This window comes from Camelus dromedarius, chromosome 9 (assembly GCF_036321535.1).
Source record: "Camelus dromedarius isolate mCamDro1 chromosome 9, mCamDro1.pat, whole genome shotgun sequence".
NCBI lineage: Eukaryota > Metazoa > Chordata > Mammalia > Artiodactyla > Camelidae > Camelus > Camelus dromedarius.
Window position 1 is genome coordinate 22,963,557 of NC_087444.1, and position 55,184 is coordinate 23,018,740.

The 55,184-nt window shown below is 46.6% G+C and overlaps 2 protein-coding genes and 1 pseudogene across 9 annotated transcripts; 2 read left to right on the top strand and 1 right to left on the bottom strand.

Annotated features, from left to right (window-relative positions):
- Window positions 1-1,868: 1,868 nt before the first annotated feature.
- Window positions 1,869-31,895, top strand: HAO2 (hydroxyacid oxidase 2). 5 transcript variants are annotated; one of them, XM_064488886.1, is made up of 8 exons: window positions 1,869-1,989; window positions 19,223-19,360; window positions 21,173-21,324; window positions 23,198-23,472; window positions 24,799-25,008; window positions 26,593-26,751; window positions 27,108-27,180; window positions 31,090-31,895. In XM_064488886.1, exons 2-8 carry the CDS (start codon window positions 19,230-19,232, stop codon window positions 31,143-31,145), a joined length of 1,056 nt encoding a protein of 351 aa, XP_064344956.1. In that variant the 5' UTR covers window positions 1,869-1,989; window positions 19,223-19,229; the 3' UTR covers window positions 31,146-31,895. The 5 variants fall into 5 exon arrangements, with proteins under 5 accessions (XP_064344956.1, XP_064344957.1, XP_064344955.1 ...); XM_064488887.1 differs by lacking the exon at window positions 1,869-1,989 and adding an exon at window positions 8,634-8,750 and having other exon boundaries at window positions 24,874-25,008; XM_064488885.1 differs by lacking the exon at window positions 1,869-1,989 and adding an exon at window positions 8,636-8,750.
- Window positions 31,896-38,492: 6,597 nt separating this feature from the next.
- Window positions 38,493-46,867, top strand: LOC105089475 (3 beta-hydroxysteroid dehydrogenase/Delta 5-->4-isomerase). 4 transcript variants are annotated; one of them, XM_010980528.3, is made up of 4 exons: window positions 38,493-38,588; window positions 38,721-38,941; window positions 43,071-43,235; window positions 45,650-46,867. In XM_010980528.3, the coding sequence occupies exons 2-4, from the start codon at window positions 38,797-38,799 to the stop codon at window positions 46,459-46,461; spliced, it is 1,122 nt and encodes a 373-aa protein (XP_010978830.1). In that variant the 5' UTR covers window positions 38,493-38,588; window positions 38,721-38,796; the 3' UTR covers window positions 46,462-46,867. The 4 variants fall into 4 exon arrangements, with proteins under 4 accessions (XP_010978830.1, XP_031313772.1, XP_010978832.1 ...); XM_031457912.2 differs by having other exon boundaries at window positions 38,739-38,941; XM_010980530.3 differs by having other exon boundaries at window positions 38,751-38,941.
- Window positions 39,629-42,817, bottom strand: LOC116154805 (WW domain-binding protein 2-like; annotated as a pseudogene).
- Window positions 46,868-55,184: the final 8,317 nt, after the last annotated feature.

Genomic DNA, 55,184 nt, shown 5'->3' on the forward strand with positions numbered 1-55,184 from the left:
AAAGTGCTCACTCTTTTTCAGTTCTGTTCAGCAAAACCCAAGACCAAGATCTTTCTCAGCACAGTCAGAGCCTTATCCTGGGCTCTGGACCGGGGCAGAAAGGGGAGTACTGTTTTCCATGGGTTGGAAGAAATCGCAGGTTCACTGTTTGCCGCCAACGAGCTCCAGCCCCCCCGGGCTTCTGGGTTGGTGCTCTTGAGGCTGTGAGTGAGTGGCAGTGATGGCGTGTTGAATGAAAGGTAAATATTTATGGTCGGTCTCCAGCAGATGTAGTCTATGGGTGGGTGGGTGAGTGGGTGGGTCAGGGAGGTGGTCAGCACAGCATCTGGGGTCCCATCCCTGGTTAGGCTCCGGATCTCACCTGATACATTGCTGGGGGCCTAAACTTGACACTGTTGCTGTTCTGAAACCAGAGCAGGTAGGGGACCAAGCGGTCAAGATGCACTCCGCAGCCCTCCTACTCCAGAAGGACCACAGTTTCTGGAGCTAGAGCAACTTTCCTTGTGCTGTTTTTGAAAACTCCCAGGAAGGCAGAGCCCAGCCATCCAGTCTCCTGAGACGCTGCTGGCATCTAGTGGAAAGACAGGGAGGCGGCTGGCCGGCAAATACGGCGCTCACAGACAAAGGGAGGGTCCCAGCCAGATCCCAGGCTTTGCTCAAGCAAGAGTGGTGCCAGCGAAAAAGAGAAGCCACAGAAATGGAAAGATGTCCCTTCAATTCACCCATGTCCTTCAGTTCACCCACAACGAGGGTTCTCCACACCATCAGACCTAATGCCTTCTTTTTATTAGATATATTTAGTTTTTGCCCCCTTTACCACCCCAAAATTAAATTCATAGATGATATAATCAGCCGTGTGCATTATTATAAAAATCAAATAATGTCCTAACTGTAATATAAAGGTGAAAAAAAGCATATGACTTTTCGAAATGTGTTTCAATATGTGTATATTCGCACAGGAACAGATTAGAGCACTTAATCGGGCCATGTGTCTACACTTGCACAAAAAATGATAAAGTGTGAATTTAAGGGAGGGAAGACCATCAGGAGCCACTCTCAACAAGGAGTGCAGGAAAATGAAAGAGCAGAAAGCTGGGTGATGGCTGGAATAAAACCTTGTGTTCCGAAAAATGATATATTCATTTTTAATTATAAAGTCGATTATATATTATAATATGTAATAACATATTTAAATATAAACTATGTTCTATATGATATCGTAAATTTATCAGACCACTCTGATGATTTATATGTGATATGATATAAAAGGAAATGACCTTAAGGGAAGAGAAAAGGAGATGTGTCTTACATTTGGGTCAACGAAGGATGAAAACAGCAGAACGGCTACAGGAGGCTAGATACACGTGGAGATCAAGAACGCAGCAGAAGCGGGAACTCAGGCGGTATCTGAAGGAAATGTGGGTCCTCTGAGAATCCAGGGGAATACGGGGTAGGGGGATGAGAAGCTCCCACTCCGTGTCAGATGGCAGCCACAGCCAGTTTATTTGTGATCTGATACTGAAGAGACGGGTGTGCCCCCTCCCCCAATGACCAGAGGACAAGGGACACCTGGGAGGCTGAACTTGGTCTACAAGTCACAGCCCAGGTACTGTGGCTGTCACTGTGTGAGTTTTGTCAGCAGGACTCGGTGCCTAGTTCAGCAAAGGTTGCTTGTCAACTGAGTAAATCCGCCGACTGGTTGAGAACACTGCCATCTGGTTGGTGTATGACCCAGACAAGTAGCCTGCTTGACAGTGAAGCTCTCGTTACCGAGCGCTCAGTGATCGGTGCTTTATGTAGCTCACCCAAATCTTATACCGCCCCTGTAAGGGATTCATTTATATTCATTTATCATCTTCACTTTGCAGGGAGGAGACCCCAGATTTGGAGAGTTAAATAAGCAACACAGTCAAGCTTTTGGTGGGATGTGGCAGAGACTGGACTCAAATGCTACTGTATCTTCTTTGAATCTCACAGTCACCCTAGCAGGTAGGTGGGCAGAAACAGGGATTCTCATTCTCACTTTGGTTTTGAGGGACCTGCAGCCAAGAGAAGTGATGTGACTTGCTAGATGCTGTGCAGCTGGAGTGCATTGCCCCAGTCCTGGCTGCAGATCCGTCTCTTCTGTAGCATTTACATCACATTTTGTGATATTTCCTTCCTATCTTGTTTTAGGGATCTCAGAAATCAGCTGCAATCTTAGGCAAATTAAATTAAACCCTACTGGCAGGATATAAGCATGGTAATTTATCAGCTGTTTCATAATGGAGACCAGAAATTTAAATGTCACTTCGGCATTTAGTTAAGATCTGTGTTCAGTATGGGAACAATTAGCTAACAGACTGCAAATAAATTCTCTGATTACTCAGGGATGGAATAGTGACTTGTTACCAAGCCACTCTTAGACATGAGGGTGAGCTGGCTTGAACATCTGTCATCAAATTGACTGTTGGGTTTGATCCCGCATGGTGGGCTGAGCTGTATCACCTCCCCCTCCCCCATTGCTCCTGGAGCACCGTCCCTAAGTTTGCCTGCTGGCTGTAAGGTCCCAATGCATAGAAAACCTTTTTCCTATCGAGGACATTCAAGAAGGAAGCTTCCAAAAAAAAAAAAAAAGAATGAAGCATCTCTTGGGGACAGAACACTTTAAAATCTGTTTTTAAGAACCAACGTCATGGCTTGCAAATGTTAGCCATTATATATATATAAATAGGTTTAAAAAAAAGTTATTCTGTATAGCACAGGGAACTATATTCAATATCTTGTAATAACCTTTAATGAAAAAGAATATGAAAACAAATATATGTATATATATGCATGATTGGGACATTATGCTGTACACCAGAAACTGGCACATCGTAACTGACTATACCTCAACTAAAAAAAAAAAAAAAAAAAAAAGAACCACTGTCATGGTTTGAACTGTTCTGAGTAGTGACTCTGAGCTCACAGAATGAAGCCTAAGGGATCGCCCAAACTCTGGAACGCTGGTGGTGGGCGGGCAAAACGTCTCAACCACTCTGGAGAACTTTTTCTGACTACATTACAAATGCACCCTCTCCGTTATTCAGCGATTTTTCTCCTGGGCATCTATCCAGGAGAAATGAAAACATGCTCACGCCAAGAATTGTGTAAGAACTTTCATAGCAATTCTATTCATAATAGCTGCCCCCCCCAAACTGGTAGCAACCCGAATGCCCACCCACAGATGAATGGGTAAACAAATTTGTGTTATATTATCACAACCGAATACCACTCAGCAATAAAAAAGAATAAACTACTCACATAAACAACAACTTAAGTGTATCTTAGCAGCATTGTGTTGCATTAAAAGAAGCTGTACATACATAAACAATTGTTTAGTTGATTCCACTAATTTAAAGTTCCAGAACAGGTGCAACTAAGCTGTGGCGATAGAAATTGGAAGTGATCTCTGCCGTGGGTGGGAAGGCATTGACTGGAAACACACAAGGACGTTTCCTGTGCTGATGGACATGTTCACCAGTTTCACACTGGCAGGAGTGTCTTCTGATTCTTTTTTTTTTTTTTTTTTTTTTGAGGTTTGGGTCTTAAATGATCGAGAATCATACAGTTCATCCTCAGTGGAAATAATCAGAGTGGGTTGCTGGAGCAGTGGGGTAACTGTAGTCTAATGCTTAAAAATGATAGTCAACCCCTGGTTCTAGGACGTGGATTCAGCAGCTTGCAGATCAAATAGGTTTGAAGCACAGCAAATGATGGCTGCCACCACCGAGCACAGAGTAAGAACAGCCGGGTGGCCCGTTCACAGAACCTGAAGCTGCCTTGTTCAAGGAGTAAGCCCTGAGCGCACACAAAGTACCTCTGGAGAAGGAGGGTTTGCAAACTCAGTATTCAGGAGGAAGGAGAAGGGAAGACTAGGGCAGCTGCTTTCAGGGGCACCAAGGACTCCTCTTACCCATAGTGACACGGCAGGCTGGTTAGTCCATTTGGACCTGACAAAGCTCATTCAGCATCCTCAACGGTGGGCTTCAATGGGAGTCAGCGGTGCTGTATACCCATAAGGGGCCAGGGGCGCTAAAGCTACCACCCGTGAAGCTGACTGCCCCAACATAACCCAGCGTGTTCACTGCAGGCTCAGAAATGTGAACATCAGGCCACGGTCCAGGAACCAGAGACGTCCGGACCTTTGCATTAAATCGGCTACACTCTTGCAGCGAGAGAGATGATCGAAAGGAGAGAGAAGGGAGATGCTGGGTTGAGACAGGAAGGCCTGATGCTGACTGACCACATTCTAATGCCTGCTTCCCTGTCTGAGGATGCAGGTTTTAACATCTGTTCTCTAATCCTACAGCAGAGACTCGTCATGTGCCTACTATGCGCCAGGCTCTGCTGGGCAGTGGGTTTCAAGAGTGAATGCAACATGGTTCCTGGCCTCAAGGCACTCAAAGTCCTGCCAGAGCCACCGCCATAATGGACCAACTGGAACACAGTGTGACATGTTTCTCTCTCTCTCTCTCTGTCACACACACACACACACACACACACACACACACACACACACACAGCCTGACAGCACAGGGGAAGGCTTCATGGCTGGGAAGACACATCAACTGAGCCATAAGGACAAGTAGGAGTGACACGAACGCTCCAGGAAGAAGGGCAGCAGGTAGAGGCAGAAGCATGAAAACCCGGTGTTTTGGTGCAGGTGCAGGTGCAGGCAGAGGCAAAGGCAGCCAGTGAGCGGAGGCTTCTCCCGAATCCACGGACTGTCTCTAAGAGCCCCTCCTTAGCTGCGCCCCTGGCTCTGGGTTCAGCAGATCTGAGGCCTTAGCTGAACACCCTACCCCCGTTCATGTAGGGGCAGGACCTGCGGGCTCTATTTCAGACCCAAGGACTGGGGTTGGGAGCAGAAAATAGAGTTGAATTTATGTTGAAGGGCCAGTTGATACAGCTACTTATTTGGGTTACCCACTTCCTTGGTCACCCCAGCCAGAAGCCTTCTCTTCCTCCTCTGGTCTCCTGTAAGCCATTCTCTGTAATATGAATAATAGTGTAAGAGATAACAGACTCTGGGGCTGGATTGCCTGCTTTGAATCCCGGCTCTGCTGCTTGCTAGCTGCGTGATCTTGGACACCTTACTTTTCCTCTGTGTGTCTCAATTTCCTTATCTGTAAAATGGGGAGAAAGCTGGCCCCTACCTCACAAGTTACTACATGTAAAACCCTTAGAACATTGTCTGGCACATAGTAAATGTCTTATGAATGTTATCAATTGGCACTGAGGATAAGACTTACTAACACTTACTAGTAATACAGTGTGAGACCCTTTACCCACTGTATCACAGGGCAGCTGTGAGGCACCCTGGTGTCTGAGCAAGGCCATGAGTTGTTTAGGGAGGACATTACTGCTCTCTCAATAGAAGAAACTTTCTCTCCTATGCCAACCATCCCTCCCCTGCCACCTAACAAGTCATCTCCCAGATGTCACTGGTTTGGAAGAATACAAGTCATCTGCACGATGTCGATGGTTCTCATACCAATGGGCTACTGATAGTGGATCCCACATCATCTCCCATGCGGTCAGCCGTGCCCATGACCCCCGACACCCAGCAGATTCTGGGATTCTGAACTCTTGTTCTGTACCCAGTGCCCAACTCTCTCCGTGATCTCAGAAAGGTTCATAACTCCAGCTCTCGCTCCCTAGTTCACCTTCACACCCCAAGGCTCCATCTACTTCTGGTCAGATCTGATCTATGTAGCGAACTCAGCAGCTGGAGAGAGACTTCTTCCTGCTTTCGACCCTGGAAAACAAGGACAAACAATACAGCCCCATGACAAGGGTCACTGGCCTATGACCACACTCTCCAGGAAGTCCTTCTTCGGGCTGTGCCCCCATCCCTCCCTGTGACTCATGCTGCACAGTTGCCCCCACCCACGGGGCAGCCAAACCACTGGGCCCATAGCTTGTAAGGGAGCTGCAGAAAGATGCAAACTCCCCCTTGGTTTGACTTAGCCTCGTGCATGACTGGTTGGCTTCAGGCTCCAACAATCCAAGGTTAATATTAACCTGAGGCTCTCAAAGCCACCAGGGGGCTTGAGCACAGACCTCAAAGTCCAGGACTCGTCTGACTTCTGGAATCAGCTCAAGCAAGATGGATGGCCAGGTGGCACATCAGGGACCAGGAGGGCCTAGACGCCCTCCCTCGTGGGGGACTGGGGCATTCCTTTCTGATCACAAAACTCCATTTGCTCCCTAAGAAGCTGGGCCATGGCTGCTCGGGAATGGCCTGCCATTTGTCTCCACCCAAATTAAGCAGGCACATTGTTCAACAGGTACCCAATGGCTGCTTGAAACAAACAAACAAACAAACAAACAAAACCAACATCCCTTTTCAACCTCATCCTGAAATGTGCTCCAAGCCTGCTGGTGATACCCTGTCCAACCCAGCGTCAGATCCAAGGTTGGACAGGAACACATTCTCTGGAATTCAAGAGATGCTGCAAAAGCATCTCAAATAGCTCTGCCTGTGGCCCTCCGTGCCTCTATGCAAATTAATTCACTTAAACTACAGCAGTGAAGGCTGATAGTTAAGTGCATCATCTTAGAAGAGAGAATGTTCCTTAGCTCAGTGATCAGATTCAAAAGGTCCCCCAGGACCTCATATTAGACTCAAACTTGAGAACTTAGTTCAAACCTGGTTCAATCTAGGAATCCAGTTATGAGAGCTCTATGAGAACCTCCACTGTTCTACCAAGTGCCAGAACCTGATAGGAGTGAACTCATTTACTTCTCATTAAAGTGTGGAGATGTTATGAGGAAACTGAGGCACAACGAAGCCAGGTCACATGCGGATGTTAGTAAGAGGCTGCAGATTTGAGCTCAGGCGTGATGCTCCAGTGTCTGTGTTTCTGTTCATTCCTGACTGTAATAAATCCTGGAAGGGAGGGACGCTGTCTGGGATTGGAAAATGGCAATGGAAAGTCTGGATCAGAGGACTGAGAGCAGGCCAGGTGATGTGACAGCTGACTGTGAGCATGGCCTGGAGGCTGATTGAGGAGGGGTGAAATGAAAAAGGAATTTCCAGATCCCAGAGTACAGCCGCTTTGAAAAGCATTCTGAGGTAATACTGCCATCTAGTGGTGGTACAACAGATAGCAATTAATTTCCAAGAAAATATGGAAGGAGCCTTTGAGGAAGGTGTATCTAGCAGGTATAATTAGCAGGGAAGTTGTTATTTTTCTCTCCAACAGATTCTAAAAGACAGGCAAATACCATGGCCACGGTCCTCGAAGTAGCCTAGAATGTCACATGGCACTGAGTGGTGGCTACAGGCTAGATTCAAATCCAGACTGCTCTTTACTGACGAAAATCTTGGGCAAGTTAATTAACTTCATTTTCTCTTCTGAAAAATGGGGAAACTAATATCGACTCATATGGCTGCAGTGAAGATCAAATGAAATAATGCATGCAATGTGTCAGGCATATCAAAAGCACTGAATAAATGCTTGTTGTTCTTGCAGTGTGAGGGAACTCTAATCCCAAAAGATACATGCACCCCAATGTTCAAAGCAGCACTATTTACAATAGCCAAGACACGGAAGCAGCCTAAATGTCCATCGACAGATGACTGGATAAAGAAGTTGTGGTATGTTTACACAGTGGAATACTATTCAGCCATAAAAAAGAATAAAATAATGCCATTTGCAGCAACATGGATGGAGTTGGAGATCATCGTTCTGAGTGAAGTAAGCCAGAAAGAGGAAGAAAAATACTATATTATATCACTCATATGTGGAATCTAAAAAAAAGAAAAAAAGAAAAAGAAAAGAGAAAGAAAGAAAAAGGGGACATTAATGAACTCATCTACAAAACAAAAACAGACTCACAGACTAGTAAATAATCTTATGGTTACTAGGTGGAAGAGGGTGGGGAGGGATAAATTTGTGAGTTTGAGATTTGCAAAGGTTAACCACTATATATAAAAATAGATAAAAAACAAGTTTCTTCTGTATAGCACAGGGAACTATATTCAATATCTTGTAATAACCTTTAATGAAAAAGAATATGAAAACAAATATATGTATACACACACACACACACACACACACACACACACACACACACGACTAGGACATTGTGCTGTACACCAGAAATTGATACATTGTAACTGACTATACTTCCATTAAAATATATATGTATTAGTGGTTCTCCCTGCTTCGCATATTAGTCTCTGGTCAGGCCTGGAGGGCTCTGCACAGTGTGCCCCTCGCTCCATCCTGGCTGGGTCCCCGTGGCTCTCTGGCCCCGGCTCCCCAGCTGTGGCTGCTCTTTACCAGTCCCCTCACCACCTCCCCAGACTGGCCTTTCCTTTCCAACATGGGGCTTTTGTAATTCTCCACCTGAAGTCACCCGCTACTTTCCTCTAACTATCTGGAGTGAACTGGGGAAATATAAGGTATGGGAGCAAAGCAGCAGCTCTTTTATTTTGAAGTTTAATTTTGCAATGAACTTCACTTAAATGGGAGGCAACTTGGCAAAGCACACAAAGTTCGTGTCATGGTTAACTCGGCTCTGGACCCCTTGCTCACTGACTTCCAAGAAGGGTGTTGTCCCCAGTTAAAGATTAACCTGTAGCCTTGAACGTCCTCTGTCCTCGGGGAGCTGTGGGTGGGAACGTGCTATTCCCACCACAGCCAGCCGTGAGCCGGGATTTGGGTGGCTGCCTCTGGACACCACTTTTCCCAAGTCCTGGAAGAGACTAACATCAGGTTGGTTGCTGGGTGTCTGTGTGCTTGGAACAGGGGCAGGGGAGGAGGTGGCAGGTGGGGAGGGGAGAGAGGCGGAGAGAAGAGAGACTTCGCGGGGCATCACAGGTGCTGACTGTGAGCCGACAAGGTGACAGTCTTGGCAGAAAGGGGTCGTGCGGAGACAGGCAGTGGGATGCTGAGGGAACTGGCAGAGGAAGGCTTCGCTTCACAGACACTACAGATAGAGGAGGTTATGTCTAGATAACTTAATCTTTAGAACCACCTGGGGAATGTTTATGGGTGTCCTTAGGAGGGAAGATGCGTCAGAAGATGTCCACTTGAAAGGGTCCTGGAAAATCTAAAAGACACAGTTCCTACCCTCAAGGATATGCTTGTGTAACTAGACCATTGCCGCCTGGCCGCAGGCAGAGGAAAACAGCCACAAGGCTACTGCTTCTAAAAGGCAAAGAAGTTAATATTTCTCAAACAACTGGTCTGGTGTAGTTTCTCTGGGAATAAGCTTGCTCTGAACTAGGAACCAATTTCCTCCAATGCAAAGCCTCCCGAGATTGTGATTGGATCAAGTTGAATCTGTGGATCAACAGATCAATCTGGGGAGAACTGCCAAAACAGTGATGAAGTCAGGGTGGTACTGGTATAAAGACAGACAAATAGATTGTGATAGAGAGTCTGGAAACAGTATCAGGGGAGAAATGCTTTTGTAACAGGAGACAAAACTCCCAGCGTCTTTACTGTTAATCACTAGGCTAGTCTGCATTTTACAGAATCCTTCCATTCCCACAAGATCTCCATGAGATAGACAGCCTTGTCTTAATTATATAGATAGGTGAGAACTGGAGCTTGTCTAGACTAAATGCAGTAAAGCATCATTTATGAGATACCATTTGAGAAACAATGGCAATATTCCCAAATTCCCAGATAACTCTCCCTAGAAAAGGATTTCTGGTATACTCTGTATCATCCCAAGTAACAGAAAATCAGATACTGAAATCTGTCTTCTCTTTTTAATATAAGATTCTTGAAAGCAGAGATTGACATCATCTAAGTTTAAAAAAAAATCTCTAGTGTTTAGTTCAATGCCTAGATCTATTAGTCAGGTTGGGGTTGGCTATGCCATTGTAAAGAATAAACCCTGAATTTTTAGTGGCTTAACACACAAATCTTTACTTCTTGCTCACGCCAAATCAGCTGATCTCCAGGACTATTTCTTTCCGAATGGTGATTCAGGGATCCAAGCTCCCTTTGCCTTACAGCTATGCCTCCTGGAGAACATGGCTCCCAGAATACTGTAACAGGAGAGAAGGAGAGAGGGTCACATATCAGCTTTTAAATTCCTGACCTACAGTTAACACGTGTCACTTCCACTCCTAGCCCGCTGGCCCAATCCGGTCATATGAGCCCCACCCACATTTAACTAACTGGGAAATGTCGGGGAGCAGTGGCTGCCTCTGCCTTCCTGGCGGATGGCATGCATTCAGTAAACCTTGTTGGATGAACCAACGAGTAAACCCAACACAGGTTTAAATTATACTATCACAGAATTACTCAAATCTTGAATCCACTTTCAACCTCCAGAGCCTCGGAGGAGAACCCGCTTGTCATCAACAAGAGAAATCATGCAAATGGGTCTACCATTCATTAATAATCCACACTCCAAGGCAGTGTTCTAGAAAGTTTATATGGGCTATTGTATTGGTCCTTATGAAGGCTCTATGGGATAGGCATTAATATTCTTCTTTCACAAATAGTTTTTTCATGGAACCATGGTGAGCAAACAGCAGAGCTGAGTTTGAGCCCACGTTGGCCAAGTTACAAAGCTTATGAGAGTCTGTCTTCCTGGATGCTCTCAGCGACTGATGTCTTAGGGAGTACTGGGAGCAGCTGAAAGCAACGGCCTTCAGAAATGCAGTTTGGAGTGGATGCCAGAGTGGGAGGTGCAAGGAGGAAGGCGGAGAGAGACCGAGCTCCATCCTATAGCTGCTCTGTCCATCCAGACCGCACTGCCCTTCCTATCTCTCTCCTGCCACCTCCTGGCATCTGCCACTCTCACAAGCAGCAACACCTTCCAGTTCTCAAGTCAGTAGTGTTCAGAGTTCAGAGCTTGCTCTGAACACTTGTGTCATTTCTGACATCTGTTTTGGCACTCTCCATCCTTTCTGAACAAATGAAGAGGCAGGGCAGTGATCTCCATGCAGGACACCTTTCCCAGGGGTCTCGGTTTTCTGGAAATCGACCAAGCTCACTTTATGCAACTCTTCTGACCCAACAGAGCAGAGACTTGAACGTTTTCTAGCTCACCACGGATACTCCAGACTGGCCGTGTCTGTAGAGACACCCAGAGCTAGTCAGAGGGATTCCTGGTCAGGCTGTGCCAGTCTCATTCTGTGAACATGGGGAATTCACTTGGAGTCTCTGGGTTTTCATTTCTTTCATCTCTGATTTCTTACACTCTCTGATTATCCTTTATCTCATTGGATTAAGATGAGTGACAATTGAAATTAAATATGGAAGGGTTCTCTGTAGACTGTTGAGACTGATTTAAACTTGCAAGGTGATCGTTTATGACCAGTTAAGTGATGGTGTTTTCTTACTTTCTGATCGAGTTAGGATTTTTGCTAACGGAAAGGAGCAAAGATGCATTTGCCCGTGGCATTTCCAATGCCAGCTCTCACCCTGCAAAGCATGCTTGGCTGCACACGTTTGCTTCTTTTCATGATGCTTAAGAGCCAGGCCCTGGGAGTCAGAACATACTACTAGGCGTGTTGGGCATCACATATTTTAATCTCTCTGAACATCTGTGAAACAGGGATAATAATGGGATAATAATATTTGTGCTTGGGAATTATTATATAGGTTGAAATATTAATGCATATAAAACAACTTACACGGTGCGTGACGCATCATGAAGCACTGGGTAAATGGCAGCAATTTTATTTTCATTATTAAGGAGCCATTATGCTGTCTCAAGGGTCTTTGTAATCAGATTACTCCACTGCTCAGTAGAATTAGAACGTCCCTAACCTTTCCAAATACCATAAGAGTCCTTGGATCAGTGTCTCCCAGTCTGCCCTAAACCGTCTCCAACACCCCATAGGCAGCCCACAACTCACAACATGGCTGTGCTCCAAAACTCTACTTGGAAGTCATTTGTTTGAAACTCAGCACTTATTTTCCCATAGAAAGAATGCTATTAAAGTAGTGGTTGGATTCCTGAGTGACTGCAAATACCTACTTGATATGCCAAGTAGCAGAAAACTGGCATAATTGCCATGCAAATGAGCACAAAGTAATGTATTGCTAGTCATAGGTCCAAACTAAAAGCTAAGAAAATTGTGTAATAAATGCTTTCTTTAATTTTCATAAATGCTCCTGATGAGGAAAAGCAGGCTTAATTAGAGGAAGACAGAGTCCAGCAGTAACTTCAGTAAGGAAGCTTAAAGTGCCTCTGAGGGTATTTTCAAAGGCTTTGGAGGTTCTTTACCGGCTCTAATGTGACTTCAAAACTGTTTTACTTTTTTGTTCTTAATCCACGGGACTAATCTCATCCATCACATTGGGATGGGGTTACTTTTGGTTTGCAAAGGGAAGGAGACATGAGAGACTAGGGAAAAGGAAGAAAGGATGAGAAAGATTTCCTGAAAAAACAAACCAAAACAAAAAAACAGCCAACAGCTTGGCGAAATCAGGGAAGGGGGAAAAGGCAGACGTCAGTAGATTACCAGATGGCGGTCCAGATGGATTACCTGGACCGCCAGCGGGGAACAGATGGGGTGAGAATATATACCACTGGTGAAAGGGAAATGGTGTCCTGACAGGTCAAAGAGTTCCCCTCTGAAGCCATTAGGTGGCGCCACTGGGCCAGAACAGCTTGTGAAGAAAGCCACCTCAAGGCTGGTGAGGAAGAGGCAACGAAGGCTGTGAGCTCCCATCTATTTGCTGCTAGGAACCAGCCCAACTAACCGGCTAGTTCCCTGTTCTGTACTTAATAGCCGCGGAGGAGGTGCTGAATTAGAATGTTAACAAGACCCATCCAGACGGAGGCCTTTGCATTGGTGACCAAGTGAAGCAGAGCAGGCGAGGACCTGGACATCAGCCCAGCCTTTAGTTTCTGGTGGCTTCAAATCTGGCAGAGGTTCTACCAACATGAATAAAAACCTGCAGTCTTTCAAAGGAGGGGCTGAGGCCCAGACAGACGAAAGAACTTGCCTCTGCTCATCGGGGTGATCGTGTCAGTCACCACTGCGAGCACCGGTCCCCCGACTGCGTAGACGAGGCTTTGCTGTGCCCCTCCAGCGGCGGCCCTTTTCCCTGACACTGGTGAACCAAGCGGGGACAGGAGTGGAGCTGGAGCTGGAGGGATGACACCCGGTGCAGATAAGTCTCCAGAAACCTCAGGGCTATGCTGAGAAGCATATTTCAAAATATGCTTATTTCAAAATAAGGAGCAGCAAATTCCAGGTACTTTTGCCAGGCTCTCCAGTGGAAATTCTTAGCGTGACATGCTGTGTCAGGCAGAGCCCTGCACGTGGAGGCAGGAGACCTAGGTCCATGCTGAAATTCTGCTCCGATGTGAACATGTGCACAGCTCTCCTCTCTCTAACATCCCTCTCAGCTCCATCGAGCACAGCACTTCCAACCGTCTCCTAATCCTGGCCGGGTGGGATTTGCGGTCATTATGGCTTATGGAGCTGGGACTGGTGGCTAATGACCTAATTAGGTCAGGATCACTCCAGAGTGAGCAAATCCTTCAGATAGATGTGCCTCCCCTCAGAACCTCAAAAAAACTCCTTCAACCCACGATAAACAAAGCTCCGGTTGTAAAACAAAGATGTGATCGTCCCCCAACTTCCCTGCAGACTGGGTTCTGAAGAACTGTGTGTGCTTCTTCTCAAGGCAGAACGTGTCTGCAGGTCAGGAGGGGACATTTTAATTCCTGGGAAAGAAAACTGGCTAATGAGAGCGGTTGATGGGGTGGTGGCTGGAGAGGGCAGAATATTATTAGACAAAACAGAATAAAATGAAAACGTGGCCATTATGGCCTGGAAGGGGTCCTGAGTCCTCGATTCAAAATGTGTGAGGGTTCAGGGAAAAGGCCAGACCTGATCCTGGACTGACAGAAACCCCAGTCAGTTCCTGTGGTGTGTGACTACTGGCACCTGTCCCTCTGTCCCCTCCCTCCCAGACAAATGTCATTCTCGGTTCCTGAGACCACTCCAATGAGAGGGACACTCCAGTCTCATTTTTACTCTGGTATCTTACCTTATGTCTCTGGGAACCCAAGTCCTCTACCCTGACCTTTCCTCCCTGTTTCAGGGACTTCTCGGGAGGCCTGTCGGCCTCAGTGACCCTGGGACCCTGCCTGGGACCCCAGCAGCCCTGGGCCCTCCCTTCCCTGCCCCCACGCAGCCCCTACCAAGGCCTTCTCCCGCCTCCACGTCTTCCCTTTCAGTGCCACTGTTGCTATGGCGATGGCTCTAGGCTTTGCGGCCTCTCTCCTTGAGACTTTCATCCCACAGAGATGAAAGCACTTCCAGCCAACCTTGAACCGTGTAATCTCTCAAACAAGGCCCCCAGATGGTAGCCTTGGTATTATCTCTACCACTCCATTGGGAAACTTGGCATGAGTTCTCAGGGCACGGGCCAAAGGGTCTTTAAGGACACCAAGCACCTGCACCTGGAGGTGATCTTCAGAGACAGCCTTTGCTTCCACCCGCCTTGTATCTCAGCGATCTGCCCTGTGCATTCCGCCCTGAGATTTCTTACAGAATTCCTAGGAGTTTTTATCCACGTAGAATCTCTGATATCCCAGGGTTCCTGAAATGTCGACACAAATCACGAGTCATTTGAAACTTCAAATGAGCACAGGTTGCTTTCTAGCTTAACTGCATTCCATCAAACAGCAATAGTGAAGAAAAGAGTCTGCCCTGAAATGCCAACCAGCCCCAGTCTGTGTCCATCCCCCTTCTCGCAGTCGGGGAAAATGATTTGAACTTCAGATCATTAGCAACGGGTACCACCAAGTGTCCTTGCTCTTAGATTTTAGCTTCTTCATCACTGGTATGTAAGTTACACCTCATCATTTTTTTTTAACCATAGACAAAAAGCCTAAACAGATTAAATGAGCCAAAATGAGCTGAAGTTCTTGGTCAGTGAGCAAGAGACTTTTAGCCTTTTCTCCCCTTTCTCTTCTGCTTGTGCAGCTGGGATATAGGAGGAAAGAAGGAAAAATACTGGAATGGAGATCAAATAAAATGGGAATTAAAAAAACATTAAATAACTTGGATCCTCCCATTAGCTTCTGGTGGCTTTAAAGCCAGTTTGGATCAAACTGAAATACATAAGAACATGTAGGGTGGCCAGGGCTGTGTCTCCATGTAGGCAGTGGTGCTGCGTCTTGTCCCAGCCACGTAGTTGGTCAGACCCCTCCCATTGGTGCCAGAGAAAACCATGCCTCTTTAAAAAGAAAAGAAAAAAAAATTTTTTTAAATCTCATGGCTTAGGTAGGATAGTCTGACTTTCTAGCATGGTCTTGTTGGTAAAGAAATTGTGTTTGAGTGCAGGGGCGATGTCCTGGGGGCCCAGTGACAACCAGCTGGCTGTCTCTGGGGTCCTGTGTGCTTTCCCAACTGTACCTTGTTGGCTTCGTGGAGCTCCAGGAAGGGTGATGGCGCAGATGCGCAGTGCTGGGCAGGCCCCTGCCTGGGGCGCAGCGCTCCGTGCACAGCAGGCACGGGTCTGTGTCGCCCACCTCCACCCACCGCAGCCTGTCCTCCGTGCAGCCATGACTGTCCTGCTCTGGCGCCGCTCTGGTCTCTCAGGAATTTGCTTGTTACTTTCGCTGCGTAAATAAAGCTTCCTGGTTCAGTAGCGCCCCTGCCAAAAAAAAAAAATATATATATATATATATATATATAGTGCTTAGTCTCCCTTCCAAACCCAGAGAAAACTGAACAACAAAGGTGTCCCCTTCAACTATGAACCTTATATTGGACCTCTAGTGAGAATAATGGGCTCAGGACTCCACTAAGCTTTACCTATGCCATGAAAAGAAAAAAAGGGGGCATCGTAATTGTATTTATATCTTACAAAATTCTTTTCAATTCAATATAACAAGTCATTTATAAGAACCAACTGTTTTGCTCTGCACCATGAAACTGAAAAGGGAAAATGTCTATTTTTAGAGACTACCAGAAGACAGGATTCTGAGCTTTCCCCTGCCTGATCTTTCACGAGTTATTTTGTTTCCTAAGCCCCATTCTCTTCAAATTCAACACAAAGAGACTAATACCTTCCCTGTCTACTTCACAGGGAAACGGAAAGAAAATAGTAGATAGAAATGCAATAAAATGGTGTCTGGCCTATCTAAACATGCTGGGTTGTTGATTTATTTCCAAGCAGCTTTCAGATGAGAGAATTCATACTATTCCAGGCAAGTAACTCTGAGTGAGTCTGTACTATTTCTCTTGGATTAAATACCAACATTGTTGAGTTTTTAATGCTAGAAATCTGCTGAAGATCCTTTCTGTGAGTGTGTAATGTACAGGTATGTGGGTTTGTTGAGACATCAGGAGGAGAAACTCAGTGGAGAACTTTCATCCAACGAGGCAGAGCGATGACACCCAGGGGAATGTTAAATTCAAGTAATGAACATTGATGATCAGCAACTCAGTGTCACATGCTATCCTACTGCCTGGGGACACGCCGTGTGTTGAGGGGTCCCAGGTTCTGTGATTCGTGAGGAAGACTCACAGGACACAGCGTGTAGTTGAGGCTGTGATTTATTGTAGCGAAAGAATGCAAAGTGAAATTAGCAAAGGGAAAACACTCAAGGGAAAAATCTAGAGGAAACCAAGTGTACGCTTTCAGAAGTCCTCTCCCAGCAGAACTGCACAGCATGCCCTTAATCCTTCCAGCCAGCAGTTGACCACACGTGTGAAATGTCACCCTACCAGGGAAGCTCGTTTCAGAGACTTGGTGCCCAAGGTTTTTTTTTTTCACTGGAATCTGGTCAAATGGACACTCTCTGCCTAACCCATACCAAAATTCTAGACTCTCAGAGGGAAAGCAGATGTCCAACATAGTGCACATTGTTTACATAGCCAGTTTAGACACAGTGAGCCGTTCTTATCAGGAAATGGTGGGAACCCTCCCGAAACCCAAGATCCCAGACTCCAGCCAAGGTCTAACATTGTAAGCAGGCCTTTGGAGGACTAGCATTCTCCGGCATGCTGTTAACCCTTTTATGCACACAGAGGTTTAAATAACTTATGACAGTACAGATGGTTAAATACAATGATTAATTCATCTGATTATAGTTACCCAGCCTTCAAAGGGTCAGATAGGAATGAGATAAATTCGACATGGTTATGGTACTTTGTCAAACTCAACTCAGCACCTCAGTTGCTCCCTGCCCACCCACTGACAAGGTGTGGTGCTTATAAAGAGCTCTGTGGCTGGTTTCCAAACTCACCTCGTAGCCTCTTTCTAGAACTCACGGTGCATCCCATGGGCTCTGTCTTCTGCCTGTCATGTCACTTCTTTCTGCTTAGCCCTTAAGGTGGGTGTTTGGGGCCACTTTTCTCTTTGACTTGACTGGATTTTGACACAGCCTTACCCTTACCAAGATTCCTAACCCCCTACATTTCATCTGGCCTCCTGGGCCCCCTTGTTTGCTGCCCCAATCATGTTTGAAGCCTTAGTTCCTGGGGCTTATCCCCTCAAACAGACTTGAAAGTCATTTACTTTCTACTCCTAGTCTTTGGCTAATTTTTACCCCCCTGCCAACTGCTGGAGAGATGCTTGGAGCTATAAAATACAGATTTGTCCCCCTGTCCTCGTGGAATCGTCTTATACAGAAGCTTTACTGGCTGGGGCTGACAGTAACCAGCACTCTCAGTCGGCTCTGCACCTGCTGTTCCCACTGCCCTTGCCCCCACTAGAGGGATTTACCCAGCCCTGCCCTCTTTCCTCTTTGAGGAGTGGTGGTAGCAGCAGTACCAAGCTCCAGGTTTACAGGGTTCAGGTTGGAGGTGGGAACAAATGGGGGAGCATATGTTGTCTTCTTGGTCTCCAAAGTCTTCTGGGTCCTATGTTTAATGACCTAGCCAAGGAATCACAAAAAGTCAGCTTCCTCCCTGGTAATCCACTCCAGCCCCTCGCAACTCAGACATCCAGAGATTCTTGGGAACTTGCAGATATTTGTGTCAGCTCAGACCCAGTTTTCTCACCTTATTGGATCTCCTCCCAAAAGGGGCACAGAGATATGAAATCACCCTCCAGGGCGTTTAGGATATGCTCACAGTGACTCAAATGACAAGAAAAAGTCATCAAGAAATGCTGGGTCAGGAGCCAGGTCCTGGAAAGCTGTGGATGCGGTGATACGGGCCCTTGAAAGACAAGAGCTGTGATCAGACTGGCATTTTAGAATGATCCCTGGGTAGCTGGAGGGAGACGAGATGGAGAGTGAATCTGGAGGCCAAGGGACAAAGATAAGAAATTTTTCCTAGGAATCCCACTCCTGGGCATATATCCAGAAGGAACCCTACTTCAGGATGACATATGCACCCCAATGTTCATAGCAGCATTGTTTACAATAGCCAAGACATGGAAACAGCCTAAATGTCCATCAACAGATGACTGATAAAGAAGATGTGGTATATTTATACAATGGAATACTACTCAGCCATAAAAACTGACAATATAACGCCATTTGCAGCAACATGGATGCTCCTGGAGAATGTCATTCTAAGTGAAGTAAGCCAGAAAGAGAAAGAAAAATACCATATGAGATCGCTCATATGTGAAACCTAAAAAACAAACAAACAAACAAAAAAACAAACAAAGCATAAATACAAAACAGAAATAGACTCATAGACATAGAATACAAACTTGTGGTTGCCAAGGGGGTGGGGGGTGGGAAGAGATAGACTGGGATTTCAAAATTGTAGAATAGATAAACAAGATTATACTGTATAGCACAGGGGAATATATACAAGATCTTATGGTAGCTCACAGAGAAAAAAATGTGATAATGAATATATATATGTTCATGTATAATTGAAAAATTGTGCTCTACACTGGAATTTGACACAGCATTGTAAAATGATTATAAATCAATAAAAAATGTTAAAAAAATTTTTTTTGTAAGACTCATCAGAGATGGTGGGGCCCCGACTAGGTCTGAGGCAAGTCAACTAGATCTAGAGAGGAGGGGACAGACGTGAGAGATATTTGGAAAACCAAGTGAGCAGGAGTTGGAGATGGGGCTGGGGAATGGAGGCATGAAGCATGACTCCCTGCTTTCTGGCTACAACCAGCATCTTTGGCAGAACCTCCTTTGAGATAAAGATTACAGGGGGGTTCGTGTGGAATCCAAACAGCTTCGTTCTGTAGCCCCTCCTTCACCCTCTCCTCTATATCTGAAGCCTTTCTTACTGGGTTTTGTTTGGGTGGTTTTGGTTTTTCTTTTAAAGGTCCAGAATGCCCTTGCTGTGTTTGGCAGACTTCCAGGCCCATGCACGGGAGCAGCTGTCTAAGTCAACTTGGGATTATATTGAAGGAGGAGCTGATGATGGCTTCACGAGGGATGACAACATTGCAGCATTTAAAAAGTCTGGTCATCTGTATCCTTTCTATGCTAAGCTAATGTGCACTGGTTGAGAGCTCTTTGGAAGGTAGCAGTCCTGATTTCTGCTTCCAAAGAATGTAACAGTACTCAAGGCAGAATAATGGTTTTTTGTTGTTGTTTGTGGGGAGGGGTTTCTTGGCAGGGGATGCAGGTGACTGGGGAGAGGATGGAGAGAGAGAATTTATCTTAGTGCTGCTGCAGAACTAGCACCAGTGAACTAGCCCTCTCCTGCTGCATCGTGGTGACTTTGCCACCTGAGAAGATAGGACATGAGTCCCAGTGTCTCCAGCCACCTGGGCAGGGAAGAGAAGCTGGCTGGGTAGACCTAAATCCCCTGAGCTCCTAAACTTCCCACTTGGAGGTATAACAGGAGAGAGGGCTCAAGGCTGGAGGAAATGTGGAGACCCAAGGAGTCTTGGGGATGAAAGAAGACTGATTCATGGAGAAGAGTTGGACTGGGGCAGTAGCAGGTAAAATATGGGTCAGTAAACAGCAGTGCACAGGCCAGGTGGGGCCCACTACCGATTTTTGGATGGTCCACAAGCTAAGGATGAGGTGGGGTTTTTTTCCATTTTTTAAAACATTTAAAAAATTATTTTCTTATTTATATTTTAATTTTTTTCTTTTTTTGTTTTTTTCTTTTTGTTTTTAATTTTTTTCTTTTTTCATTTTTAAATGGTTGAAAAAAATCAAAAGAAGAAGAATTGTAACATGTCCAAATCATATGAAATTCAAATGTCAGTGCCCATAAATGAAGTTTTACTAGAACAGAGCCAAGCTCAGTCATCTACATATTGTCATGGATGCTTTGGCATTACAACAGCCGAGCTGAGTAATTGTGACAGACTGCATGTCCACAAAGCCTAAAGTATTTACTATCTGGCCCTTTACAGAAAACGTATACTGACCCCGTGATACGGAAGTCAGGAGAAAACCGAAAAAAGAAGTGCGAGGTGGTCACTGTCTTCTGTATTCTCATACATCTGTAATGCTATAACAGGCATTTTAATTGCTTTATCTCGTTTTGTCTTCAGGACTCTTAGGAAAGTTGGATTATTATGCCCATTTCACAGATGAAGTAACTAATGCTGTCTTCCCCAAGTTTGCACAATCAGTATTTCCAGAAAAACCTTTCTCAGTTTCTGTACAGAAACAATAATATCTTGTGAGAAACAAGCATTTTGGGACCCTGAGGCTAAGTATCTATTGCACTTAAATGTATGTTTCACATATTTACTATTTCTCAATTGCCATACCTTCCTCTAAAGTCATATTTAAGTTACATTTTCAAGTGAATTAGCTTCTAGCAAAAAAAAAAAAAATCATGATCATTCTCTGGAATTTGTCCTCGTTCAGTGACCTTTTCTTACATTACAGAATCTTGTTTCCAACCTAAGAAGGAAGAGCCTGGAATCCTCCCTGCTTATTCTTTTACTTTCTAGTCCTTGTTATGATGAATCCATCAAAGCATACAAGTGCAGAGAGTCTGGTCAGGGAAGCATGGCTTCAAGACACAGACCACTGACGGGGCAAATCAGGGAACGTCGTGGACCACATGCGCACTGAGGGCTTAGAGAAGGCGGGGTTAATGGGGTAAATGTGGGACAGGGTGTTGGGAGAGGCTTCCTGGAGGAAGGGAGCCTCCAGCTTGTCTATGCTGCCTGATCAGCTACCCCCACCCTCAAACAGCAGTTTCTTGGGACTCAGTCTGATCTAAATCTGTGCCAGGAATCTGGAGGTCTCCATGCTGGAGAGTCATTCCTCCAATAGAAAATCTCTTTATTGTTCAGCACAGAATCCGCCTCCGTCCCCGGTACCTCAAAGATGTGTCAAAGGTGGACCTGCAGACCACAATCCAAGGGGAGCAGATCAGTGTCCCCATCTGCATCGCACCCACGGGTTTCCACTGCCTGGCCTGGCCTGATGGCGAGATGAGCACAGCCAGAGGTACAGACCCCACCTCGAGGCTCCCTTCCCTGGGGCCCTAACGTGTGCGGAGGTGTCCTTCAGAGCAGCGGCAAGCAGCTCCAGAACTTCTCCATTAAAGGGTTTACAGCCAGCAATCTGGCTGGAATGAAGGGTAGAAAAAGGAATGCTTAAAACTGTGTTTGTGTAACATTTCACCTAAGAGTGAGAAAATGGCAGTTTTCCATAATAAAGAATGATCAGAGTGGGAGGGAGCTACAGAGGAATAGGAGGGTGTGAAGACCCCACCAAGCCAGCCCACAGAAGAGGGGCACAGGCCCCTCGGACACACCATCTGTGGGGAAGGGATGCTCAGTGTGGCCCCAAGGGCAAGGCTCTCTGCACTCTCGTGGACCAGGGCTGGGGCTGAATGGTGAGTCTCTGGATTTAGGATGAGGAGAGTCATGACATTGGGCCCTGATGCAAAGCCCTGGCAGGTGTTCTTGTCCAAATGTTCCATTTCCCTTCTCCTCAGTTGATTTGACCATCTTATTTGACAAAAAGTTTCTCACTGGGCTCTGTTGCCTTCCTAGTACCCCCTCATTCTTTTCCCTCATCCACTACCATCAAAAAATAATAATGAGAAGCAAAGAGAAGGGGGAGGAGAGGGAGAGGAAAGGAGGGGAAAGGGAGGGGGAAGAGGGTCAAAATATTCCTGTGACTCATTGTAAGCTTCACCCTCAGCCAAATCTGGGGAGTTTTTTTTGGGGGGGGGGAGTTAATTAGGTTTATTCATTTATTATTATTTTTTAATGCAGATGCTGGGGATTGAACCCAGGACTCCATGCATGCCAAGCATGTGCTCTACCACTTGAGCTATACGCCCCCCAGTCTGGTTTTTTTCAAGATGCCCAGGGCTTCCCTGAGGTCTTTTCCTTTGATTCTGTGATATAGGAAGCAGTGAATCTAGAATCTAGAATCCAAGGATTCTAGAGCTGAGAGTGACATCCATCTGGTTAGGACCCAGGTCTGGCCAAGCTGAAATATGAATACCCTGTATGAATATGACTACTTTACTAAATCTTCCTGGTTGAGTGTGTTGTGTTGTCTTAGGGGTGGGGTGAGAGGATGGGGGTATCTCCTGCTGACATTAGGAATTGAAAATATTAATTTCTGATTAGGTTGAATTCTCTGCCCCTGGGTTGTAGGATGGTTGTGACATGAACACTCTGGAGAATCCCACTGAGAATGATTAAAAGAAGAAATGAGAAATAAGCAGTGCTTGTCATTGTCAGCCTCATAAGCACTAGCATTTGTACAATACTTCACTTCGTAAATTAAAACAAAACAAAAAAAACGCTCCCCTAGCTGGTATCCCATCTTGCAACCCTATAAGAGAGATATTATTATTTCCTTTTACAGATAAAGAAAATGATGCTCAAGGCCATGCAGCCAAGAACTGGTGGAACCAGCATTCTTCTAATTCCAAATGTCATGCTTTTTCTACAATGTAGCTCAGCCTTCTCCATTGGAATTACATTTTCTCATCCTTGGCCCATTTTAGTTCCCTTCTGCTTCATTGATGAGTTCACAAGAAGCCCCGTTCCTATCTGAAAGCCACAACAGGCCCAAAATGGTTCTGGGGACTTAATGTCATCTCTAGCTGGAAATTTTTTGGATACCAAGGGCAGAGTTTGTAAGGCGGGTATTGGGAAGAGGACCCAGACAGCTTTAGGTCTGCTAGTCTTGATGAAATATACCTGCTATTCCGGCCCTACAGGAAAGCAAAATGCAGGCCGGTGGTACCCTCACTCAAAGGGCAAGGCAGCCATAGGCAGCACAGACCTCTAGGGCTTCTCACCCCAGAGCAGAATGTGTCTGCTCCTCAATCTGAGTTGTGTTATTTGCTTTGCAGCTGCCCGAGCAGCTGGTGTCTGCTACATCACCAGCACGTATGCCAGCTGCAGCCTTGAAGACATTGTTGCTGCTGCCCCCGAGGGCCTGCGGTGGTACCAACTGTATGTGCAGCCAAATCGGCAGCTAAACAAACAGCTGATCCAAAAGGTAGAATCCCTGGGTTTCAAAGCTCTGGTGATCACTGTGGACGTACCCAAAATTGGCAACAGACGATACAACGTTACGGACCTAAAGAAGAGCTTACTGCTAAAAAATCTTGGATCACCTGAGAAGGTAGGAAAGATACCCGAGCCAATGCGCAGGCGTCACAGGAGGCAGACTTCCATCCCTCTCTCCTCTCTTCTTTCTTTCCACAGGAAGTCACTGAGTGCCTGTCCTGCACCGGGCGTTAGGGATGCAGCCATCCCAAAGGCAGCTGTCATTTCCGCTGCCCAGAACTTCCAGACAAGCAGCATATAAGGCTCGATGTTCTCAGCCCTGGAACTGCCCCACCTGTCACCAGAAATGTTCTGGCCGGGGCTGGGTGCCGAGAAATAGGAAAGCTAAGGAAATATTTTTTTCACGAAATAGGAGATTGAACTAAAAATTTCTCCCAGTATTTTCTACTTTATGGCACACTTAGCAAAAGATCATTTGGCTGGCACACTGAGATAAACGGACCCTCTGAAGAGGATGCTTATAGCCAAGGTGAACAGCCCTTGGAGTGTTGAAAACTGAGGGGGCACTATCTCTGCACACCTAGAACTCATCCACGTGGCACTGGAGTGCCACAGCACACTTGCTTGGATGAGATGACTACAAAAGGAACTTACAGTCAGATGGGATGGAGTGCCCAGAGAGAGAAAGCTATGGTGAAGCTGGAATCCCTTGGCTTCATTACAGATGGTGACACCAGCCTTTTCAGTGAATGGGCAGCTGTGATCCCCAGCCAAGTGCCTCAGCCATTCTACTCATTAACCACAAATTGGCCTTGAGGTTTCCTGGAATCTATCTCAGATTCCAGGGATACACTGGGGTCTATAGATATTTGATTCACATGGAGAGTCAAGATACAAATTGGGTAATCTCAGATTCAGAATGATTGAAGTATTGCTTAGTTCCTGGTACCCAGTGCCTGTCTCCACCATAACACATCACATCGGCCTATACATGCTCTTGCTTTTCCATCTCACTTACTACACTCTGAGGTTTTTTTTTTTGTTGTTGTTGTTGTTGTTGTTGTTAGGACTGTGTCTTATTTGCCTTTGTGTGCCCAGATCCTGGCATAACTATTGAGCATTGACACAAATAATGGTAAATAAATAAGCAATTGAAGTAGAAATTCTTCTGTTTATTAATTAATTAATTTTTTTAATGGAGGTACTGGGAATTGAACCCAGGACCTCATGCATGCTAAGCACACACTTTACCAGTGAGCTATACCCTCCCCCTACGGAGAAATTCTTCTACAGAAAATTTGTCAGGAAAAGGAGCTAGTAGTGTTGGATTTTCTGCCTCTTTTTTCAAGCTTATAAATGGTGGCTCTTCAAATGGTGTCCCATCTTTGGAATGGGAGTCTTGAAGGAGTTCAGGACTAAGGTTCTCTTGTATCCCCCACAGGGAAACTCAGTGCCTTATCTCCAGATGACCCCCATTGACTCAGCCATCTGCTGGGATGATCTCTCCTGGTTTCAGAGCCTGACTCGATTGCCCATCATCCTGAAGGGGATCTTGACGAAAGAGGACGCAGAGTTAGCTGTGAAGCACAATGTCCAGGGCATCATTGTTTCCAACCACGGCGGGAGGCAGCTCGACGACGTTCCTGCTTCCGTGAGTAGTGTGCCTTCAGAGTGAGTGTGTTTGTGAGTTGTGTGTGCATCCACAGCAAGGTACTCTCTGTCATTCGACACACACTCCCCTCTCCCTAACCACCTATGTTGGTTTATACCTGTGAATTGTAAGGACTTTTAATTATTACTAATAGCCTAGTATATGCCAGGTTATTTTTTAAAACTTGACATATGTCATCTCTAAATCTCACAACAGTCCTACAGGGTAGGCATCATTGTCCTTAGTTTACAGATGAGGATACTGGAGTTCAGAGATGTCAAGTAACTTGTCTGAGTTCACACAGTCAGTAAGTGGTCAAGCTGGAATTTGACAGAAGAGTTGTCCCCCAGGCACTGAGGTCTCCAGCCGTCTGGAAGGAGTGTTCAGTGAGAAGCTTGCCTGTCTGCATGGACTATAACCTCATATTTTCTCATACGACACATTCCAGGAAGAAACAGTGCCTCATTTAAGCTAATAAACAACTATCTTTCACAATGAAACTTAAAATATGTCCTATGAATCCTTTGTTAAAAATTTGGGATAGTGTAATTTTCCCCCTTGACTTATGAATTTATATCCATCATAGATGGAATTTGGGGAAAGAAAAAGAAAAGGGGTGAGGCGGGGTGAGGCAGAGTTAGGCCGATTGACTCCTTAAGTAGCAGAAGTCCCCGCAGGGCCCAGTTTTTACTCTTTTTCCCTGGTCATTCCTCTAAGAGGAATGGAGCAGAACAGAACAGGAGCCCCGAGGCAGTTCCAGAACCCTTTCCTGAAGGCCCCTCCACCCAGACTCGGCTGTGACTCCTCCTTACAGACTTGGAGATGCCCAGGAGCACGGCTCGGTCTGGGGCATCTTAGGTCCACAAGGTCTGTTGGTCACAGAGCCTGAAATGGGAGAGACACGGTGAGAGAAAAGAGCCAGTGGAGACCAGGCCAAAGTGATCAGCTGTTTTTATTTTGTCTTTCGAAGGCTTCAGCCCTACTTTTACAGTGTTACTGCTGCATTCCTATCCCCTGTCTTAGATAACCCCCAAGGGAGTCAGGAACAAGCTGCTCAAGTATGGTGTGTTCAAAATGAGGTAGGACCCATTTACACAGAACAGGCTGTGGTCCAGACACTGGGGTCATGACTGATAATGCTTATTTTGCCAAAAAGACTTAGGGTCTAAGCGATAGAAAACATCTCTAGCTCTGCCACCCTAGAAAGAGTTAAGGTGGAAAAAAACCAAAAGTTAAGATATTCTTTAAAAAGAAGAGCATTAAAGTGAACACTCTAAATGGAAAATGTCCCCTTGGGGATGTGACGAGGAACCAAGAGGTTGTTCCAAGCTGTAGACATCTGAGCTCTGTCCGATCAGAAGATGGCAGGAGGGAGAGCCGGGAGAAGGTCCTTGAGCCTTGGGATTGTGGCCGCACTGCTTTGACAGGCACCAGCATCCTCAAGCAGGGAGGGGAGGAACTGTCAGCCATCACCCCGGCTTGGACCTCCTGGTACCAGCCCACATGGAGGGGGCACCACTGTCCCATGATGCCCTGAGAGTCAAAACAGGAATCCCTCGAGCCACTCTTGTCTCTCCTTTGCAGATCGATGCCTTGATGGAAGTGGTGGCTGCTGTGAAGGGGAAAATCGAAGTGTACGTGGATGGTGGGGTCCGAACTGGCAATGATGTGCTAAAGGCTCTGGCCCTTGGAGCCAAGTGCATTTTTCTGGGGAGACCGATCCTGTGGGGTCTTGCCTACAAGGTAAGAGTGGCAAAGGGAAAACCACCAGAAGATACCACGCTGCCCATTCCTTTCCACGCATTTCTGTGGTTTGACTCCCAAGCTCAGCTGTTTTTTGAGGTGCCACAGTTTCCTAAAGGACTGTGAAACCTCCTCCACCCCTCCTTGCTTCCTCTGTATCGTATTGCAAAATTTTAAGGGCTCTCACACCTATGTTTTCCTCTTTGCCTTCCTTTATTTCCAGCATAGTTCTGATTTCATGGCTCCATCCTCCCCATCACAGCTCTGAGCTCACCTGAAATTTATACTCAGCACATGGTCAGAATGTTCCATCATGCCTCTTTTTGTCTCTCTCCTCTCTGTCTCTGTCTCTGGAGCAGGGCGAACATGGTGTTGAGGAAGTTTTGAACATCTTAAAAAATGAGTTCCACACTTCCATGACCCTTACAGGTAAGTGTTTACAACTCTTTTCCTGATTCACAACTGAAAGCCAGCCGTCTAAGGAGCTGGAGAGCTGGCCCTTTCTTCTTGCTCGCCTTTCCTGGGCCCAGTGGCTGCAGGAGAGAGCAGGGAGGGAATGTTCCAGACAAAAATTAAGCACAAAGTGCAAATATGACACATCTGCTACCAAAGCAAGTGCAATTTCTGATTACGGGAAAGAGGGTCCCTCTTACTCTGCTCGGATCACATCAGGCTTGTTGGATGTGGTTCTGGGTGTCATATTTGAAGGAATATTCATGGACTCTGAAGAGCAGAGAATTTCTGTCAGAGCAGAAGCATGGAGGGGCTGGGGAGATGGAGGTAAACCAGAGGACGGAAGAGGGAGGAGGAGAAACATCGTCTTCCATAACCACAGACAGCAGGACAAATATGAATGTCTTGAAGTCACATGCAGGTGGACTGCCGTCAAAAATGAGGAGACTGTAAAGCAGTGCTCATAAACATGTTTATGTTTTTAGCAAAGCCTAGAATCCCAGCAAGCCGATAAAAGGGCGTTTCTTAACTAATGATGGTACCTTCTCTCTTCATGAGCATTTGGTTTTAGGATTTGGGTTTTTGGTTTTCTTCTAATTGGCATAATGGCTGGAAGGTGGGTACTGGAGATATTTAGTGCTCAGGGGCCAGGGATGCTGAATGTCCTAAAATGCTTGGAGCCGTTTCAGAGAGAACTGTCCTGCTCAAACGCCAGTGGCCAGTAGCTCTCTCTGCCTTTGACTGTCTTTGTCTGCTGTTAGTGGTAATTGATGGCAATGTGAGAGACAGACAAGGTGGACTCCGATAATGTCTCCCTTCACACCTCAATCCTAAAGTTTGGTAATAACAAATCTTCTGCAGAAGTGAGGAAATAATGAACCAAGAGCTCTAAAGTGGAATCAAGGACACTTTCATGCCATATTTCTGCGGATGTCAGCGAGCATCTGCCATGTGCCCGGCACAGGGCATCCAGGTCTTTTCCAGTCTGGTTTGATCTGATATTTGGATAAGAATCTTGTACCCAGTGTCCAAGTTGCATAGCGTCCATTGGGGCTGCGGACTCAACCTTTTGGGCTTGAGTAGTACAAGCTAGAAAACTTAGATCAGCATTAACACCAGGACCAGCCTCCTTTCCACCGAGCAGATTCATAGAAAGAAGGGGAAACAGATTAAGGCATCAAGGACCACAAGGGTTTGGGGCCAGAGCCCTACTACAAAGCCTATGATGTAAGTCAGTAAATGACTCAATGTCACCAAGTCCCTCCCATGAGGGAGGAGAGGGCACAAGTGTGAACAGATATCATCTTGGTGTCTTTTGCCCCTGAGAGGGAGCAGGGAGAGAGATGGGAAGACCTATAGGCTTTTGCAGATCCCAGGAGATTGAGATGACTTCTCCTGTGCCCCCAAATATTTTCTCCCGTCCTTGTGAAATGCTGTCTAAACTTCTTTACCAGAATCCTGTTGGGGGAACTTGCAATAGCAAAGCTTTTTTATTCCACCGAAAGTTTATACTGAACAACCTTTGGGGCATAAGAAATAATTCTTTTTCTGAATTAGAGTGTGGAAAGCACCCTTTTTAAAAGGGGGCAGGGAAAAAAGAAAGTAAAAACAGGATGGTGAGCACTTTTATGCCTGACTTTTTATATTCCTTTTCTTCTAATCGGTCTACAATGAGAATGTATTGTTTCAAATTGTTTCAAATGTATAGAAGAATTGGGGGGAGGGCATAGCTCAGTGGTAGAGTGTGTACTTAGCATGCACAAGGTCCTGGGTTCAATCCCCTATTAAAAAATAAATGAATAAACTTAATTACCTCCCCCTTCAAAAATTTAAAAGTAAATAAATAAAATAAATTGTATAAAAATATTTGTTAAAAAAATTTTAATATATAGAAAAATTAGTAATCAACAAACAAATGTGGGATGGAGAAGAGGGTCCAAGGAAGAAGAGAAAGAATAGAAAACCTAGGCTGAAAAGCATCCTTCAGCATCCTCTGTGCAATTTCCCTCTCCAGGAGAGACCCCCCTCTCCCCAGGTGAGTCCCTGGGGAGAGGAGGGTCCCAGATGGAGGCCTGTGCTTTTGGTGGAATGCACTAGAATACAGAATCATATTATGAAACCCCAGAGATTCTGTTACCCCTTAGCTCTTCCCAGCACAATGCACGTAAGACATCTGATACAGAGTCCGCACCCAGGAGGTGACCAGTCAACATGACTTCTCTTCCCCAATTCCCCCAGAAATATGTGCTGCTTTTCCCTTAAGACGCTGTGTCATCACAGCCCCAGGAGGAAAACCCTATTTGCACTGTTGATAAAAACAAAATCAGCATAAAAATAACGCTTTTCTAACTGTGAAACCTATTGCTGAAATTACATTTATAGAAAGGTTAAAATCCTGATTTGTCTTGAAAGAAAAAAAACACATGCACGTATAACTCATACCTACACAAGCCTGCACAGACCTCACTCAGGTTTCCTCCCTTGTAAGGGCAGGGGACTGAATCAGAAGAGGCTGTGAATCTTCTGGAGGTTTATTGCTTAGAAGCACCCACTTCACGTTAAATTAGCCAAAGTATTTTAGTGTGAACAGCCTCCTTATTTACTGTAATGAAAAAGCAGGAATACACTGTAATTCTGCATTTGCTCTTAACCTTCTACTAAACCTCTACCAAGAGTGAGGTGGTGTCCCTGGTACAACGTGGGACCCAGTCTGATGAGCTTACACTGATACACAGAACAGTACACAGATATCACCAGGGCTTATGTGTGAATGGATGCTTCAAGTTGCCTCCAAATGGAATCACAACACTTTGCTGCAACTGTTGAGACTTTTATACAGCTGAAATATTATTTCTATGACAACACGTAACCAGAGTTTATATTTGGGCATCTCTGTGCTCCTCGAGGAGGCCTGCTGGCTCTGAAGCTGCTCTGTTCTCTGCTCTGTGGAAGCCCAGAGCTCTCAAGATCATTGTCAGTTCTGACGAGAGCATCTCTGGCTCTGAATTCCTGCTTCTGCTGAATTAGGTCAATTACAGGTTATGTTTCTACCCCACGCTTGTCATTTCCGTCCACTATAATCAACACAGGCATGGAACTCAACTCTTCTCTCTGCTTCCATTTTCAGGAAAGGACACCCGCATTAGTTCTATTTTTGTGAGTAATACATTTTGCTAGTTATGTTTTGGGAGGTGAAGGTGCATGCCTCACAGATGTGGATGAGAACTTCAAGCAAAACAGGACATAGTCTCTTATTAAATTCTTTCAGCCTTCTAATCACCAGTGATTTTCCACTGTCATCTTAATCCCACAATTCTCCAGCTCATATTATCACTTTCTCCCATCTCTTTTTACTTCTTATCTGGAGTTACTGTCTTCAGTTCCTGTGTCTAATTTCAGTCTAATCTCTAGCCCTAATTTTGCTTTTTAATTAAGGTCCTCCACTAAAGAAAAGAGTTCTGTTTTACAACTTTCCCTTAGAGGGCGGTTGTGGATGCAATACTCACCCTATGTCATATACTATCCCTGAGTCATATTCCTCCCTGACAGAGACTTCCTATGTCCTTAAGCCTTATCAGGACTGAGATAAAGGCCAAGTATATCTACTGCAGACAAACTGATTTTTCAACATGCTGCAATACTGCTTTTACGTTTTTATCATGCCATTTTGACATGGCTGTTTTAAAAGAGAACCCAGGCACAGGCTCACAAGATAATTCCCAGTGCGATCAGATTTACATGGTACATCCAGTGTACATAACATTTTATCAGGGTGAGAACAAAGATCAAGTCAGGCTTGTTCGCATTGGACCATCCCATACCCACAGTGGGGTGGGCGACTGGTGTTTTTGAGAAATGAGCTTTTAAACTATGTCGTTCTTTTAGGCTGCCGGTCAGTTGCTGAGATCAATCGGGACCTGATCCAGTTCTCCAGGTTGTAAAGAAAGAGAGTGAATGACCTGACTGATGGCTGAGCTTGCCCAGAGGAGGAAGTCAGAATCATAGTGTGACGTGTGATGCTACCCTGCCTCGGCCCCATCCTGTCCAGTGGTTCATTCCCTGCACCCTTGACCACTCCACCCCAATCCCTCATTCTCCTCAAATGTGCCCTGCTCTGCCTCACTGCCTGGCTGTTCTCTTGCCTAAAATCCTCCCCCAAAAGACGTGATCTTAAAAAGGCAAATCAATAATGACTGAAATAGCTAGTGGATTCAATTTTTTGCATATCTTATACGTTTCTATGAGACAACTATGGAAATCTACACTCTAGACAGACAGCACTGCGTATAAAATACTCCCCAACAGAACTCATACTCCTATCTACAGATAATGAGGAAATAATAGAGGTAGAAACATAGGCTTTGGAGCCATACAGACAGGATTAACAGTCAAACTTTTGACTTGGGCAAGTGTTCCAGTCTCTCTGTGCTTCCATGTCCTTGTCTATAAAATGGGGATTATGCTACCCAGCTCGCTATGATGAGAGAGAGATTAAGTGAGATAATGTATGTAAAGTTCAGAGCACAATGCTTAACGGTTAATATGTTTAAGAAACAGTAGCTTTTGTTATTATTATTTGGCAGGTTGCTATTCATCTTTCCAGACCTTGTTCAAAGGTCACCTATTCTTACTCTGCCTACTTCCTAAGGGCTTCCTGTAGTACTTTGCACATTAAACTATTACAACCCTTATTATAATGTGGTTTTACTGATTGATTGATTGAATTTTTCACATCTCTCGCTCCACAAATAGACTATACATGACTCTGAGCAAGAAACTGTATACTTGGTTCTGGGGTTGACATGCAGTGGCATCTCAGTAAACTTCTGTGGGACGATGGATGGATGGATGATGGGTGGATGGATGGACTGAAGTGAGTGAACGGAGTGAAAGGAGAGATGGAAAAATGAATAAATACCCTACCAGCGGAAAAACTCCCCAGACCAGTCAGTCAGCGAAAATAGACTCCTAGAGCAGAAACACCCAGATGAGTAAGATCTGACACTTGCAGACAGCAAGAAAGTTAGGGATAGAAATCAATGTCCTAAATAAGTAACATCATAACTGGTTTCCAGGTGTTCTCTCTTGCTCCTTGTTACATTCTGTTTTTCCATGCAGCTATCAGATTTTTTTTAAGTATAAGCAAATCCTACATCTCACCTGTTTAAAGCCTGTCTATGGCTTCCCACTCCATTTAGCCTAAGTTCTAAACTGATGATCAGCCCTCCGGGGCATGGTGTTACCCTCCCAACTCATTTCTTTATCACTCTTTCTTTCCTTCGCTCACTACGCCCCAGCCATACTCCTCCTTTCTGTTTCTTAAACAAGCAAAACTCTTTCTTGCCTCTGGACTTCCACACTTACTGTTCCCTCTGCATAAAATGTCCTTCCCTGCCTTCTGCCTGTGATTGGCTCTTTCTTGACATTCAGATCTCGGCTTAAATGTGACCTCCACAGGGAGGTGAGAGTACCCTGACCATCCTATCTAGAATGGGCTCTACTTGACTCATCACAGCAACCTGTTTTCCCCCTTGTCACTGCAGTACTTCCTACAATTGGCAATTAACTTATCCTTTGTTTATCTGTTCATCGTGCATCTGCACCAGGATGGAAACTTCGTCAGTTGTGCTCTCCCCTTCATTCCCAGAGCATAGAACCATGCCCAACCCCATGAACGCTTTGAGTAAATGTTTGTTCAATGACATAATCCGAAAAGACAAAGGTGGGTCAAACTGCATTGTCACATCTGGAGAAGTGCAGCTGTCCCAGAGGGAAAACAGTGAGTTAAGACACAGCCAAGCTGGACTGGTCACTACCTAAGCCAACAGACATCAAGTCTCCTGTCATTCCCGGGCTGGACTCTCTTCTGCCTGAACCCATGCCAAGTACAGTTCCACGTTCGCCCAGCTTACATCACATAACCAAGGGCCTGGTCAAGGGAACATCAGATAGCACGGGAAACACTGAAAGAGAAAGCAGTCCTGCAGTGACCTCCCTGGTCATCACTCTTAATGCTATAGCCACTTGCCTAACCCAAATATATGCACATATGTCACCTACATATTTGGAAAGAAAAAATAAAGTATAGTGGTATTAGATAGTCCTGTTTGCCTACGCTGGGGATATTCAGAACCCAGAATACAAAGGAAGTGAATACTCAGATTCCCAAATAATCAACTCCTTTGATGGTTCTCTGAATAAAAGATCTTAAAAGGGCAGATCAGTAATGACTGCAGCAGCTATATTTTTTTGCACACCCTCTATACCTTTATGAAATAACTATGGAAATTTGCACTCTGGACAGAAGAACTATCCATATAAAATATTCCCCGGCCAAAATCATACTCCCTATCAGACGGGCAGGATAGACCAACTAGAGGGAAGAAGGAAGGTGAAGCTACTGTAGTTAGGATGCTTAAAAGGTAGTAGATACTTCATAAGGCTGTGATCTTTGGAAGGAGGCCCAGGAGGCTGAGTGAGACGCCACTGTTAATGAGTTAATAAAAGGAAAAGGAGAATTGCCCATGACCTTTCTCTTAGAGTCTAACGTTTTTATTCAGTGAAAAGTTAAAATGAGCTCCTTCATTGTTGGGCTGATAGTCAATTTGAGGCCAAGAAGGAGTCTTAATTTGGTAGCAAGGATGGAGTGCTGGTGCTAAAAGTTTAGGAACATTTGAAGGAAGTGCCATGTCTAGGAACAACTCCCTGGCTGATAGAGATGTCACAGTTGCATGGTGGGACGGGAGGCCTAAATGACCTTGGGTTTGAAGGAGACCCTCAACACACTGATTACAGCAGCCACATGTGCCTTGGAAAAGATGGAGGTTTCAAAGGATCAAAAAGGGATGTGGGGCAGCAGTGGTCCTGGGGTACCCCAACTCATGTGCTGCTGCAAGGAATCTTGGGAAACTTTTTTACTGTAGTTCACAGAGACATAAGAGAACAGAAAAGCAAATAAAAGCTTAAAATAATATTTTTTTGTAACCTAGGATGCTACAAGACCTTATGGCCCATTAAGGAATGCCTCTTCTGTGTAGTACACTGACCTCCAGGAGAAGTCACAAAAAGAGAGTTTGAGACGAGATTCAAGGACTCTGGAAACAAGTTAAAATAGACTATACCAGACCTTCACCAATACATGAGAAAGGAGAGATCTTTATTTCAGTCATACTGGATCATTGGACAGTTTTACTAGACAGACGTAGACTTTCTCAATAAAGTACTAAAGAGTTAAACCAAGCGAAGAGATTTAAGTCTGAGAAATATCCTCTTACCCGGGGGTCCTCAAGAACATGGACTCTGACAGGGGGCAGACTCATGGGAGAACCGCACAACCCAGGCACTTCATGCTGCAGGTGACAGCTCCTAGAGAGACTTGGCTCTCCTCTGCCCTGGTCCTCAGCCCTCTTAGACCCCCGTCCCAGGACACAGCATCACATACACTGGGGCTTGGCGCACTTTCTAGAACTTCACTCTCTGGAATTTCACTTCTAGCCCACAGCACTCTGCCTCAGATGCCCCTTGCTGAAGCCTCTTTCCACTTGTGTTAAGTCCATAACTTTGGTCTCATTACTCTTTCATGGCAGAAACAAGATGAGAATATCTCAGTACTGAATTATCCTTTGTGCTGCAAAAGAATCAATAAGCAGCCTTGAAAATAAGGTTTGAAACCAGAGAAATCATTGGTGGGATAACATCCACCTCTCTAACCACCCCACTGCAATCTCATAAATCAAATCTTTTCCTTCATTCTCAGATGATCTAGCTGGCTGATGAACATGCTATAAAATTCCTCAAATTTCTCTGAAATAACCCTACTTATTATAGGAATGTCTAAGTAGGCATGACGGCCAGGTTGTCTCTTCAGCCCTGAGATCATCAGATGGGGCTTGATTCAGTCATTCCAGATTGGTTTGGGCAGGAGAGAAACAAATCACAATACAATATGACAGTAAGGAAATTTGGTATGCAGATAATGGTATTAGCTTACTTTACAAGAAAGTCTAGTACAAATTCTCCCTGTAAACATCTACCTTGGCGATAACTGTACTTTTTTTTTTTTTTTTTTTTTTGGTCCTGGACAGATGTGGGCATTGTTTTTTAAGTTGCTTTTCCTTCCAGACTCAGTGGGCTAGCTCCAAAATTCCAGGGGAAATAAGCAAGCATGTTATAAAGTCAGTGCCAAAAGGCTGTTCTCATCGCCTCAGAAGTCCGGACAGGGAACATCCAGGGTCACATGAAGAGATACATAGTAAACCTCAGAAGGGACTTCTTGGCCCCTGAAAATGTCCTGCATTAGAATGCATGAGTAAAAAAGGCAGAGAAACTTTTCCCCACTGGAAAGTTTCAACAGCTGAACAGAACACGGTATCTCAAAGATAAGCACTGTATTCTGATAAAGAAGATCAGCCTTGGAGTCAGCCCGCAGTCAGGCTGTCTGGGCTCAGATTCTGACTGCACTGTTCTCAAGATATCTGGCAAGATTCAATGCATCTTTTTCTTCATCTACTAATAATAATACCGATATTCTTGGCATCTAGTTGTGAAAATTAAATGATGGGGGGGGGGACTTCTGATTCCCAATCCAGGATGTAAGGAGCTTGGAAATTGCCAGTCCACAGCAAGTAAACAGTGGAAAAAACTCAAAAGTCAACAACTCCTCTAGATTCCTCATAAAAGTGAGGTCACAGGGCACACCACTGCCCCCAAAACTGGAGAGATAGGAAGATACAAAGAATCACAGTTTATCTGAGTAGGAACCTCCATGAAAACCAGCACCAGGGTCGGAAAACCTGAACTGTAATTGACGAATTGCTGGAGGAGCAGCTTGGACAAGTCTGAGAGCTCAAAACTGCAGGGAGGCCCAATCAGGGGAGGCCCCCATATTTTTGTTTTAACTACAGGAAGTCTACTAGGTTTTCACAGTGAATATCAGAGGAAAATTCCCTGAAGCTTCCAAACAGGGGAGGAGAAAGTAACCATTTTGAAATATGCCAGAGCATTCTGTTCTTGACAAGGCTTGCCCTCAAGAGAACTTGTTTTACTAGACCCTCACCTACTAGGGTTTCATTAGAGCCTGACCCACCCAGGAGATGGGAAATACCCAAGTCCAGCCCCTCTAGCCATGCTGTCCCACTTAAGGTGGGAGGTGGGGAAACACAGAAGCACTGGTAAAGTTCACAGTCCAATCCCCAGTACCTCCATTAAATAGATGCATGCATACCTACATGCATACATACATATATACATACATACATAAGTGAAACTAAAAATGGGCAGAAGATTCACTTAGATATTTCATCTAAAAGGTATAGGAATGTTTAATAAGCATATGAAAAGATGCTCAGCATCACTGGTCATTAGAGAAATGCAAATCAAAACCATGATGAGACACTACTTCTTATCCAATAGAATCATAAGAAAGCTTGACAATGTCCATTGGATAATATGAAGAAACAATGAGATGAAAAAGCTCAAACATTCACTTCTTACTGGCAGGAAGTGCAGCCACTTTGAAAAACAGTTTGGCAGCTTCTTAAGTTAAAAATAAATTTACCATATGACCCAACAATTTCACCCCTAGCTATCTACCCAAGAGAAATGAAAGCATATGTCCACGCAAACAGTCGTATGTGAATATTCGTAACAGCTTTATTGGTAAGAGTGCAAAAAGTGGAACCATTCCAACTATCAACTGGCGAATGAACAAACAAAATATGGGCTATCCATACAATGAAATAGTATTCAGTACCTAAAAGGAATGAAATACTGATACACTGTACAACACAGATGAACCTCAAAAGTATATTATGATAAGTAAAAGAAGTCAGATGCCAAAGACCATACAGTGTACGACTCTATGTATATGATGTCAAGGTTCGTCGAACTAACACTTAAGATCCGAACATTTTAATGCATGTAAATTACACCTCAATTTTTATAAGCAGAAGAAAGACAGTATCTTGAGACGCAGTGGTATTTGGGCCTCTCTGGGTCATAGGCTTCTGAAGCATCTACAGCATCTGCCGCTCAGGAATCCGCTGAGGGTGGTTTTACAACTAAACTGTGGGGTGAGTACAAACATCTACGTTTAAAGCCACTGTGGCCCACAGCTACAGATCCCTATCTGAGAAGGCATCTTGAGAATGAATAACAAGGCAGGCAGCTCCACATAACCTATGGATCAGCTGATGAGAGCGTGACTTACTCCCAGGGTGGGAGTTAATGGACAGTGATCCAGATGCATTCACAGCCACATTCCACACTGCGGGGGGGTGGAGGGGGGCACTGGGACAATTTTATAGCTAACCTAGGGCATGAGGATGGGTGCTTCGAAACAGAATGTGCATTCCTAGGTTAACATTTATGAACAGGTAACTAGTCTCGTGGGTACCAGGCACACATCAGTTTTCATCATTGTTTGGGGACTAACAGATCACAGAGGCCACCAGGCCCTAATGATTGTTATTTGGGGGGGGGTACTTTTTTTAAACTTATTTACTTAAATGGAGGTGCTGGGGTTTGAACCCAGGACCTTGTGCACGCTAGGCAGGCACTCTACCACTGAGCTATACCCTCCCCCTCAATGATTATAAAACTGTATCTATTGATATTGATTACAAAGCCCTTGATGACAGAGAAGTGCTGCACAGTACAGTCCTGGGTAGGGTCAACAAAAGGACAGGAGAAACTGTAAGGGCCTAAGATGGGCTCAGTTCTGTTAACAGCCATACACCTGCTGTGTTATACACGTCATAGAACTCGGTGGTTATCACTAGCTAGCCTCTCTTCAGTGAGGAAAGCCAGAGCTCCCCAGGGGGGAATAGAAATTGAGGTTCCGGGTATATTGGATTGGAAAGTCATCTTCTATAGAACTTAGTGATTGGAGCTGCCATGACAGCAAGTTTCTAAACTTTGCAAAACAGCAACAGCGCTTCAGACACCACTCTGAGGAGAAACTGGACTCCAGTGAATTCCTACCCCGCCCCACCTCCCAGCCCCAGATGTATTTAGTGAAAAGGTAACAATTCGCTCTGCACCGGGGAGGTTTCTCCCCATCTATTTTAAGTTCATAGATGGTGGATCTCACACAGCTGACACTGACTGCCAGGTGTCCTTAAGTGAAGGGTAAACCAAGAATCTTTGTCACGCTGTGGCCTTGAAACTGGCTTTCTCTTCCTGTGTGTTGGGAGAAGAAGAGATACATGTTAAAGGTTGACAGGCTTTGCTTAAGAAGTGGGAGGGATGAGCAGTAAGTATGCAGAGGCAGTTCAAGGTGAAAAGTGCTGAGTCAGAGCAACAGTGTATAAATGTCCAGTCCTGCCCATAGGAGATCCAGAGACCAGGACCCAGGCTCTTTCGTCTTGCTTCCGACAGTCTGACAGGTTAGAGCTTTTCCATTTTCTTTCAACTGTCCCTGGGAGGTGCGTGGGACTTTTGCAAAAGTGGAATGGAAGGAGCACAGTGGTTTTCTGTGAGCACGTCATCACCTGTCCTCTCTCTTCGGCCCTCTCCAGGGTCGCTTTCTCATCCAGTCTGCTCCCCAGGGTCTTCTGGTTCCTGGCAAGTGTTTCTCAGAGCTCAGGTTTGGCCATGTCTGGGTGGAGCTGCCTTGTGACAGGAGGAGGAGGCTTTGTGGGTCAGAGGATCGTCCGCTTGTTGGTGGAGGAGAAGGATCTGCAGGAGATCCGGCTCCTAGACAAAGTCTTCAAATCAGAAGTTCGAGAGGAATTTTCTAGTAAGTGAACTCAGGTTCCTGGATGCCAGAGGACCACCTCCCCACACAGAGCCCCCTCCCCAGCCTGTTTCCTGGACTGAACCTGTCGCTCCGTTCTCCTTCCGTCTCCCCTGACCTCTGCAAACGTCCTACCTCCTCTCCCCTCTGCTTCAACAGTGTCTCTGACTTGAAGAAAACAAATTCACAAATGATCAACATCAGCTGTTTGTGACCCCTGCATGGCAGCCATACTTGCAGTGTGACAAGTTAAGCCCAGAGAGGGCGACTCTCAGTCTAGAGGACCAGTTCCCATATGTGACAAATCAGGGGCTGTCGTGGGTGGGCAGGGGCCTCTGTAAAGATGGTATCAGAGAATGCTCACCGTGCTCCTTCTGTACCAGGCACTGTGTTATGTGTTTTACTGGGTCAACTCATTTGCTCCTCATTACAACGCTCTGGAATGGGTTATAGTATTTTTTTTTTTAAGATAAGAATACAGGTACAGAAAAATACAGTCCCTTCAGGCTGCTATAACAAAACATCACAGGCTGGGTAGCTTAAAAACATCAGAAACGTATTTTGCACGGTTCTGGAATCTGGAGGTCTAAATCAAGGTAGGTTCAAGTCCTGGGGAGACCTCTCTTCCTGGCTCTTTTTTTTTTTTTTTCCCCCAGTTACTTCATTTTCACTAGTTCACATTTTCAGCAGACAAATCAAGGTGCAAACAGGGTTTATTTCACATTAATTTATTAACTGGATTTTTTTTTTTTGTCAAATAAATAGGGAATTCTCTTTAAATAACCATCTCCTCACTTGAAGGCCAGTCCAGGAGCAAATGAGAGCAAATTTTAGTGCATCTAGGGGGCATACTGCCAACCAGACGTGAAGCTAAAAGGGAAGGGGGCAGGCTGAGGGGCTGGCGAGAGGTCATGGTCAGCACCCTGGCTGGACCCCAGGGATCAGGTGCTGTGTTCCCTGCCTGCCCCGCAGCCCCCAAGTGGACATGCACTCTCCAGTTCCAGTCCAAGAAGCCCCTTATGGAGGGAGAAGTGAGAAGGCAAAGGGAAACAAATTCCAGAAAAACTAGCAGGGAAGCAGAAGGGCCCCCTCCCCTGCCGCAGGGGCCTGGCCCTGATGCCACTGCCCTGGCAGCTCAGGGGAGAGCTCCAAAAGTCAAAAGTGGTGGCAACAGGATGACCAGGACAGGACAGGGAAGGGAAGGCGAGTGAGATGGGGGCCGAGGCTGGCTGGGAACGGAATGTGGGCCGACAGTCCAGCAGGAAGGGGGCCTCTCACAGCCAGGCACAGACTAGAGTGGGGGGATGTGAGAAGGGCCTGGCAGGGGCCCCGGGGAAGACACGTGGCTTGTCTGACGGAGCTCCTGAGGCTGAGGATAAAGGTGCTACCAAAACAGGGGGCTGGACTGCTGGAGGAGGTGACCAGAGAGTCCCTCCGTGTGTAGAAGCCAAACAGGAACAAGGGGGATGCCCCCAGAGGTGGGGCAGGGAAGCGCCTGGGGGTTCTGGGCTCGCGTGGGAAGCTGGGAGGCACCGCCCCCAAGAGGCCCCTCCCCTCCCTCAATGACAGTTCCTGGTAACTGTTTTATAATCAAACCTGGAGGAAGGACAAGGCTCTCCCATCACCTCCCACCCCAGACTCAGCCCAAGGGGAGGGGAGGAAAGAGCGATGAGAGGTGGGAGGAGGGGGTGGGAGGGGTCTGCTGGGTCTTCTTACCTTCTGGGGGTAGTAGGGAGCTGGCGGGGGCTGGTTCGTGGGCCTGCAGGCGCTGTGCGGGTTGCCCGGGTTGCACTAGGCGCTGGCAGCTGCTTCTGCGGCCTTGGCTTCAGCTGCAGGAGTGGAGGGGACATCGGGGCTGCTGACTGCAGGTTCCATGGGCCCGGGGTAGGGCGGTGGCGGGGGCTGCACATATCCCATGGCTCCATCCATCATGGGAGGTCCTGGATAGAACTCAGGTGGGGGCAGTGGATAGACGTAGCCAGGAGGGCAGGGGTACATTCCACTGGTGACTGGTGAGGGGGAAGACATAGGCCCCGCTGGGCATGTAAGAGTAACCATAGGCTCCGCTGGGGGCTTCACCTCGGCAGGCTTGAGATGCCACCTGTAGCATCCGTTGTCCAAATTCGATGGCACCCCCTGCCATAAAGGTCAACTTGTACGATGCAGAGCCTTCCCAGCCACCTCCTGCTTCAGCCTTCACTGTTCCCTTGATGTAGTTTGCCCCAAACACAGGCTGCTTGATCTCACAGTCCTTCATCAGATAAAATGGCATCATGAAAGACTGCATGGCGTCCTTCTCCTTGGACAGAAAGATGACCCGGTACGAGGTAAGGTAGACGGTGCCCTTCTTGGCACCTTTGAAGGCCTCTGGCACGTTTCTCATGTCATTGGACGTAAGTTCTACATGGTCATAGGACATTAGGATGCTCTCAAAGTGTTGCTGACGGTCACTCCGCCGCCCTCCGAGTGGTTCTTGTTGAGCGCCATAGTCTCTTGGAAAAGGGTCCTCTCTTCCTGGTTCTTGGCCTGCACGTTCTCGCTGTGCCCTCTCATGATGGAAGGGACCCGAGATCTCTCTGGGGTCTCTTTTATAAGAACACAAATCCCATTCATGATCCTAACGCCACCACATTGGCTTTCGGATTTCAAGAAATGGATTTGAGAACACGCAGACATGCAGACATAGCAGGGGTTAATTACCTTGTTCCAGTCCCACATGTGGAAAATGACAAAGCTGGATTTGAGCCCAGGCAGTCTAGCTGCAGGGTCTGTGCTCTTAACCACCAGTTTTTCTGGTAGCTTCTCTCTGGGCCCCCCTCCAATCCAGCTCACACTACATCAGCAACTACGTATTCCATCTCTGCGAAACACTTAGGAAGTCCAGGGAGCCTTGGAGAGGGAGGGAGCTGTGGCTCCACCACTGAGGCATCCACAGTGCCCTCTGCTGGTCTCTCTGCATCCCTGCAGACTAATGGGATAAGCGCTCTTCAGCACTGGGCTTTGGACTTCTCCCTCCTCCACACATCAAGTCCTTGGAGCCAGTCTGCTGAAGTTAGCCTTAAAGGGGAGGCAGAGGAAGAGGGGAGGAAAGCAGAGGTAGGGACACAATCAGAAAATTCAACAGCTAATTCCTCTGCCTTTCTCCCACTTGGTGGCCTTTTGGGAGCTGCCTAACCGTGGGAAGGGGCTGGGGCAGAGCTAATCTGGTACAGGCTTAAGGAGAGCAGATGTTTCTTCCAAGCTGTCACCCAGGAAGGCAATTTTCCAGCCTTGAGTTTTTCACTCTGAATTTCTCTGTCGCTCTCCTCCGGCCTCCATTGCCAATTTCACTAAAATTGACTTATCCTCACTCTGCCACGGAAAAGTGCCAGTCCTGCATGTGGGTGACGGGAAAGTGAGCAAGGCTTGAAGGCAGGGGGGCAGGCTTGAGTCTTCACTAGAAGTGGGACTTGGACCTGTCCCTCACTCTCTCTGAGCCTCAGTTTCCTTGCCTGTAAAGTGAAAATCAGAGTACATATCTCATGAGATAGGTACTGTGAAAGGAAATCAGAAAACTGAAAGTTGTGTGCCAAATAAAAAGCACAAAATAAGTACAGGGTGTTTATCCAAACTGTACGTAGGGTGGCACTTATTTTGTGGGCTAATTTGAGGTGATGATGTTACTGGCGGTGCCACTTCCCAGGGGCTTCAGAGGAGATGGAAGCCCTGATGTCGTATCCACGGCCCTTGGGTAGATGGCTGTCCTGTTAGTCTGTGGGTGGCTGATTTCTGCTTTTGAGGATATCTAATAAGAGCCCTTTCAGTTAAATCCATCATTTGGTCCTATGTTAAATTCCTGGGTTTTTAAAAAATTTTGTTGAAGTATAGTCAGTTATAATGTATCCATTTCTGGTGCACAGCTATTTTTGGAAAGAGATGGGGTGGAAAGAGATGTTGGCTCTTTCTCCAGAAATGCTACACATTCTGATTTCTGTGCCCTGGTTGACTTGTTCCTTCCATGGGATGTCCCCCCTTCCCCGCCCCTCTTCCCCCTCAATCTACCTGTCCTTGAAGACCTGGGTAAAATGCCACCTTTATCAGGAAACTTCCACGTCTGGAAAGTCTTCCAGTGACTGAACTCATGTTCACACAGAGCTCCAGAGCAAGATCAAGCTGACCATGCTGGAGGGAGACATTCTGGATAAGCAGTGCCTGAAGGACGCCTGCCAGGGCATCTCAGTGGTCATCCACACGGCCGCCATCATTGACGTCGTGAATGCCGTGCAGCAGGAGACCATCATGAACATCAACGTGAAAGGTACAGGGTCCCGGGGAGGAGATGGAGTGAGGTGGGCCAGTGAGGGGCAGAAGCCAGGATGAGGAAGGGAAGGGAAGCTGGTTGAACCCCTGCCAAGCGGGCACCAAGTGCTTCTGCTGGTCACCTCCAACAGAGATTCAGGGCCTCCACCCTCAGTTTTTTCAGATGAGGAAACTAGGGCTGGGAAGGCTAAGCAATGTGTCCAAGGCCCTAGGGGTAGGAATGAAAGAGAATTTAAACCCACACCTGTGTGGCTCCAAAGGCCATGAAAGCTCTTTCTTCTGCTGCTCCAATTAAGTGTGGACAAAACTCCAACCTCAAACTCCTGCTCTCCAGCCACCTCCTGCCTCCCCTGGGCTGGAACCAGACCTTCCAAGTACTTCCTTGGTCAGAACGTTAACCCTTCTGTGCGGCTGGAGGGGGTGGTCACGCCACGGCCAAGAACTAAGAGCTTTGTGATAGGAGGTGCCTCCAAGTCAGGAGCGACGGGCCACAGCTCCAGGCTGGCTCCCTTCAGGCAGGATTTCCTGCACAGGATCCCGAAGGGTAAGAGGACCAGAGACCTCTAGCTCACCTCCCGGGGATTCCTCCCAGGAGAACTAGCAAAGCTGGTTCACAGTGGCCTGGCAGTACAGAATTATCCAGCACTTGCCTTCCCATAATATTTTCTAAACAAGAATAGTTTCCCATTATCCATAACAACGTCCCCTCAGCTCACTGCCAGGTCTACTATTGAAGAGTAGTTCTAGCCAGGAGCCCCAAGGACACCCTCCTTAATCCTCATCCCTTCAGTGCTTGGTGGCTCTTTCTGAATTGTGGCTTTCCAATCTACTTTAAATCTAGACACATTCACTCCAGGGATTAGTTTAAACTCCTTATTAACTTGCTCTGTAGTATCATCCCTCTGATCCCTGGAAGCCAGCCTATCTAGGACCACAGCACCCCAGCCCCCAGCCCATCTGTCTTCCACGCCCTGCCCACCGAAGTTGGTCTACTCAGAGGCTCCTTTTCTAAAGCAACTCATTGCTTTTGTGTCTCCAGCCTAAAATAGAACAATCTCAAAAAAAAAAAAAAAAAAAAAGACCCTTTCTAGTTTCTACTTAGCCACACCCCTGATCACCCCTGATTGCTGCCAGGAAGGTGCTAAAATTAACCAGTTTTTAGTTTTCAGGCCCCCCTCTCATAACTTCTACTCTCCACAGCTGCCAGCAATAGGGCATTTGAAATCCCTCGGAAATGTTAGAGGCCGCTGTTGACTAAAAGTAGTATCGCTTCCAGGTTTAGAAAATACATCCCAGTGATGGTCATTTCCCTCTCTGCAGGTTAATTAGCTCCAAATTTTCTCTGCTTCCAGATTTAATGAAAAAGAAAAAATGAATCTTGTCCTCCTGAAAATCAAATTGGACAAAGGCTTTAAAGGGGATTTTTTTTTTCAAAATACCACCCAAAAAACTGTGCTTTGCCGGGAAATTCCTTTCTTCTTGTCGGAAAGGCACTCTAGACTACCTCCACGAGCTAAAATACTCGCCGGCTCAAGGGATTCGGCCAGGTCCCCCCATTATAGATATTACCAGCAGAGGGCGCACTCCCCTCTGGTTCTTCACCAGGCTCAACATACAAAGCCAGCGCAGGGCTCCAGAACGCTAAGTAAAAAGGCTTATCACCCACCCACGCCTTCCCGCTTTTCCTACCTGGGTAAACGGAGTCACAGCCAGAATTAGGAGTGGCCTTTGTAGGGAACACACAGAAACAGAGTCTGGATCTCCAGCTTCTCCCCAGAACCCACCAATCATTTGCACAGTGACTCAAAAAGTGTCCTTGGGACATTTTTACTGGTCTTCAAAAAAAAAAAAAAAAAAAGAAAGAAAGAAAGAAAAGAAAAAGAAAAAGAAAAAGAAAAATACGAACAATTCAGTGTATATTTAAGAGTGTATATTACCTGTATACATATACACAACTCTGTGTGTGCATGTGAGTCCTTCAACTGTCTTCTTTTGCTTAAAAGCTAGAACTGTCTATATTCCAAGAGGCTGGCCTCCTGATTTTCTTATTCAAGATAGTCTGTCTTTAATGAGGTGGTAGAGGTGAAACATGAGCATTTTTAAATCTCCTTACTCTGCAAAATATAAAGTGGCACCCCTCCATCCTTCTCCAAAATTAAACGTTCTTACGCAGGTCCATGAAACCCAAAAACTTAGAAATGCTTGCTCTCTAGAACCCAAGTCTTGGTCCCTTTTCATTTTTGCCTTTTGTCCTATGGCCATAGCATGGTCACATCTCAGCCAGAGACACAGAAAAATGCACTCCTGTTCTGCAGTAACCACCCGGCTGGGGGGTGAGAGGCAGACTTGGCCTCTGGGCATGGCTGGCTCTGGGTTATTTCCCAACACTGATGGTGTGCTCCCCGTGGGCAGGTACCCAGCTCCTGTTGGAGGCCTGTGTTCAGGCGAGTGTGCCCATCTTCATCTATACCAGCACCATAGAGGTGGCTGGGCCCAACTCCTACAAAGAGGTCATCCAGAATGGCCACGAAGAAGAGCATCTCGAAAGCCGATGGCCCGCTCCATATCCACAAAGCAAAAAGCTTGCTGAGAAGGCTGTGCTGGAAGCTAATGGGTGCGCTCTTAAAAATGGTGGCACTTTGTACACTTGCTCCTTACGGCCCATGTATATCTATGGGGAGAGGAGCCCCTTCCTTTCTGGCCACATAGACTGTGCCCTGAAGAACAATGGCATGCTGACAAATTACGGCAGGTTCTCCGTCGTCAACCCAGTTTATGTTGGCAATGTGGCCTGGGCCCATATTCTGGCCTTGAGGGCCCTGCGGGACCCCAGAAAGGCCCCAAGCATCCAAGGACAGTTCTACTACATCTCAGACGACACGCCTCACCAAAGCTATGATGACCTCAATTACGCTTTGAGCAAAGACTGGGGCTTCCGGCTTGATTCCAGAATGAACCTTCCTATTTCTCTGCAGTATTGGCTTGCCTTCCTGCTGGAAATGGTGGGCTTCTTGCTTAGTCCAATTTACAAATATAAGCCCACCTTCAGCCGCCACCTCGTGACACTATCAAACAGTGTGTTCACCTTCTCCTATAAGAAAGCTCAGCGAGATCTGGGGTATGAACCCCTCTTCACGTGGGAGGAAGCCAGCCAGAATACCACGGAGTGGGTTGGCTCCCTGGTGAGACAGCACAGGGAGACCCTGAAAACAAAGACTCACTGATCTGGGGGCGACAACAATGTGGTTGTGCATATTGCTAGATGTCTGTCAAGCTCTCTCCTCCGGCTTCCTACAGAAAGTAACACAGATACAGGCCCGGATACTACGGCCTCCCTTTTACAAGATGGCCATCTTACTGTCTCACTCCCGCCACCAGAAACCTTCTCAGCCACTGGCCCCGCCAGGAGATTTCTGCCCTACCTGCTCTTTAGAGGACAGACAAGGTGATTTGCTGTCGTTGCTGGTCCTAAAGTCTCAGTTGCTAATTCTGAGCTATCTGGGCTACTTTTCACTGAGAGTTTTGCCTGTTGATTCCATTTTCTTTGGTAAATGCAAAAGCATTTCTTTTGAAAGTTCGTATTCCTTCACACAGCTCAATGAAAATAAATGTTTTAATGGCTTATCAGGAGGAAGTTGTGGTTTATGTGAATATATGCTTTTTTCCTTTCCCCTCCGTTTCCAGGTGTCACCATCTCCTACTTAGGAAAGCAGCATGGAACTGGGGTGGGCAGAAGCATCCGGAGGGGAAACTAGGATCAATTAAGCACCTACTATGTTTCAGGCGTGTCACAGATGACGGGCATGCATCACTTCTTTAACCCTCACCAGAAACCTAGGGGGCAAGGGTTACTATTTCCTTTTATGAATAAGGAAATTTGTTCACAGCCACACTAACTGGTAGGTGACCAGGACATTTAATCCAGATCAACTGCCTTGAAAGCCCTTATCTCCCCACTGAATCGTGTAGCCTGAACTGCCCAAAATTTACAGCAAAGTGGGGAGGGGTGATGGATAGGTTTGTTGGGGGTGCAGCGGAGCACTGGAGCATGGGGTGCTGATCCTTGGGAGAGCCCAGCTCCGTTGGGTCACCTACCTCCTGCCTGGTCCTGTGCAGGAGACTCCCTAGGACCAAGGAGAACCCCTTGGGGGAATCTGAAAGGTGTTCATACCCTTGTCCACTGGGCAAGGAAGGGAGAAGCAGAGAGGCAGACAGCCTCACTGCCAATGCCACTGTCCTTGAAGATATCTAGAATACTCCTGGGTACATGTGTGTTGGCGACTCTGGCAACTCATAAGCCTGTATTCGAAGCTTTCAAAACACACAATGAAGCCACACCATGGGTTCCTAGGAAAGTAGAGGGTACTTGGGTGAGCTCTCTCAAACATTTGTCTCCTGCTCAGCCCCAGAAGTAGAGGTCTACTCTGTCACACCTCCAGACTTAACTTGTGTTCCTCCTCATTCCTTCTCCCTCACCCTGCATGCTCTCTGCCCTTATCCCTCCACCTCCTTAGCCTCTGTCCCTTCCCTCCATCTTCCCCTTAGTCACTGGTCCCCTCATCCTGCTCAACTCCCCTAAGAGAAAGAGGCCAATCAAGACAACTTTGGGGACGTAAGTGATGACAAATTCATTAACTAAACGGAGGACCAACAGCCAAAAGAGATACTGTCAGGCCAACAAGGACCATGTGACCTGAAGCAGGTGAGGAGGTGGCTGTGGGGGTCAGAGTGTGGGAGATGGGCTCTGTCTCCCTCCAGACCAGGGTATTGTCATCTGTATGAACCACAGTCACACAAGAATCACAGCCAACATCAAGATGGCCTCTTTCTTGCTTGGAATTAATGGATCATGAATTCAACTGAATTATCACAAAGGAGATAGTTTAAGCATTCACTGTTAAGAAGAAAGGAAAAGAATGCTCTGGCCCAGACAGACAGGTTTCTGTCACCTTCGAAACCCCAAGGGACGAAGGGTCAGCACCCCAAGATCAGGGTGGAGTCGTCCCACAGGGGTGGGGTGAGATGAGAAATGAAACCCTCTCTTGCTGCCATCCTTCACTACACAAAACACAAGAGGCAGCATCTGTCCTGCCTTGTAAGGTGTGCACACGTCCATATGTCTGTGCCAATAGGGAAGGAAGGAAACAAGGGTGGTGGAGTCTGGATCAAATTCCCATCAGTCATACTTTCAGCCTGGTGAAGCCCCACACCTATAAACCTCTTCACTGGGTTGGCGTGTGCGGAGAAAGAGGGGACGGGATCTGACCAGCTGTTGGTCTTAACTGAATAAGCGTAAAAACCTGGGAATGTTTTGGCCAACGAGTCAGCCATGCTTAATGACTACACAGAATAAAGCACGGGGCTATCTGACCAGCACACGAGCCCGGGGGTGCACTGCATGGGGAGAACCACACGGGGGCAGCAGAGGCTCGGAGGGAAGAAGGAAGCCACGCCAGCCTGGAACTGGGATTGGGGCCCGCCTCATCTCAAAGGACCTGACTGTTCTGGGCAGCTGGGCCCACCCTAAAACGGATGAAGCAATTTAACTTGTATGGTACTGCATGTGAATATCCATGCTTTTTTTTCCTGCAGAAATTTCAGGGTGTTTAATTACAAGATGCTAACCTGGATCCTGCTGGGGGTGTTTTGTAATATATGATAGATACACTTAAGATCAAAAAGAAATCTGAATTCTAAACCACATCTATCTAGCCCCAGGGGTTTTGGATAAAAAATTGTGGCCCTTCAGTAGCAGAATTATGAGCCAGGTAATGCTGTAAACACTTTATAGAGTCATATCCAAATAACACTCAACAGTAAGTACTCTTATTATCCTAATTTGACATATGAGGAAATGGAGACACAGAGAGGTTAATAACTTACTCAGGGTCAACCAGCTGTTTAGTGGTTCAGTTCCAGCAGTGAAAAGGCTTTTTGACTTTAAAGATTTTACATGAAGATGGCAAACTCACACGCCTGCAGGAGCCAGACACTCATGTGTACAGGTGAGGCAGGCTAGAGCTAAGAGGTCTTAGGGAGCGGTGGGGAATGTGGCATGCCTCAGGGGGGGCAGCTGCGGCAGCGCCCCTGACAATTCCTGTGGAAATATTCCCCAAGTTACCAGATCTTCTGACCCTTCAAGGAAAGCAAAACTTCCCATTTTTTTAATGTGAAATCTTTTGATTTCTAAATACTGTCAACTAATTCTAAATTTGAAAATCAGTGTGAAGACCAGCCCTGGGAACGGGATGGCGTGGGCTAGTGCTTAAATTGTATGCGTAATATTTTGTTCCTTAAAAAACGGGCGGTGAGGTGTTGGAGGCCGTCTATTCGTTCTCGGCTATAGGTTCCGAGTATTGATGATACCGTATTCTGTACTTTTCTGTAGATGTTATAACTTTTTCATAAATTAATTTTGATTAAAAACTAAGAGTTCAAACTCACAAAGCACACCTGTGGACTGGACTGACCCCCATGGCTTCCAGTTTCCCATCTCTGCTCCTGTCTTAGGGGGGCAGATGAGGCGTGGTAAGTGCTGTACACAGTAAAATGTACCAAGATCCGTCAGAGAGATCACATGCTTCCTGGGGATCCCATCTGGGTCAGGGACTCGGTGGAGCCCTTGCATTTGGGCTGGAGATTGACAATGGGTGGGATTTCAACGGGCAGATATGCGTGGGAATGTATTCCAGGCAGAGGCGATGGAGTCAGGAAAGACAGCGTGGTGGGAAAGGGGAATCATTTTCAGGCAACTCTGTGACCAGTGTGGACAGACCAGAGAGCGCAGGTGCAGGAGAGGATAGCAGACACACCTGGAAAAACATGATGGGGAAAGACTGGGGTCACCTTGGGTCACCTCTAGGAGACACTTTGCTTCCTTCCTTCTTTCCCCTTCCAAACACATTTGAACTTTTAACTACTTCACATGTAACATGCCCCACCTTCTCTGGAAAATTAGGCTGTTTAAGAACAAGGAGCCTGTCTACATGTCCCCCCTAGCAGCAAATACTGATAGTCACCGCTGAAGAACTTGGAGATTACTCGCTATGCCGTGGGACACCACTGAAGATTCTTGTTCGGCTGTTCCTGGAAGATGACTTTGGCAGCAGTGTGGACTGAGAGAGGTCAGGAGGATACTTCAAGAATCTAGGCAACAGGGGGCGGGTAGAGCTCGGTGGTAGAGTGTGTGCTTAGCATGCACAAGGCCCTGGGTTCGATCTCCAGTACCTCCATTAGAAAAATAAATAAACAAACCTAATTACCTCCCCTCTGAAAAAATTTTTTTAAGAAAGACTAGAAATCAAGGCCTGATTTACGTAGTGTTGACAAAGTGGACACGGGGCAGCTGAGGCCAGCCTGAGGCAGAATGGGTGTTACTTTAGGCAATGCCTGAGTGTGACCACAGCACCCCATGCACCCACTTTCTGAAGCCAGAAACCTAGATGCCCTTCCCCCACTCTCCTTCCAGCCTATCATTCGGTCCTCCCCATTTCACCTCCAAAACACCTCCCGAGGGTGTCTTCTCCCTCCCTAGTAACGCAGCCTGGTTTCCTCACACCTCTTGCCTTGCCTCCCTGCCCCGGAGAATCAGGAAATTCATTCTCCGCAGTGTTGCTGGAGTTGTCCATCCAACATAAAATCTGACCACGTCACTCCCTTCCTCAAAACCATTCAGTGGGGCCCCTCTGCCCTTTAGGATAGCCCTGAGTGTCTTAGGACAATGTATAAAGGCTCTCAAGATCGATCCCCTGCCTACCTCTCAAGACTGGATTGCCACCAATCCCTGCCCTGTCTCCGGATTCCCCCACTCTGCGCCAACAGGAGGCCAGTACTGAGGGCTGCCAGCGTACATCACGCTTTAACACACTCCCATGCCAACGCATGGTGCTCCCTCTGCGTACAGCTCCCCCGCCCACCTCTCCTGCCGCCACATCCTTCTCACCTCCTTATCACCCTCCCGAGCTTCCCAATTTATCGCCCCTGCACCTGGTGCGCATCTAAGTGCTATGTACGTGTTCGGCCTTCCTGGCTACACTATCATATCCTGGCGGGCAGGGACTCACCATTTCACCTCTGGGTCCCCAGTGCCTGGTCCTGTGCCTGACACAAAGTGGACACACGGATGGCCAGACGGATGGGTGGATAAAGAGACAGACAGGCAAAACACAAACAAACAACTGAATGGCTGAGATGGGGAGCAAAGGGAGTCAGGGAGGCAGAAGGAAGGACAAAGAACATTCGGGGTAAGGGTGGACGAATGAATTAATTTGCATTCTATGAAGAGGAAATGAGTGAGTGACGAGTGTATGGAGAGAACATAAGAGGGGAGGGACTTCTATGAAGGCAAAACCTAGCTGCTAAGATTTTAAGGGGACTGGAAATCAGATGTACAACCCGAAACAATGCTGTGCCCAGACAGTTTTTATACTACAAAAATAAGGAAGTTCTATTTCTAAAAACTGACTTCCGAAGAAACTCTCCCACTCTCTTACGTGACTCGAGGTGAGGACTTCTCAATCCTCTGGTTACAGTCAGGGCTTCTTAAAGCACCCAAGGGATTCTGGGGAAGTTTGCGGGGAGTCCTTTTCCTTTCTCGTGGCCCAGGATCCCAAGGGTCTGGACACGGAATGGACTTGGGAGTTTCAAAGCGTGAAAGAGGCTCATTATGACGACATGGGGCTGGGGAGGGTGGCAGGGGGAGGACCGACAAAAAGTGGATTGGCCACTCTGTCACCAAGGGCAGGGGGCTCTGGGGTCAGCTGCAAACTCTGGAACAGTCACCAGTCTGTTCTAGAGACTTGAAGCTCCCCACTCATTAAGAGCTCAGTCTTTCCATGAGAAGCAGAAGAACCCGCACCCACAAAGTCAGCCCTTCCTCCAAACAGGTGCTGGTGACAGGAGCGGGTGCAAGGTGGGCTGCTGGCCCCATCACCATCCTCGTGTGGACCCTGGCTGTTAAGGTAGGAATAGCCTTCTATCTCGTCGGCCGGGACCTAAATTCTTCCTCACACCAGCGCAAGTGTGAAGTCACTACGTAGTGACACGCGCCCCACCTCCTGGCCCTGTGCTTGGCTTAATGCCCTGCTGCGCGGACCCCACATTTGGAAGCTGGGGGGTGGGGATAAGAGAGAATATTTGGAAAGAGGGCAGAGGGCAGGCTTAACCAGCACATCAGCTGCCTGCATCTTCTATGGAATGTGGGTCCTTGTTGACAGGCAGGCGCTAGGAAGAAGGTAGCTGGATGAGGGAGGCCTGGGGAAGGGGGAAGAGGAGGGCAAAGGGAAGAGAGCATTTGCTCATTTTAGAAGCAGACCATTTCCTCAAATAACAACAAAAACTCTAGGGGGAGGGTATAGCTCAGTGGTAGACAGCATACTTAGCATGTGTGAGGTCCTGGGTCCAATCCCCAGTACTTCCATCAAAAAAGAAAACTGGGATTAACAGATACACATCACTACATATAAAATAGATAAGCAACAAGGACCTACCATATAGCACAGGGAACGATATTCAACTAGGATTCAAACCGTGTTTCTTGTAATGAGCTTTAATGGAAAAGAAACTGAATACATATATATGTATGTATGTATATGTATAACTGAATCGCTTTGCTGTACACCTGAAACTAACATTGTAAATTGACTACACTTCTATAAAATTTAAGAATTAAAAAAGGAAATAAATAAGAAAAAAGAGAAAGAATGAAAACTGGATTCTCTTTCAATTTTGCTTTCAAAGTTAGGCAAATCCCTTTACTTTCCTGGGTCTGTTTCCTTACCTGCAAAATGAAGGTTGTGGCCCACGTCTAAGGTCCATCCCAATAATACTGGGGAGCCGTAAGTCAGCTACATCTCCCCCGGCACCCCCCATACTTCTGCAGCTAACCCGCACAGTAACACCGTCCTCTCTTGAGTATTTCTGTTTGTGCAAAGCCAAGGCTGAGGCCTCGGTTTCCCAGTCCTGCCCCAGCTCTCTTGGCACCAGGCACCTCATCCGTTACGGAAAATTGGAGACAACACAGTCATCGTGCAAGCAAATGCCTCTCTCCCCCTTCTCGGCTCCCAGGAGCTATGATGCAAGCTCCTAAACCTTCCAAGAACCTTCATGTTTGTTATTTGGTTTGGTCTTCTCCCCACATGTCACACCTGCATCTTTCCACTGGAAGACAAGGCCAAGATCAAGTCCACCTGCAGTGCCCAGCCTAGGCTGCAGCAAGGTTGGACAGTGGCTCTCTCCGTCCAGAGTCTTTGTGGCTGTGAAATCAGGTCTCTGACCCCTACTATGTCACTAACCCAGGGGGCAGTAGGGCTACCTCAGCCAAAGCCTTGAGTTGTCCTGGTCTATCGAAGTTCCACTCTATTCAGACGCTTCCTGACGAAAGAAATGTCTAGCCAGATCTCGTAGCTGTCCCTTACGTCATTAGCCTCTCCAAGGTCACACACTGCCCCTCTTCTCCAACCACAAAGCCAGATAAAGCAGACACTGCCTGATTTGCAGCGGTGGTGACCGAGACTTACAGTCACAACAGTCCTCAGCAGAGAAACTGCTTTATCCTGAGCCTTTGGGGAGGTACCGTCTTGCCCAGGTGTGACACTGGAAGGTATTATGAAGTTCCTCCTTGCAGGGCAGGTATAGCTTAGTGGTAGAATGTGTGCTTAGCATGCATGAGGCCGTCGGTTCAATCCTCAGCACCTCCATTAAAAAATACATAAATAAATAAATATGCCCAATTACCTCCCTGCCCAAAAATAAAAAATTTAAAAATTAAAAAAAAAGAAGTTCCTTCTTTCCTCTCTCCTGCCTGCCCACCGCCCCCCACCCCCAACCCCCCAGGCCAAACACTTGAAGTTACACAGTTTGCAAAATGATTCACCACAAGGAAGCTGGGTTGGATGTTAGGCCGAGAACAGAACAGCCTTTCCTTCACTCTGTGGACTGTTAGGACATGCGGGCTTCTCTCTCTCTCACACGTGTACCCCAGCATCAGGCACTGGCCAGCACACAGCCACTCGGCCGGCTGTGGAGTGAATTCCTCAGGGACTCTGCTCTTAGCAAGTCACAGACTTGGGGCACAAGAGAGGCTGCCCAGACACCAGAAATGTATACAGGTTATTAGGGGAACATCTCTGCAGAAGAGCTATTCCAGCCCTCATAGGTCAGGGAGGGCATCTCGGAGGAGTATCTTCTGTGAATAACTGTCTGCACTGAACTGCTTCCACTGAATCCAGTCTCCAGTAACGGGTGGGCCCAGAACCTTTCAGTCCTTTCACTCAGGATGAAACCATTCCAAATATGTACGTGGGAACGCCAGCTTGAGCACTGCGTGTACAGGTATCTTCTTCCGTCTTAAGCCCAGGGATATTTGGTACATGAAACACCTTGTCACTTACTTCTTTGGTTTCGAAACCTGAGCATCCTGGCTGCTGTGAAGAGCCAGGTCACCTCATCACAGATGGGTGCAGAAGAGACTGTGAACAGGATCCCGCTAGGGCAGCTGGAAATTGAAAACCATTGGAATGTGCTTTGGGTTAACAGAGGTGACCTTGAAATGCAGGCGGGCAGCAGGGAACTGCAAGCACTTGAGGCACTGACTGGGCGATGCTAGTCTGTTCAAGCTGAGGACCTGCTGGTGGGTTCCTCTGACCACCAGGGGCAGCTGAGAAAAAAAGAAATGCATGGAATTTTGCTTTGCAAAGTGAGCGGAGTGAATGAGGATCAGAAAGGAGAGGACGAAGGCAGTCTGTTTGGCAAACACAGAAGGGCCAGTGGCAGCCTGCGGTGCCCATGGGACAGTATCTGATGAACAACAAAGCAGGCGCTTTCCTGGCCTTCCTTATTATCTTTATTTGGGGAAGGCATGTTGGAAAGGTAGGCATAACAATGGAGACAGGCAGAAAAGCCTGCTACACGTGACAATCCCCTTGGCATCTGACAGATGCCCCCTGTA

What these genes read in the sequence shown, in the direction of transcription:
- HAO2 (XM_064488886.1), top strand. Translation starts at nt 19,230, where the DNA reads ATGCCCTTGCTGTGTTTGGCAGACTTCCAGGCCCATGCACGGGAGCAG. An exon ending in AACATTGCAGCATTTAAAAA is followed by an intron (nt 19,361 to 21,172) that starts GTCTGGTCATCT and finishes TGTTCAGCACAG; the next exon opens with AATCCGCCTCCGTCCCCGGT. An exon ending in ATCTTGGATCACCTGAGAAG is followed by an intron (nt 23,473 to 24,798) that starts GTAGGAAAGATA and finishes TATCCCCCACAG; the next exon opens with GGAAACTCAGTGCCTTATCT.
- LOC105089475 (XM_010980528.3), top strand. Translation starts at nt 38,797, where the DNA reads ATGTCTGGGTGGAGCTGCCTTGTGACAGGAGGAGGAGGCTTTGTGGGT. An exon ending in AGTTCGAGAGGAATTTTCTA is followed by an intron (nt 38,942 to 43,070) that starts GTAAGTGAACTC and finishes ATGTTCACACAG; the next exon opens with AGCTCCAGAGCAAGATCAAG. An exon ending in CATGAACATCAACGTGAAAG is followed by an intron (nt 43,236 to 45,649) that starts GTACAGGGTCCC and finishes CCCCGTGGGCAG; the next exon opens with GTACCCAGCTCCTGTTGGAG.